This window comes from Ambystoma mexicanum, chromosome 3p (assembly GCF_040938575.1).
Source record: "Ambystoma mexicanum isolate Mex_15411 chromosome 3p, UKY_AmexF1_1, whole genome shotgun sequence".
In the NCBI taxonomy this organism is placed as follows: domain Eukaryota; kingdom Metazoa; phylum Chordata; class Amphibia; order Caudata; family Ambystomatidae; genus Ambystoma; species Ambystoma mexicanum.
In genome coordinates, this window is record NC_090925.1 from 1,008,473,392 (window position 1) to 1,008,545,320 (window position 71,929).

Below are 71,929 nucleotides of genomic sequence, written 5' to 3' on the forward strand. Positions count from 1 at the left end.
ATGAATTACAAATTGTAAGGGCTGATCAAAGTACGCAGGATTTGGAACAGAGAATGACAACCAATGAGAAATCACAAACTCAAGAGGGAGTAAAATATGAAGACCCATATGAGAATCCACCAATATCAATAATGTCATATGAGGAAGAAGTGGAGCCAGTGAACTACCACAGGGAATATGAATCTGACGTTACAGCAGAAAGTATGTGAGACTGAGAGGCAACCACGAAAGTGACAAAAATACAATAAGGGTAGTAGTGAATTTGAATGGAGAAGATATACCGTTCCTAGTGGACACTGGAGCTACAGTTAACGTTATGAGTGAGGAAATGTACAGAAAGGTAGCCAAGCAATACCCTCTCAAGACACCGAGAGCCACAATTTTCCAATGGGAAGCAGAACAGCCATTGTTAAATATTGGATTGTTTGAGTGCAACCTAGTCCACATGGAGAAATGCATTCCAACCAAAGTACATGTTATTAAAAGCCCTGTGGTTGGGAGATGCCTCATCAGTTGCAAGACCGCAACTAACCTGGGTCTCATTGATGTACGGTATAATCACTCTGAAAAGATACAAGGAATTCCATCGGAACCTCAAGCCGTAAGGTCCATGACGAAAGAAAAGATGGATCTAGAGCAGCTGAAAGTGGAATTCCCAACATTGTTCCGTTCCAAGGATTTGGGAAGTTGAGATCCAATGAAATACATCTACACATTGATAGCTCGGTTCAACCTGTCCCACAACACCCAAGGCGTGTGGGTTTTCATCTGCAAAAAAGAGTATTGCAGGAACTGAAACAATTAAAGGACAATGATATCATAGAAAGAGTGGAGAGTGGCCCGACTCCATGGGTTTCTCCTTCGGTGGTAGTTCCTAAGGCTGATGGACGGCTTTGGCTCTGTGTGGACATGAGGATACTGAATACAGCCATATTGAGAGAAAGGCATCCAGGCCCAAACATAGATGATATGATTGTTCGATTGAATATGGCCAAGAGATTCAGCAAATTCGATTTGAACCAGGGCTACCATCAATTGGTGATCGACCAGGAATCTCGTCCCATAACCACTTTCTATTAAGATTAACCACTTTCTATTTAGATACAAGAGACTCAGTTTTGGAGTCTCTTCTGCTGCTGAAATTTTCCAAGAAGCCATCAGGAAAGTGATAGCACCAATACCAAATGCATTTAACTATAGTGACTATATCCTTGTGTATGGGAGTGACCAGGATCAACATGACAATGCTTTGAGACAAGTGTGTAGATTGTTAAAAGAGAGTGGACTAACATTGAATGCACAGAAATGTGAGATAAACACACGAAGCCTGAAATTCTTTGGACACATATTCTCAGAGGACGGTATGAGAGCAGATCCTGAGAAAGTGGGAGTGATATTGAAATTGCAGACCCCAAGAGATATGACCGAGCTGAGATCTTTCCTTGGAATGGTAGGATATTGTGCAAGATATATGCCAGAATATGCTACGCTGACTGAGGACTTAAGACATCTATTAAAGAAGGATGTAGAGTATGCATGGAATGAAACATGTGAAGAAGGTTTCCAATGGATAAAGAGTGAGCTAGCAAATGATAGACAGTTTGCATACTTCAACCCTAAATGGGATACCGAAGTGATTGCTGACGCTAGCCCAGTGGGATTGGGCGCAATTCTCAGACAAACAAATCCTGATGAGACACTAGAGAATAAACAAACAAAAGTAATTGCCTATGCTAGCCGAGCACTAAGTGACGTTGAACAGGCCTACACGCAGGCGGAAAGGGAGAGTCTCGCCGCTGTATAGGCTTGCAAAAAGTTCAATCATTTTATAATTGGAAAGCCCTTTGTGTTGGTGACGGACCATCAGGCACTAATTTCAATATTTGGAAATACCCGAGTCAAGATGCCTCCAAGGATTGAGCGTTGGGGTATGAGGCTGCAAGAATACGATTATAAAATTGTACACAGGCCAGGGAAAGATGCAAATCCAGCCGATTATTTGTCAAGACATCCGGTGAGCATGGTGGATTTAATAATGCAGATGGAGGCGGAAGAGTACATATCGTATTCATCACTAAATGCACTGCCCGTTGAGATAACGAAGGAGACATTTGTGGAGAGAAGCTGTACTGATCTGATGATAAGAGTAGCAGTTAAACTCGAAGGACTGGGAAGTGGCAATGCATTGACCAAGAAAAGGATTTAGGGGAAGGGGACATTGAAGATTTAAGGAAGTTAGCGAAAATAAGCAGCGAGTTGTCTGCGACCGAAGATGGAATGCTTTCGAGAGGAAGTAGACTTGTGGCACCCAGAAGTTTGAGGATGACCTTGGTGATGTTGGCCCATGAGGGGCACAGGGGAGTAGTCAACACGAAAAAAATTCTAAGAAATCAAGTATGGTTTCCATATATGGATCTGATTGTGGAGGACACAATACGAAGCTGTTTTGCCTGCCAAGTGACGTCCCCTGCGACTCAAGCGACACCTCTGAAGATAGTATCATTGCCCAGGGGACCGTGGAACCGGGTGGCTTTGGATTTTTTTGGTCCTCTGGAGGAAGGTGGATATCTCCTAGTGGCTATAGATGAATACTCAAGGTTTCCGCTGGTAAAACAAGTCCAATCCACGGCTTTTCACCATGTTGTGGTGGTTTTGGACGAGCTTTTTTAGTGAGTGGGGTCAAAACAGACAATGGAGCGCCTTTTCAAGGGCATGAATTCAGTAAATTTGCCACTCATATGGGGTTCCGACATCAAAAGATTACACCCCTGTGGCCACAAGCGAATGGGATGGTGGAAAGATTCATGAGCAGTTTAAAGAGAACCCGACAAAAGGCTGTTGTGGACAATGGGTCTCATTACAACCCTGGCGTTAAGGGGTTAACGGCGCCGTAAAAGGCTGCGGGGCCGTTAAACCCTTAACGCCAGATTCACACTTTAACGCCTGCTTTTTGCAGGCGTTAAAGTCCAAGGCGCTAAGCCACCTTGGTGCTAATTACGGCACCGTAATTTACGGTGCTGTAATTAGCGCCTTCCCCATCCCCATTGAGCCCTATGGGGCAAAAATGGGAATGGGGAAGGGGCAATGGTGAATGGGGATTTACCGCCCCGCCAACCTTGGAATGGGGCGGTAAATCCGCCATCCACCATGGCGGAATCCGGCATGGACCATGGTGCTAATAGCACCGTGGTCCTACGCCATGGTTGTAATGAGGGCCAATATCTCATTTCCTCAAGTGGTTTCGCAGATGCTGAGAAACTATAGAAACACCCCTCATGAGATGACAGGACGCTCTCCAGCAGAATTGATGATCTGGTACAAGCCGAGAATCAGATTTCCCAGTCTGGAGGATTACACGGCCGAGGAAGATGATGGCCCTCATTACAAGTCAGGCGTTAAGGGTTTAACGGCGCCGTCGGCGCCGTTAACCCTTAACGCCTGATTCACACTTTAACGCCTGCTTTTTGCAGGCGTTAAAGTCCAAGGCGCTAAGCGACCTTGGTGCTAATTACGGCACCGTAATTTACGGTGCCGTAATTAGCGCCTTCCCCATCCCCATTATGCCCTATGGGGCAAAAATGGGAATGGGGAAGGGCAAATGGTGAATGGGGAATTACCGCCCCACTCACCTTGGAATGGGGCGGTAATTCCGCCATCCACCATGCCGGACTCCGGCATGGACCATGGTGCTAATAGCACCATGGTCCAGCGCCGGAGTCGTAATGAGGCCCGATGAAATTAGGGAAAGAGATCAAATGAAGTGGTTGAAGACCAAAGAGTGGGTGGATCGCAAAAAGAAGGCTGTAGAGATAAAATTACAGGAAGGAGATGTGGTGGTTGTAAAGCAGAAGCAGCGAAAGAAAACAGACTCGAAATATAGGCCATCACTGTTGAAAGTAAAAAATGTAAAAGGGTCCATGATTACGGCGGCTGATAGTGATGGTGAAGTCACGAGAGATGTAAGCTTTTTCAAAAAATTCACACGGGATAGGCATGAGGGGGAACAGTGTAGAAAACCTGAGACGAGTGAGTCAAATAATGTTGACATGAATGTTGACCTAACTTGGCTGTATGCGGATGATGAGGAACTGTTGGGTGGTGGTAAGGGGTCTGCTCCAAGGGAGGAGTGTACAGATAGTAATGGAGAAGTGGATTTGGGCGGAATAGGTTTTGAAGGGAGAAACTCTGTCTTTGGTGGGAATTCACAGAACATGGACTTTGGGGATGAGCCGCATGATGTGAACATGAGAAGCAGATCTCAAAGAATTATTCGCAAGCCAATGAGACTGATTGAACAAATGTAATAGTTGACATTTTTAATAAGTAGTTCATTGATAAGTAAGGGGGGTGTTGTGTGTTGCCTTTGCAGAGTTTAACTTAGTTGTAGCTTAGCCAGAATTCAGAATGTTAGGGGTAGGACTCTATAATTGTAAAGTTTAGGAGGTTCAGTTGTTATATGAATGAAGAAAGATGAGGACGTACAAACTGTGATGACTCGTGATTATAACTAAGGAAACTAGATCATAACAGATATGGTCCCATCATTTTTGATGTGTTTGGTGCACAGTTTATAGGGGAAGTTTGGTTCCCGGTTGTGTGTTAGACGTGTTAGTGACATGTTGGGTGTGCCATTAGAGGTGGCATGTGTGCCATCAGAAGTGGCATATGTGGGTCAAGCATGTGTGTGAGACATGTGAGTAGACATGTTTGGGTGTGCCATTAGAGGTGGCATGTGTGTCATTTGAGGCGGCATGTGTGTTGCCAAGCATGTGTGTGTTAGACATGTGGTTTAGACATGTGATGTGTGCCATGAGAGGTTGCATGTAAATGTCAGGCATGTGTGTCTGATTGAGGTGTGTGACACATGATTCTCGTTGTAGGATGTTTGGAGAACCAATATTGATAGCAGTAATTGGTGCACCTTGTAGTTTAATCCAACATTTATTTTCCACAGGTATAAATCAAAATCGACTTTGCAGGTTTAGATTTTTGGATTTCAATTTGGCGTTTACTGCATTCTTGTGTACCATGTTTAACGCCCTATTAGTTGATCTGGTTTTACTGCAGAGATTTGGTGTGGGTTGTTATATAGGTGTGTGGTGAGCAGCTTGTTGACTCGAAGAGTTACAACTTTAATGCTCTCTTTGACTGGGTAAGTCGAGTGTTAAAGGGACTTGTGTCCCGTGATATTGGGTTGTGCAATTCAGAATTGTTCTGGTGGTGTGGATTTGGTGTGTGAGATAGATAGTGGGTTACTGAGAGGATCCGAGGTTGTGGGCTGGTTCCCTGTTTTGCAGTTAGTGTGGTAATGGCCTGCCACTGATGGGTTGTATGTGTTAGTGTGGTAGTAGTATGTTTTGGGGTTGGTTGATGCATACATGCCAACAATGCAATGCACCTGGGAGGGAGATTTCCCCAAGGAAATCGGAAGACATGCATTTTCTCATAGGAATGCATTGAGGCTATGGTTATTTTAGGCGGGAGACCGTGAAAAATAGCAATATTTTTCATAGAAAAATCGGGACTCTCCCGCCTAAATCGGGAGGGTTGGCATGTCTGGTTGATGTTTTGGTATTTATGGAAGGGGTGCGTCTATGTTAACGGCAGGGTTTCGTTTTGGCTGCGCTCAGGTGTTGATATTAGTTGGGGTATATGTATGCTTCCATCCACGAGTCCGCAATTGGTTATAAGGAGAGAGATGTGTTAGGTTCTGTCCTTATTTTATAGTGGTGTGTCTATGGCTACTAGTGGAAAGTTCAGATTTCCAACACATTCGTTACAGAAAGTCATAATTCTATTAAAGACAAGGAGGCAAAGGATTATGCTTTCTCCACAACTTTACTGTTCAGCAGCAAAGAAAAACAAATACCAATGAACATGAATACAAAACTAATAAAAACTACAATAACCATGTTTTTCTGAGATTTTGTAGTCCATTTCAATTGGTCCTCGAACTGACCATGTGATAAGCCTTTAACCAATAAACAAGTCCTCAATGTATAAAACCTCCTGTCCTCTTTCCATTCCTCCTCTTTCTTTGTCCTTGCGAGGTTGTGTCCAGTACGACTTTGAAATTCCGTCCATTCAATTTGCATCCTAGATCAAATTCCAGATTGCTTGTTGTCTGTCGCCATCCCTATAGAAAACATAAATTAGAGAGGTGACTATAGAACGAAAACAAGGGTGGGACAATCGTAAATTCAGCTATACAGTATATAATTTTTCCAATTGAGCATTAACAACAATATTGCCTATAGTATACATCATGTATGTCTCATTAAACATAATAAATGTCAACCTTAGATGAATTAAAATACATCACATTTTTACGATTGATCGGGTGGGATAATCCTTCACCTCCGTGTCTTTAATAGAATTATGACTTTCTGTAACAAATGTGTTGAAAATCTGAATTCTATGTCAGGACCAGAGGCTCGGATTATGCTTGTTCAAAGCTTACTCACCACTAACGATGTTGCACTTTCCATAGGTTTAAAATAGAAAGTTTTAAAAGTCGATTCATTCGACCAATCTGCAGATCTCATAATGTCCTCTACTCTGACTCCTATGTTATACGCTTTAGTAGCCATCGCTCCTCTAGTTGAATGAGCGCCACATCTCTCAATATCGATACCCGCTTGTACCATCACCCATCTAAGTCATCTGGCTATGGTGGCCGGCCTAACTGCTTTAAATGGTTTACAAATTGCTATTAATAATTGTGACACCCCCGGGGGCCTTACTTCCCTCGTCATATTTTCATATGCTGTTAAGCTTCTGACTGGACATAATTTTGGTTGATTTGAAAAAGCCTCATAGGAAATAGATCTCAACCCCGTTTTGGTCCTCCTTGTTATGAGAAAAGTCACTCCATTCAGAGATATACTTTTCCTGTTAATCTCCAATGCTCTGACATCAGAAGATCTCTTATATGCTAAAAGACAAAAGAGCATGGCTAACTTGCCTGAAATTGCTTTACGTGTCAAATCCTGATTATCTGGCCATGATAAAAAATAATCTCAAAACCTTGTCTACATCCCATAACTGATTATATTTCTCGCTAGGGGGTCTGAGCATCTTTACTCCTCTCAGAAGTCTACAGATTAATGGATGTTCCCCAAACGCTAAGCCTTCAACTCTAGGGTGCCCTGCAGATATCGCAGACCTGGTTGTGTTGATAGTTCTGTATGCCTTTCCTTGAGCTGCCATCTGAGCTAAAAAATTAGCTACATGAACTACATCCGTTCCATCGGGATGGATATTCCTTTCCAAACACCAGCTACTCCATCTGTCCCAATGCTGATCTATAAGCTTTGTGTGTCCCTGGGGACCAGGATTCGCTAATGATGTTTTCAGCTTCATCCGATAGTTCTGGCGTAACCCAAGATCTCCTGAAATCACCCACGCTAAGAGATTGAGTCCTCCTGACCTCACCAGTGGATGACTGAGGCCTCTGGGATCTCGAATGATGAATTCTGTGTTGGGTAAAGCCACTGGGTTCTGATGAGTCAATTCCAGCAAGCTGGGAAACCACACCTGCCTTTTCCAGTCCGGCGTAACTAGGATTATGGATGCTCTCTGTCGTCTCACCTGAGCTAGCGTCCTCGTTATCATGGAGAACGGAGGAAACGCATAGTTTTTCTGTTGACCCCAGGATTGCAGGAATGCATCCGTCGCCTCTGCTTCTGGGTCCGGTCTCCTGCTGAAAAACCGGGGTAATTGCCTGTTTAGTCTCGATGCAAATAGGTCGATCTGGCATGGACCCCATCGAGACATCAGTTCCTGAAACACCACCTCGTCCAGCTTCCAATCGCTGGCGTCTCTGAGGTATCTGGAGTTCCAATCGGCCACTTCGTTCTGCTGGCCCGGCAGATATTCCGCCGTCACTGAGACTCTTCTCTCCAGACAGAGTTCCCAGAAATCCTTTGCCAGTTCTGCTAGTAACCTGGATCTTGTCCCTCCCAGTCTGTTGATGTACCTGACTGCCGAGACATTGTCCATTTTTAGCAGAACGCAACATTGAAACCTCTCCTGGGTCCAGCATTTCACTGCAAAGGACCCTGCCAGCAACTCCAGGCAGTTGATGTGGAGGCTCGTCTCTTGATCCGACCACCTGCCCCCTGTCGACAGGTTTCCGCATTGGGCTCCCCAGCCCCATCTGCTGGCGTCAGATTCGATGATCAGGTCCGGGGATGAACCAAATATCGCTCTCCCGTTCCATGCATCCATATGAATGAGCCACCATTCTAACTCTTCCCTCACTTCTTGTGAAATAGTCACCTTTGACTCGTATGAAGCGCCCCTCCTGAGGTGATAGATCTTCAACCTCTGGCTCTGGAGTGCCCTGTAATGTAGAGGTCCTGGAAAAATTGCTTGGATTGATGCCGCTAGGCGACCCACTAATCTCGTAATGTCCCTCAACGAAAGTTCTCCCTTCGCTAGTGTGTGTCTCAGCTGTTTCTTGATATCGTTCACCTTGTGAATGGGTAGACTGAGCGTTCCCTGAATTGAGTCCACTATGAAACCCAGGAATTCCATTGCCTGCATTGGTACTAAACTGGATTTCTCCCAATTTATTATAAAACCCAGACTCTCTAACAAATCTATTGTTACCTGTACTTGTTCTATCAGCGTCTCCTTCTCTTGGCACATCAGACATATATTGTCTAGATATATTATAAGTCTCATCCCTTGAGCTCTGAGGTGTGATACAACTGGTTTCATCATCTTGGTGAAACACCATGGTGCCAATGCCAGGCCAAAAGGTAGGCATTGAAACTCCCATGTCGCTTCCCCCCAGATGAATCTCAGAAATCTGCAGTGTTCTTCTACTATGGGAATAGTTAGGTATGCATCTTTCAGATCTATCCTGGCTAGCCAGTCTCCCTGAAGTAGGGTATCTCTTAACAGGTGTATCCCTTCCATTTTGAAGTGTCTGTACACCACGTATCCGTTCAGGCCTCTCAGGTTTATGATTGGTCTTGTCTTGTGCTTCCCTTTTACTAGGAACATATTGCTTATGTAACCTCCTGTCTGACCTGATGCGGGTCGTATAGCTCTTTTGCTTTCCAGCCCTCTCAATTCTCTGTCCAGCAAGACCTTGTCTTCCCTGTTCATTACTATCCCTTTTGTTGGTTTCTCCTGATGTGGTGTATCTAGAAAATCTATATAAAAACCTTGAGCGGTCTGTATCACCCAGGACCCCCTGATATGTTCAACCAATTTTTTTAAAATCGAACAGTCCTCCCCCTACTACTGGGGTATTTAGACGTGGGAATGTTATTCTCACCTGGGTTATTCTGCTGACGTTCCCCTTGCCAGGTTCTGCCTCTTCCTCTACCTCTCGAGGGAAAGAAAGGTGTTTGTCTACGCTCCTCCTGTTCTCTCCATTGAGCTCTGTCCTGATAGGATCGATTGTATTGGAACCGGCCAGCCGAACGACCCCTGCCTCTGCTGGCCCGTCCAAAAATTTGCCTCCCGAACCACTCTCTTAAGAGAGGCTTGAGCCTTATCCAAGGCTGCGTAGGAGATGACAAATTTGGCTAGTTCCTTGATAAAGGAGTCCCCAAACAATTTTCCTTTTGCTGATGAGGTAGATTCCGAGGAGGCCAACTCACTTAATTTGGGGTCGATCTTCACCAACAAAGATCTCCTCCTTTCCGTGGTAATAGCATGATTGGCGTTCCCTAACATGCATATCGTCCTCTGGGCCCACCCGATTAGAATTGACGGATATATCGGCTCTCATCTGACTTTTGCTTCCTCTCCCATCTGGAGAATCTTTGTGAGGGGTCCCGTCATATCTAGCATCTTATCCTGGCATGATCGCCAGGATCTATCCAGACCCTTCCTCACATCTTTTGTGTATTTGCTCATGAAGGTTATGATCTTCTCATCTATGGTGGGTGTATCCACAGCACCCTCTGGGAGGTGAGGTCTGGGGCATTCTGCCCTCATCTTGCTCCTAGCTTCTTTGGCTAGTGGTGCTCTCAGGCGTTTCTTTAAATATGCCGCTATTCTTTTGGGCGGCTCCCATGCAGAAGATCTGGGATGAATCAGTGCTTCTGGATCGAAATCGTCCTCTGCAGCATCCTCTTCTGATTCATCATTCTTCCTTTTCTTCGGCGCTTTGTGGCCTTCACCCTCTGAAGAGGATATAGATAGAACTTCCTCCTCTTCAGAGTATTCCTCCTCCCAGTTGTCCTCCCCCTCATCTGAGGTGTTTGAGGACCCTTCTCGTCCCCTGCTAGGCCCCGCTTTTCCTTTTCTCTTCCTTTTATCACCTTTCTTCTTCGGTGGTGTGCCTGGGCGGGGTGTGGGCTTCTTCCACCCTGCGGGCTGCTTTACTGCCCCCTTTTGATTTTTTCTGTGCCTTAAGGCCCTTGATTTCCTCCAGGCCCTGCGAGAATCTGAGCCAGTCCTCCATCAGTGCTATTTGCTGAGGTCCATGTCCCAGTGAAGCCCCCAGGGCTTTATGGAGGACATCAGTCATTTCCGAGTGGCTCCTGTTTTGGCTAACACTAGCCTTCCCCCCATCACTGGAGGAGATCATGGTTCGCGGCCTCTGGGGAATACAAGTGTCTGTATAATGTACATATATACCAGGATTTTTTGCACTTCATAACCTCTCTGTAAAGAGATTCAATGCATATATATATATAAATCTGTATCTATGTAGTATAGATCACCTGGTTCGTAATTATATATGTACATATATAATTCCAATTGACAGGTTTTACCTGGGACTCTGCCCGTATTATCGTGCGGTACCTGAGATGGCCTGCAGGGGCGCTGTCGAGTTCCTGACAGGACGATACGCTCTAAAGAACGATGCGTGCTGAGGCGGAATGAAAAGTTCTGGTAATAATGGATCTCTCGATCGAAAGAATCAGTCTACACCAACGCCCGAATCACTCGCTCCGTTCTCGTGAAATCTGAATGCCGAAATGGGAGAGAGAGCGCCGGAACTACGCGGTCCCTTCGCGCTCTCTCTTCCGTGTCGCAGTGCCCTCTGTGTCGGGTCTGAGGAGCTGCGGCCGCCGGTGCACCAGCCCCGTCGCGGCCGCAACTCCGAGAGCCGACTAATGCGATGCGGATATGCTCCGCCTGATCAAGCGCACACGTGTCGTGTTCCCAGAATAGTATATTAAGCTTGTATAAACATTCTCACTCACACATAAAATAGAATGAAAAAAGTACTTAACTGGCTGCTGAGCAGCAAAGAAAGAGGAGGAATGGAAAGAGGACAGGAGGTTTTATACATTGAGGACTTGTTTATTGGTTAAAGGCTTATCACATGTTCAGTTCGGGGACCAATTGAAATGGACTACAAAAACTCTGAAAAACATGGTTATTGTAGTTTTTATTCGTTTTGTATTCATGTTCATTGGTATTTGTTTTTCTTTGCTGCTGAACAGTAAAGTTGTGGAGAAAGCATAATCGGAGTCTCCGGTCTTGACATAGAATTGGGCTGGAATGTTTATAGGTGATGTCACAGCTACATTCCATTGGTGTCAGTTGGGGCTTGATATTGTTGAAGGGTGGACAGGTGGATGTCTTCCTGTTAACTGATACTTTTCAACCTTTGTACCCCATCAACCTACCTGTTATTATTTATACAAGTCTTACTAAAGTATTTTCCTTACTCACGGACTCAAGACATTATATGAACGAATTAACTTCCGATCAACACATTTCCTAACAGAAGTCAATTACCCCTTTGGTAAATGTGGAAATCATTTTTATGGTAGGTAACAGTAAACATGGTACAATGGTGGTTAAAGTGGCCGCAGGCAGGTGGCGTCTGCTGCATTGACTACGTGTGTAAGTTTGTCCTCTTTCCATTTCTATTTTATGTATTACCAACGTTTGACGTCCCTGGTTACAACGAACGTCATACGTTGCAAGTAAAATACGCTGTGCGGCCATTGTTTTGCCTTTTCACTGGCAGCAGTGAAGACGAAACATCGGTATCTGAGTCTCTTAGGGATTGGCGTTTCTTTGGGCCAGGATGCCGCGAGTATACATCGGGAGGTTGAGCTACCAGGTTCGTGAAAAGGACGTCCAGCGCTTCTTCGGCAGTTATGGCAGGCTGCTAGAGGTGGACATGAAGAACGGGTAAGTGAAGGAGCGCCGCGGAAATCCTAGGCCAGCAGGTTGAAGGAAAGCAGCATACTCGTACATTGTGCCCCTCTCCGCCCCCCCCGCAATAAATCAGTTATTCTAGTTATCACCGCACCCCCGTTGAGAAACGTAACCTTGTGCATCACGAGAAGGCGTTTTTTAAAAAAATATTTTCGAATCAACACGCGTGCCCGCGGCCATGTTAGAATAAATGGTATGACCGCTGTGGCGTGGGCTCGAGACAAACCGAATACAGGGGTTTATGTAGGAGTAATGTAGTCTTTGTCGATGTATAATCATATAGAATGAGCTGTAATGGTTTGGGAATAGTGCTGGTAGGTATCGGACCTGCGGTCCTAGATTTGGGTGGAGAGGGGTGTAATGTGCGTGCCGCGGAGGCCATCTTGGATAAGTATGTCCCCTGAGCGACCAAGTCCTCGCGCCTGACCGTACATGGACATTTTGCTCCTTATTTGTTATTACCGAATGATTGCGATTACTTGAATTATTTTAGGGTGTGTACTGCATGCAGTCGCACTGATTTGCTAGTTAAGTCAAGGGTGATTGTATTGGCATCGTCGCCGTCCGCCATGTTTTGATTCGTGGCATGGGCCTTGGTAACCGTCCTGGGATCAGATCTTCGATTGCGCCGACTTGATCCTTTTAAGCACACAGTCTATACTGTTTAGTTTTCATCGGTGGATTTCCTGCGGTTTTATTTTCACTGGTCCTCAATTGAACGTATGCTTCTCGTCGCCTGTCGTATATCGCAAAATGGCGCCCTATGAAACGGAGTTATCTGCCTTGCCGAGGAATATGGGGCGTTAAAGAGCAGTTGTTTTTATGGGAGTCCCTTGGTTACACTGTACGTATGCATCCAAAAAGCCGCGAAGAGGCAATTAACGATGTTGTCTAGATGCCAGTGACACCGTTGAAACTTTGGCAATATGCATGAGTTCAAGAGCCATGCTTTGTGATGTCGTTTTTTGCTGTTTGGTGTTACGGAATACAATATTGCAGTGCCCCGCTTCCAATTTGGCACATTCTTAGCGTGCCCTTGGCCTGTCTAGTGTCATTTATTAATGTGCACGCATCTGGTAATCGTATTATACTACTCTTGCAAACACTCTCTCGTATCTGGGTAATTTCTTGTACAGCAGACCTCGGAGAGGGACCTGGGATTGCCTAGCCGGTAGCGCCAGATGAATGAGTTGAGAAACGCAAAGATCGGGTCTGTGTGGTGCCCCTCCTAGTGTGCTTGCCTTACTTGCACGGTCGCGTTGTACTGGTTAGTGTGAGCTAACAATGTAATGGTTTCTGGGCTTAGCTCAGGATTCCAATGCAACGGGTTGCCTTTTACAGTACTGCCGCTAAATTAGGTTCTCCGGCCGGCTTGTTCTTCTTCTTGCTGATAGATTTTTATCCATCAGTGGTGATTTTTGGATACCGAGGCTTGAGCCTCATTACTCCATCTTCTCAGGTTGAGTGTGTAGTCGTGGGTTTGTATTCTTCTTGGTCTGTGTGGTCTTGTCACAGTAGGGCTGGTTTCACAGGGTCTTCGCAGTGATGGGCCGCGGGTAGCGGTCGAAGGGGTTTGCAGTGGTGGCAGTGAGTCTTCTGATCAGAGGGTTCGGGTTCTGATTCAGTTCTTGGCAGAAGTTCTTACTCAGCTTGGCTAGATGTTCATTCAACATCTCGATGTCCAGGTCTCTGTGAAGGTCTGCTATCCTTGTGAAGATTGGAGCTCCAGACGATATCCGCAGGGCCTTGTTCTGGACTATCTGGAGACTCTTCCGGTGTCGCTCATGGCAGGTCATCCATGCTGGGGAGGTATAAGTCAGGGTTGGTCTGATGATCGCCTTGTAGACGTTGATCTTTGTCTGGAGTGGCATGGACTTGCTCTTCAGGAGTGGGTACAGCGCTGCCATCTTTCCTGTTGCCTTCTGCTGAGTATTCTCGATGTGGCTTTCCCAGTTGAGTTTGCTGTCCAGGGTCACACCGAGGTAGCGACTGCTGCTCTCCCATTTGATGGTCTCCCCGTTGAGGCTGATGTGTGGGTGCTCCTTGATCTTCTTTCTGGTGAACAGCGTTGCAGTTGTCTTGTTGGTGTTGAGTTCTATCCGCCAGTCGCTGTACCACTTTGCGATGGTATCCAATGAAGCTTGCAGGTTCTTCGCCACTTCCTTTTCGCTGAAAGACTGGGAGATTACTGCAACATCATCTGCATACAGCGCCAGGCTCGTCTTGTGGAGATCTGTTGGGATGTCGTTGGTGAAGAGGTTGAACAGGAAGGGTCTGAGGTTCGATCCCTGTGGCACGCCTGCTCGGATGGGATGTGAAGAGGACATCTCAGACCGCATGGCGACATGGAAGGTGCGGCCTCCCAGGTAGCTTGCAATCGTCTTCACCAGGTAGTTGGGAAATCCCAGGCCAATCATCTTGTGCAGCAGTCCCTTGTGCCAGACTCGGTCGAATGCTTTGGCGACATCCAGGAAGGTTAGGTTCTGGCATGCTTGTTGCTTTTATAGCGTACGTATGGCAACCTCGCAACACTGAGGGCAAGGGAGTCTTAGGTTAGACCAACAATGTGCACACTATAGCCCGACTGTATGCACGAGGTAGTCACCACCAAGGATATACGGGTAAGTGGGGTGCCCCTGATTTCACTTCGAAGTTAGGGTGTCCTCAGTATATAGGTTTCCAGCTCAAAGATTTCAGAGGGTGCTTCTCAACCTGCCATACCGCTTTCGGAGTAATCTGCATGCCTGCCACTCCTTTATAGCCTCTCCTACTTTACTCGTTTGTTTTAAATTCCCTGTGCATGTAGTGTTCAACTACATCACAACTTGGGGTGTGTAGTTTATGCCCACTCGGTGTTATTATTGTATGGGCTGTTGTACTCCAATCTCGACGTGGCAGCAGTCGTCCACGTCAGTAACTTGCCAATTCTACCATTCCTGTATCCTCATCGTCCTTGAGGTGCGTGCTGCTTTCATTACTTATGACTACCCTCATCAAACCCCTTGCCACCTGGCTTTTCTGGATACTGGTGTCTCGCTTCTCAGCACCTTGCACTTGGATCTGCTCTTGTCTATTCTGTGGCAGCTGTCCTCTGTGATTAGGCGCTGGCCTGGCTGACCTTTCCTCTCTGATCAACCCGCCCAGGTCCAACTTGGATCCTTCCTATCATCTATCTTCTCTGCCTGTGGTGTTTCCCGCGGGTCTAAGCCCTCGCTTTTCAACCAATGCCTGGCAACTCTCTCCCACTGCATTGTCATTTTCTGCTCAAATTTCCAGTGCTACGCTGACTATGCTCTTTTCAGGCTGCCCTCAGCCACCTCCTCTCCCTGTCTCATCTGATAGGTTGACTGCCATTCAAGATACCAGCAAGATGGAGTTCCTCATCGGCACGCCTTCACCATCCTTTCCTCTGACTCTTTGGCCGGCCTCCCTCCTACCCCCACCTGCAAGGCTAAGATCCTCAGGGTCATATTTGACTCCACACTTTCCTTCCCCGCCTAAATCTGTCTATAAAAAGTCAAACTTCCTAATGTACCTCCTCATAGGTACTCTGCCTCCCCGACCCCCCTCCCCACAAGCTCAGTGTCCCAAGCTCTGGTTCTCTCTAGGGTGGACTATTGGAACAGCCTCTTTCTAAATCTACCTGCCTCTACTCTCCGCCCTCTGCAACCAATCCAGAACAGGACTGCAAGACTAGTCCTTGGCATCAAACCCTGGGATCGTATCTCTCCAGCTCTGATCTCTCCATTGGATCCCAGTGGATGCAAGGATTAAATTCAAAACCCTCTGCGTTGTCCACAGGGCTTTCTGGGGTCTGGGTCCCAAATACCTTCAGCTATCCCTCTGCAAATACCTCCCCTCTCAAGCTCTTTGCTCCCCCGGGTCAGTAGTTTTTCAAAGAAACGAGCTGGGGGTAGATCTGGGGCCTCCCTGCCACTCTAAAACTTGAGAACCATCTCCGGTTCCGAAAGCACCTCAAGCCCCTTACTCTTTTCTTCTGCCTTCACTCCCCGCCTCCCCTCCTGATCTGTTCTCTCTTGGCATCATGCACCTGGCCAGGTACCTGCTCACCCTCCCGCACTGCCTCTGGCCCACCCCTTGCCCTGGGGTCAGTACCTGTACCCATACAGTCCCCCTGACCCCTTTTTTTTTCTTCCTGCACTTATCAGACCTACCCTGTCTGCTGCCTTAAACCCAGCACTCGTCGATTGCTGCCTGCACTACCGCTGTTTGTTGCCTCCGCACTTTCCACATCTCCCATGCACTTGCGCGTTCTCGATGTCACTAGGCCTAGTAAGATCTTTGTTTTGTTATCCCCTGTTCCCCTCCCTTGATTTGTTGCGCTCTGAAACACTTGTGTAAGAGCGCGATAGAAATAAAATATCGATATCATGACAGGGGTGCATGTGGTGTATCCTGCATAGATGTTTGTCAATGGGATTTGTACAGCACATCGCAACCATTTACCTGTTCATGCGCAACCTTGTTTCGCCCTGTTTTTTCCTTTTATTTTACACTCCGTTTTTTCGATATGACTGAATTGAGTCGGGTTCAAACTGGACATTTTTCCCCTTTTTTTTCTTGGGCTTTGATGTCATGTTGCTTCATGCAGGAACACTCGTTTATGAGAGCAGAGTCTGCTCTCATAAATGGCCAAACTAATCCAGTAGTAGACTACAGCTCAATTCCCAGAAGATCACATCGCCGTCTACTGTAACCGTCCCAGTACTGCGGACCTTAAGAACTCCAGGTGTCCCAGTACAGGGTGTGGCTGCTAGAGGAGAGCCGTAGCTCACTGTTAAGCGTTCCAGTAGTTCTTCCGAGAATTCAGTTCTTGGTAGAGGCTTTAGATTGACCTGAAGGCATTTGCTCATGTGTACTTGCCCTTTGATTCTTTTCCATTTGCTTCTCGCATTTTTTTTTCTTGGCTGGGTGGACACGCTTTGTGGGGGAAATTATGGTATAAAAAAAACATATGCCTTAAGGGTCCGCTTTAGTATCTCAGGCATATCGCAGCTCGAGTCACTCCTTTGCCATAAATATTCTCTTAAGTGTGACACAATCACTACTGCTCTGCAGAAGTACAATAATTGGTAGGGGATAAACCACTTACACTGACCTTATTGCTACAAGCCAGCAGCAATCCCATTCATAAGGGTCCAACAGGCACAGTGCCTTCGTCTTTTGAGGTGAATGTGTTAATAGCAACCCAAACAGCAGTAGTACACCCGTCTAAGGTGAAGGAATAATACATTATGGTTCTATGGCAGTATACTTCAATGCACCAATATACAAGCACTGTGGTAATTGTGATGGGGTGATGGGTAAGAAACTGCAGTCACCAAAAACGGTGTCTTGATAGTGCAGGTGGAGGGCTTATCAATCACCAGGGCGCCAACGTGGGCCACAGAAACTGGAGCTAGTATATCGTGGCTCTTTTTTTCTCCAGTTCCTGGTAGGTTCAGAGGCATCTTACCATGCTGGTACAGGTGCAGAGTAGTTTTGAAGCATCTTTGTGCAATTTGAGTGATGGCTTTTTGGGGAGCTCACCAGTATCGGTTGACAATGCTCACCAGGATCGGTTGACAATGGCAAAGACATTGAGTGCCAAAAGTAGCAGTGTTATACTATGGTCGGCTCATTTCTGCAAGGGTGGTTTGAAGCTGTAGAATACAGCAATCCAACTGCTCCGGTCCTGTGAGCCCCAATGCGGACAAGATTGGTTCTAGTTCGCTCTACCGGTTGTGGGAGTTGGGGGTGGCTGGCTAGCCCCTGCAGAGTCCTTCGCCTGGTTAGTTCGACAGCAACAGAACTACTTTTGACTCTGGTTTCTTACAAACATAACTTTCTTACATTGTCTGTGATTGACTGTGCTTATAGACCAATCTAGAAGACATATTACAATACAGCATAATTGAAAAGGGGTTATTTGCATCGTACGTGGAAAAGTGTGCTGCATGCTATGTACATCAAATAACATCAAATATTTTTCAATTCCTGCCCAGTGCTCCCTGGGGATGCTTTGGGAGCAGAGTTTGCCTTTGAACATCTGCCTTCATCTCCAGCAGAGGGCTCTAGAAAGGACTTCTCTCCAATGGGGTGCAAACTAATTCTTCTGTATTGGTTCAAAGATGAACCATAGAGGGAGTTGGTAGACCCCATCTCTTAAAGGCACGCAGTCCAGTGAAAACCAAGATGGAGGGAACCTTTTTTGCTCTCTTGGCTATTCTGTTATCAGTCACCATACCAGCTGCCAAGCAGGACACATGCAACCTTAAAAATGCTGTTTCGCTGAAGAGCGGGAAACTGCAGCAGAGCACGCATGTTCCCTAGCTTTTGGCATGGAGCTCTCTGGAAGGGGGGAGGGGCTCTGTTCTGCAGACTGTAATTGTTAATTACAGACCACTGCCAGAACTAGGAACAGCACCAACACCATCAACAATAGTAAAACTTTGGGGTCCTGGTGAACAAAGGCCTTGAGCCTCATCAAGGAATGTTGCTTCCTCCCTCCTGCACCTGGTAAAAGGGATCCTACCATTCCTCTCCTTCACCCACAAAACTCGCTATCATCGCACTCGTCTCGAGAGTAGACTATGCCAATGCCGACTAAAGAGACTTCAGCGTATCCAAAAACACAGTGGCCAGAAAGCTGCTCAAACTACAACGAACAGAACGCATTACCCTAGCGCTGAAAATGCAACGCTGGCTACCGATAAACAGAGAGGCTCAGAACAATGTGCCCTGGTCTGCTCATTGCAGATACCTACGTCAATGTCTCCTCTAGTCAGACACTGACATTCTCTTTGCCATTATTTCTTCCAACCTATGGACCCCCATGTGGTCTGTCCTCTCCCCTTTTTCCTCCTCCCTTTACTGGCGGCACCAGATGGTGCCATTAATGTCTATCATAATGGCACTATCATGGCCCAGGGCTCTAGCCCAAACTCTGCCTTCTTGCTAGGGGTCTTCGTTCTCTAAAACTCCCTCTGCCCCTACTTCCCTCATCCCTCACCCACCACCCCCATGACCTTAGCCACCCTGAATTCTCACTCATCAAACACTCCTGACATGTCACCACCTTTAAAGCCCTGACGTACTTGCTCTCACTAAGACATGGATCGAGGCCTGCTCAGTCACCGTTTTTAAGACCTTTCTCCCTGAAGGCTACGTGATCCTGTCCAATCCAGGACCTCACGGGCTGGTGGTGGTTGTGACTTTGATCTTCCCCAAGTGGGTTCCTGCCTCCAACATCCCCACCCAATCCTACTTGTCCTTTGAAAGCCTTGTCTGCAGGCGGTCTGTCTCGTCTACTTTGTTGCTTGCTCTTGCTACCATCTACAGGCTCCTCCCTCTTCCCCTCAGAATGGGCAGATATGTCCTCTTCTTGCCTCCTTCCCCCAAACTTTTCTTCCTTGGGGACTTCAAAATCCATCTCGACTCTTCTGATGGCACTGCTCTCTTCAGCAACCTTTGCAACATGCTTCCCCTCGCTGTCCTTCCTTCGGCCGGACGCACCCATGATGCTCTCATCAACAGCCATCCCAGTTCTCCTGGTCTGACCACTCCTCTATTCTCACCTTGCCCGTCCCCTGACCCAGCCGCCAGTACTACTAGTCTCCTCAGTCGTTCGATCAATACTGTCAGTTGCTGCATTTGCCTCTTCTTCATCCCTTCTCCACACCACTAATTGGACTCTGACTCTGTTCTTCTGCCACCTATCCTTGAACCTGTCCTGAGGATCCGCGTGAAGTCTTCCTCCAAATGCAACTCTTGGTATAACTTTGAAACGCGTACAAAGCTGCAGAGCGGAAGTGGCTGGCATCTAGCTCATCCTCTGACAAACTGACTTGCTGCCTACTTCAAAAGCACTACTGCCTGCACATCCCCTCCAAGAAGAGGGCTCATGTCCAAGCCCATATCTCTGGAGCCACCAACAACACGGCTGAACTCTTAAACGTCTGCACGGAACTTGTCAATCCTACCAGTCTCCTCTTCCCCTCCCAGCCCCTCTGCTCTGGCCACCCACTTCGCCAAAACTTTGGACATCCTGTCCTGTCTTCTCTCTCTCTCAATCCCCTCTCGCATCCCTTGCCCCCCATACTCTCCTTTCTCTCACTTTGCGCCAGATGAGATCTAGAGCCGTCCTCTCTGTCTCCTGTAAACAGGTGCTCCCCTGGACCTCCCCCAACTGACGCTCCACACCAAATTGGCCGGCTGCCTCCACAATCACCAGTCCGGTTTTCCAGAGGCACAGAAACATCTCCCCTGAACACTGAAGGCCTACTCTCCAACACCCTCTGTTCTGGTCCTCCTTGATCTCTCTTCTGCCTTTTACACTGTCAAATACTCCATCCTCATAAACGGTCTCTGTGATAGCCTAGTCATCACTGACTGGAGACTGGTGTTGCTTTCCCCTGCCAAGTGCAAATTGTTATTTTTCTCTCCTCCAGCCTCTACCTGTGGTGTCCCCAGGGCTCCATTCTATCACCATGTTCTTCAACATCTTCCTGGCACCTCTGGTTGGTATCGGGTAATAAAATTGTGGCAAAAATGTCACTGCTTTGACCCGGTAAAGGTGTATTCTATTATACCAAAGAGGTTGTGGGGGTGTCCCCTGCATCCTTTACATGATTGTGGCAGCACAACCACGCCATTTTTGCTGTTATATTTTGTATCTACAGCCATTTTTAGCAGCTATTTTTTTTTTTATTATTAATTATTTTTTTTAAGACATGGAACCATCTGACCTATATGACCTCCACTTTCTCACCTCATTTCCAGTGTTACAGATGACAGCTCTACATCAAGCTGCCATCTCCTACCTCCTCCCTCATGCCGGCTGTTATTCGGGCATGGTGCTATACCAACAATCCCTGCCTTATTGCCCCAGTAAGACAGATATCCTACTCATTGGTGCACCTGCTCCTTGTCTCCCACCCCACACTAGCCAGACTCCTTGGGATCATCTTTGACTTTCTCTCCACACATCACGGACCTTGCCAAGAAGTTAAAGGAATAGTTCGCCCAAAAAATTTTATTGCAAAAAAAGATGGGCAATAATAAAAAAAATCAATTGGCACTTTTTTTTTAAAGTCCCTATGTAAAATTTTGAGAGAATGAAGCTCGAAATTTTAAAAAGGAAGCACATGGGGGCATCCTTTTTGTGAAATGGATGCCCGCCTGTGCTTGCTTTTGCGGCACTAATGAAGGAAAAGCCAGCCAGCTATAAAAAATAAAAACTACCACTGGGTGGCTTTTTCTTTCATTGGTACCGGGACTCGGAGGATGCAGACCGGAGACTACAGGCAGAAAAGCTGCAGCTGCATCTCAGTAAGTGCTATTTATTGTTAAAAAAAATAAGCACTAGCTGCAGTTTTATTTCTAAGTTTTCCTAGCTGGAGGAGCCCGGAAAACTTACGTTTTTAAAGCTGCAGTTTTATTTGTATTTATGTTTGCGGTAGCTTTTGAAGCTACCGCACACATAAATACGTTATTGTGTTTGAAAACGCTGCGGTTTTTCTTTCCAGGTTTCTCAGGCTCCTCTAGATCGGAGGAGCCTGAGAAACTTGGCAAGAGAAACCGTAGCGTTTTCAAACACAACCGTGTTTCTGCCTAAAGCTGCTTTCCCATTTGGGGCTTTCCCCAAGTGGGAAAGCAGCTTTAGGCAGAAACATAACACGGTTGTTTTCTGAAATGCTAAACGCTGCAGTGTTTCTGCCTAAAGCTGCTTCCCCATTTCCCCATCCCACGGGGAGCCCGAGAGCCCCAAATGGGGTAAACCGCTTTAGGCAGAAACACTGCGGCATGGAAACACAACCGCGTTGTTTCTGCTGCCTTGGCATTCGCTTTGGGTCTCTGGGAGCACCGGAGACTCAAAGTGATAGCCACGGCAGCAGAAACGCAACGTGGTTGTGTTTCAAAAACGTTGCGGTTTTTCTTCTCAGGCTCCTCCGAACCGCAGCGTTTTCAAACACAACAACGTTGTATTTGTGTGCAGTAGCTTCAAAAGCTACCGCAAACATGAATACGTTTTTAAAGCTGCGGTTTTATAAACTTAGAAAAAAAAAACGCAGCTAGTGTTTGTTTTTATTTTAAAAAAAAAAATAGCACTTACCGAGATGCAGCTGAAGCTTTTCTGCCTGTAGTCTCCGGTCTGTCCTCCAAGTCCCGGCACCAATGAAAGAAAAGCCACCCAGTGGTAGCTTTTGTTTACTACAGCTGGCTGGCTTTTCCTTCATTAGTGCCGCCAAAGCAAGCACAGCGGCGGGCATAGGGACTTAAAAAAAAGTGCCCATTTTTTGCAATAACAGTTTTTGGGTGCACCATTCCTTTAAACTTTCAGCTCCACCTCTTTACTCCATTTGGCCCCTCTAACTAATCCAGAGTAGGACAGCAAGACTTATCCTTGGCCTCAAGCCCAGGGACTGCAGCTCTCCTGCCCTAAATCTCTCCATTGGCTCCGGTGGCCGCAAGGATCAAATTAAAAGACCCTCTGCATCATCCACAAAGCCGCCGGTGACCTCTAACATCCAGTTTCCCTCCACAAATGCCTCCCGGCCAGAGTCCTTTGGCCCTCTGGCTCCAACTCTCTGCAGGTCAAACTTTTCTCCAAGCAGAGCGTGGGAGGTAGATCCCTTTCTGCAGCAGCTCCTCCCTCTAGAATAGACTCCCTTCGACTTGAGCCAGATCTTCTAAAGTTCCGGAAACTCTTCTTCCTTCCCTCCCATGCTAACTCTCCCTCTGCTGCTATAACTAGGGACTGGTCCCTTCAGTCATACAAGGGCCAGACCATCCCCCCTGTGTTATTTGCAAGCACTTGCCCTCTGGCTCTTTCCTGCACTAAACCAACTTGGTCCACCCTGCCCACTGCACTCATCCTCCCTTCCCCCTGGCTCTTGCCTTCTTCTCTAGAGTTCTCCTGCAGTTCTCCCTCTACCCCTACCCCCCTGCACTTGCACAGTAGGATTGTCACAATGCCAATATAACGGTAATGGCTCTAGGTCAATATCCTGTCCCTCCATGAGGGCGAGTTCATGCTGGGCTTTAGTGTTTAAGGTTGTGCTTACTTGCTTCCTTTCTTTGAGGCAGGGGTCTGTAGCCATTTGGCTCCAGATGTATTGGACTAAAAATCCCAAACGCCCTAACCAGCGTAGTGAATGGAAAGGCTGCACAGGAGCTGTATGTTGCAGACCCCTGCTTTAAGCTATTAATCTGCAGTTTTTGTATGAATTCTGACCCGGGATGGCTGACGCTTAGTGTCTGGTGTTTTTCACTCCATAGCTTTAATTTACATTAAATTAGTTAATTCGACTAAATCGCACTCTGTTGTGCAATTGTACCCATTCACGCTGCCATCTGTATGTGCAAAAATAAAGCCACCCCTTCCCCAGAGGCTATGATGATCGCCCTGTTATTCCAAAGTAGACCAGGCATTTGAACACCCAGGAATGGAAATGGGTGTCGGCACTGTGAGGAAGTTGAATTGGGTGTAATGAGTATTATCTGTAAGTAATGTCCTAATAAAGGGTAGAGTTGGGATGCTGTGCGTTTGTGTGGCCTTTGTAAAGAACAGCTGTGGTGGCAATGCCATGACCTCACAGAAAACTGTATTGGTGGCAGGAAAGTAGTGACCCTTGGAGTGTCTTAACAGGAAGGCACCTGTTGTCCATATTCCAAGCTGTGGTCATTTCTCTGGTAGACCGTCCCCACTATGTTGTATGGGGCACGCTAGGAAAATGGTCTCCTTGGCCCCCAAATCACTCGGTTTGAGAACCGTGAGTGCAAGGCTTTTGCCAGATGAGCAAGAATCTAATCCATTTTCATCCCAGGCTGGGAGAAGAACAAGTTTAAGTGGAAAACCTTATTTTGGGATTAATGTGTGATCACCACATGAGGATCTAGCTATTCGCCATTGGCGAATGATGCAGGGGGTGCACCCCCACCCAAATCTGCGTGCCCAAGTAAAAACCACCAAGTGAGCTGTCTTCAGGTAGTGATTTGGATTTCAACGACTCCAGCAGGGCACAGGACGGGTGAGAGGTCCGAAGGCGGAATTAAGGCCTTGCTGCAGTAGTGGTAACACCCAGAATCCCCCCCTGAAGTAGTCCCCTGATACCATTAGTACAGCAGGAGAGCATTCCTTTGCTTCACTACGCAAATACAAACCTAGCTTTGGAGGCCTGAACCAGAAAGGGTAGAAGAAAAATGAAGTCTTATATTGTGCAATGTGACTTGGCTCAAACGGACTTTCCTACTTGCACTTCTCGGGTGTTTTTACATTTTTTTTTTTTTCCAAAATCCACCCGTGTATGTGTATATATTTTCCAGGCCACCCCATTGCCAGTTCTCCTTTCGTCTCCTGCTAGGAGATCTGGGCAGGCGTGGGGGGGTTCCATAATCGAGCTTAGTAGGCGGCCACCAAGAGAACTTGGACCCAGCTTAGCCTGATCGCCCTCAAATTTCTTGGGTTGAAGGAGATGGTGGCAAAAGGTAGGGAAATTTGAAGCGCTAAGAGGTGGAGGCTTCCACTGAAAAGCTGGAACAAAACAAACTGTTTAGCTCACAAACTGTTTAGCTCAGGAGGTAAACCTGTCTGTCTGGTAGGCTCAAGCAACAAGTGATCAGCTGTAAGGCTGCTGGGTAGAAGGGCCTCTTATGCGACGAGAATTCTGCTAATGTGCTCCTGTGGGTTCCAGCAACAGTTACCTGCCTGGGAAGTAAGCTGGCAAGAGAAACCAGGGAGGGTGCATCTATCCATACTCACTAGCTGAGAGGGCACAGGCATGTTATCCAACAGTATCCTCAATTGGGGAGAACAGATCTCTGCTGTGAATCCTAGGAGTCCTCGACCAATGGCACCACATTACATTGCCCCCCTTGCCACAATGTTCTCAACGATGTAAATGATTGATTTCTCCAAGAAGCCACTCCAGAGCACTGAGTGGTGGTGACTGCTGTGGAGGGAGGCTCGAGAGGTCCTTTGAGACTGGTTAGAGCACCCAATGCTGAAAGTTGAGTCTGCTGTGGTCAGATCAATGGAGACTTGGTTGTCTTAAGGGGGGACTGGAGTTGGAGTTTTGTCCATGGAGTGCCAGAAAGTGAAGCCTCCATCATAACCATTAATCTAATTTTGCAGCGCCTTCCTTAGGTTGACATAACTGGGATGTTTGTCAAATGATTGAGGCAACTGGTCTTGGGAAGGCAAACCAGAACGTAGAGTGAATTTGGTTTCTAGGCGCGGATCCGGGATTCTAGTCTCCACTTGCATCACTTGGCAAATATGCAGCTAGGTCTCCTTAAGCTTCATATTGATCATGTAATTTTTCACCTCTTTGAGGTCCAAGCCCAGTCTGTACCCACCTGCGTTGAACAATAAGCTTGTGAAAGCATGCATATTCCCCCAGTTGACTAGGGGGACAAGGCTTGTATTCTGTCCTAGATCGGGACAGTTGGGCGCCTACATATTGCTTGCCTAGACATGCAATGGTGCTTGTTCGGTAGAAAGATAAGTGGGAGGCTGGGTGGGGTGAGTCGGTTTGGGGTGCCCCAACGAAACACCGATCTGGTTGTCTCTGCATCAGTGGCCTCAATTTCTATGATGATCCACTCACTTTCTCTCTAAAAGAGGAAGCGTATGTCATGCCTATGCTTCCTTAAGCGCTTGTGAAGCCCTCTGCTAACAAACACCTGCTTTGTAAGTCTACTTTGATACTTACTCGTCTCACCCGCCAAAGCGGACAACTGCGTACTTATTACAAATATGAACCTTTAGAGATGGGGTGGGGGCAGGGGTGTCCGGGGCTAAGCTAATGTCAGGACTGGCGGGACTAGGTAGTATGTTTGGTTGTAGCACCTGAGCTTCTAAAAACCGCCCCCTCTAGCAACGCCTCTGGGTGGGTTCCTCGTTTAGGGCGGGTTTCACTGCCGCATGCCTGGGAGGGCTGCATGATTCTGGCCCCTACTAACAGCGTCTGCGGTTTTTTTGGGCGGCCACGTCTGCGCCAGGGCCTTAAGCATACCCCTCAGGTGAATGCTGAGCCAGCAGCCTAGCTTGCAGTTCACGGGCTTGGCTACCACCCGGGCTGGTTTGAAATCGCGCTCTCAGTTTCGACACCATCTTATTCTGGTGAGGGTGGGCGGAAGTGGCATTTTTGGTTTGAGTAGCTGAAAGTCCGCGGTAGGCGAGTGTCCTTAATTCAGTCAGTTCTGGAGTGAGACTTAGGGGTAATGATAAAGGGACCCTCCTTACATCAAATCTCGACTCACTTATTCACGTGCCAGTAGTTTTAGCTTGCAGACTGCGCCACCTAATAGCCAAACCGTGTTGCCAAGAAGAAGCTGCTAAACTTGACATCAACCACTAAACTCATTGAAAGCATACGTGTTTCTATATAAGTGAATTCTATATAAGGGCACACTGTTCCTTCCCTGGAGGTAGCTCGTACTTGTTGGTGGATGCCTAGTAACCAGTATTTTTCCTTTAGCCTTTTTCCATCTCTTTATTTCACCCCATGAAGTCCTGCTAGGCAGAAGTGCTTTTGTGATGCTTGTGCAACACCGCCATACCGATTCCTGGTGGCTTGTGGAAAAGCATTTTGTGCGCATGTTCGACGGCAAACTAACCGCAGTTTTCCAACACGGCTATATGCATTGTGCGTCACTGTCAGATTTGATTCAGTCGTGCACACTTGGCTGCTTTCAGAAGGTCCGGATTCAGAATGTTTGTGAGGGTGGCCTTTGCACTTTAGTTGAAAACTGTTACTTTTGCATTTGTTGACACTGGCTTTTGTTCCATCTGTACAGGTATGGTTTTGTTGAATTCGAAGATGCCAGAGATGCCGAGGACGCAGTTTATGAACTCAATGGAAGAGAACTTGGCGGGGATCGGGTTATCGTAGAGCATGCCCGCGGTTCCCGCAGAGCCAATTATAACTATGGTGGCCGCAGTAAGTAGTCGTCCTGAAACTTTTAAAATGAAAATATTTTTTACTTATTGTGCTATAAACGAACCCCATGGGTAAGAGTTGAATTACGAAACACGTTTGCAACGCTGATAATTCATGCGATTGTAAAATTGTTTGGCTACAATTACATTTGTACAATCTTTAACCACGTTTTGTACAGTTAACAAAACTCGGTGGTGAATGAACCGAGTTTAATTTCGTGCTGCTAAATTGCTTTATTTTATATAACCACCTATTGGGAACTTTGTTTCCCCTTTGAGGCTTGTCACTTCATTTTTGTAGAGGTGTATTCTTATAGGAGTTTAAAATCCAGCATGCTTTCAGATCAGGCCTATTGAACGAATAGAATAATTGTATAGTGTTGCCTACTTTGGTGGGAAAAGTCTGGGGGTCATGTATTTGATGGTGGTTTTTTGGGTGCGGGTATTTGCTCTTGGGATCTTTCTGTTCAAAGTCCCAAGAATAAGCTTCATAACTGGAAGCCATGGACAGACACCATCTGAAACCATTTAAGGGAGTTATAATTATTATTTTTACAGAAGAAAAACAAGTGGAACGAACACACGGGTCTGCAAATGTTTTAATTGATCAATTGAATCGTGTGAGCGATGTTAACACCAGTTTTGTAACTGGGGTTTATTAGGACTTCAGTAGTCCTTTCTTATTTTAGCGGGTTATAAGAAGCAGCAGACTGGGGATTGTTTTCGAATGGCTTTGAAACTAGTTGGTGCACTGTGTTGGTGGGCACGGGTCCAATCCGTTCCTTGGCAGTAATTGCTGCCTGCACAGTGATTTGATAATGTACATGGTAGTATACTTCAGTTATCCGCTAACAGTTGGGTAGAAGGAAATGCTTGGGCAGCAGGCATACAAAGGGCACACATCGAATTTCTTACAACGCCGCCACCCTATGATCATTTATAGGATGCTCACTGTAGACCCCTTCAGATTATTTACTAATTTAGTAGCCTGCCTTTCTGCTAATGTGGAATAGCACAAACATGTAAGCATTTTTTAACGTGTTTTCGAACTTCACTGCCCCTAAGGGAACCATGGCTGTGCTTTGATGCTGGGAAACAAACTGAGTTATTGGCAAGCGATTCTGCTTTTTGACAGTGCGTTGTAGTGACAAGTGCTTTCAAGGTGGTGGGAATGACCAGACTGATCCAGGGAAGAGAAATCTTTGGAAGGGGTTGAGAGGGGGGGGGGGTTCTTCATTGTGGAGCTCACATGCAGGGTGTTTTGCTGGCGGCTGGATTTAGTGGGTGGATTGAAGCGGCATCTTTTTATATGTGGAGACTCTGAACTCTTTGTAATAGGCGGCTTAATCTTCTTCGAAATTACATGGTTCCTTGTATGCACAATTTTGCCTTTTTACATAGAGCACAGATGCTTACCTTTAAATCATATATTGGGATTCTACTGATCAGTAAGTGGTCTTGGAGCCATCAAGTAGACCCATTTGTAATCTTATGTAACATCGATAATGTAAATTAGATACTTAAGTGTGTGTTCATAGAAGTGATAAAGTGAATGCTTTTTTTTGTTAAAATGATTACATTGTTTGCATTGTATTTTGACTTGCATGTTAATTCCAAATTTTAACTAGTCCTTGATGTTTCAATTTAAAAGAGACCAGTGGGGGCTGAGTCCATTGAGGCTATGATGACTGCCTTTCCTGATTGGCCTTGGCTTTTCCATACATTGTGTGACCCTTGCCCTATGACCCTTTGGCTGACCTTACCGGAAGCCATGATGACAGCAGCCTTTTGCCATTAGACGCAGGGTGATGGTGAGGATTTCAAGGGTTAGACAAAACTAATCTGAACTACTGTAGGTGACTGTTTCCTTGCCTGTTGTAACACCATCGAAATCCTCCTACTGTGATGTAAGTACTTGGTGTAACTAGTATTTTTTTTAAACCATAAATGTAAAATTGCATGTAATGCGTTAAGTTTCCCATTTTACAAAATTGTGTAAAATCAAACTTAACAAATTAGTTTAACTGAAGGAACAGTCACTTCATGATTTTATCTCTTTGGCGCAGCCTTGCTAGGCATTCAGTCTAGTTTCACATAGACATACACATTGTGGCAAATTGGATTTCTGCAAATTCTTGTGCACACGTAATCTTATAATTTGGCAGAATACATTTTAACATTTTGGAAAATCACAGTTAAAATGGAGGTTCTTAAATTCTGGAAATGCGGTTTGTCATTTTAAGACATTAAAACAAATTTCCTTTGTGTAAAGTTGCCGCCAGACCTCACATTGTTTTCTGTGTAATCAAGGTGGATACAGGAGAGAGCCTTCTGGAAGAGACAAATATGGGCCACCTGTCCGTACTGAATACAGATTGACAGTTGAGAACCTATCCAGTCGGTGTAGCTGGCAGGACCTAAAAGTAAGTCCTTTTTTCCCCAAAAATGTAATTGGACCTTTTTGTATTGAATATCCCTTTTAGAATCAGTTTCTCAAAATGGACCACCAGTACGTACAGAATTCAGACTGAAAGTTGAAAACCTATCCAGTCGATGTAGCTGGCAGGATCTTAAAGTAAGTTTTTAAGCAGAAAGCTAATTTTCAGGGCTTTTTCCATTCTGCGTTATGGAACTGCTCTCCATGTTGATGTGAAAATGTGAGCACAATATTTTGACGTTACTTGAATTGTGTAGCCAGCCTTTTTGGCTTGGACTGTACGTTCAGTTTGTGCTGCCTGCTTTGAATGCAAATCTGGCAATATGAAACTTAATGGGCTAAAATGACGGATGTCCTGATAAGGTGGTTGGAGTTCAAATACAAAGATTACTACTCTTAATGACCTGCCACACAAGCGTTTACAGAAGTAAAGTTTGCAAATAGTTGCACTCTTTGCTTATCGTGGAGAACTCATTGTGTCCACCAGTAGGTGCCTTCCGGCCTTACTATGGGCTTATTTACCCTTTTATCTGACCTAACTTGGCAACGTATTTTCAGATGCAAAAGAACCTGGTTACACCATGTTGATGGTGTTTTATTTATTTGTGACCCGTTGTGTGCGGATGCAACTTTTCTCCCTGCATGGTTCTCTTTTTATATCAAAGGCTGTTGCTTCTATAATTGCTTTCATAGTTTTTATGAAGGGAAGGTGCAGCATGCCCAACTATTTATCCTCTATAGGCTCTTTACATTACTTGCATCCAGGATGGCACCCATACTTTGCCTGTATAGGTGTTAATGCAAATGTCTTCTTTTACAGCGTTGGTTTCTTAAGAGACCTATTCTGAAAGAATTTGGTTTAGTGTTACTGATGGGAGCCGAATACTATTTTTTAGGATTTCATGAGGCAAGCTGGTGAAGTGACCTATGCAGATGCACACAAGGAGCGCACCAACGAAGGGGTAATAGAATTCCGATCGCATTCAGACATGAAGAGAGCCCTGGAGAAGTTGGATGGCACAGATATAAATGGCAGGAAAATAAGGCTGGTTGAGACTAAGCCACGGCGGCGCAGATCTTATTCTGGAAGCAGATCAAGGTAGGTGTACTGTCCTTTGTTATGAACTCTTCAATTACATGGCCTCATGAATACCATTATAAAAAAACCTGGCAGAGAAAATAGTCCTGCTGGTCTGCAAATGGTCGTCATATTTAAATGCTTGTAGTTGCAGAATTTATTTTTTTAATTTTAAGCAGTGTCTTTCGCTCATGGCTTTGATTGAATACATTACTTTGGACCCTGTTTTGACATTTTGTGACTTCAGTTTTTATGTACATGATTTTAATCGTGAGTCTAGTCCTACATTTGAGTATGTGGATGCCCAAGGCTATACGTATAATTCATGGCACAATCTGGTTGCTATCATTTGTTTGGCTTCAAGTCCAATCATTCTCTATTGGTGCCACTCTTAGCCAGCCTATTCGAATTGTTTTCTCAATTGAGCGATTCAAATATTTGAGCAGGCGCTAAAAGCCGGTCCTGGGTATCCAGTGTCATCCTTTACTTCGAGATGTAGTCTGGGGACCTCGAAGGTAGTGACTAGGGTGTTCATTGCACATCAGGTGAAAATTGTTATTGTCCATTGTAAGACCCATAAGCTTTTAAATTTAGTCTCGTGCTTGTATGCTCCTTGATACACATTTAGACTCACCAGTTGGCCTGTGGAGTCAAATTTAGCTTTTGCTGTGAAGTTAACCTGGCACTTCAAGGCTGCAAGCAGAAGCTAAATCAATTTCCTGCAATTTTGCTCCCAAGTGTTGAGTGCTAAATGATTCATTGTGATGTAATCCTTTACATGGTTTCAAGTTTTAGAATACCCATACTTTGGTGTGAGACGTCCCTGAAACTGGTGGTCGTATGCAGTATATTACACATTAACAAGACCAAAATGCCCTTCATTTTTAGTGTTACAAAGCCCATATGGTGGTCTTGGCAAAGTGTCAGAGCTGGCGACATCTCCAATGGATCTATAAGATATATGCCATGTTTACTACCTGGGAAATATGTACGTGTGAGGTTGGAAGTTTGTAACGTTTTAATGGGGAATCTTCCTCAGGTCCCGATCCAGGAGCCGGCGAAGATCACACAGCCGGAGCCGTAGAGCCAGCCGCAGTCGAACACGTAGCCCAATCAAAGCAAAGTCACGGTAAGATAGGTCTATATTTCCCTGTAATGTTAAGCCGTGTTGAGTAGCTGCTACACTGGCTGCTGCAGCCATGGGGGGGCACCGTTTTATTTTGAAAAAAGCGTGAACATCTTCAGCATACCTCCAAGCACGTTTCCGGCTTACCTGTTAATATCTTCACCACATTCAGCATAAAGCCTTGGAGTCCTCTGATGGGCTCTAGCAGCTTAACCCCATCAAACCCTGACTCCTTCCAGACAACTGGCTCCCCTAGTAGCCCAGCGTTGGCATCCATCAGTCTTCAGAATTTTCGGACTGCACTGGTTTTATAATTTTCGTAGCTCACTATGCCCTTGGGCATTTAGGTGCTGTCCCATACATTAGGATGAGTAGAGCAATTGACGTGGTTGCATTGCTGTCGTACATAGTCGGCAATACTGGGAGGAGGGTAGACTAGTTGGGTAAGAGGTGGAAACTGGGCTCTCTCGGAGCGGGAGATTGTGTGGTCGAGCGAACAGGGGAAGCTGGCACTGCCGGCTTTTTAAAAATCTTGCAGTGGTCTGTTGGGCAGGTGTCTTGACCTTCCTGGCGTGGTATGGGGGCAACAGTGGGTTATGGCAATTTTGAACTGCTAAATTCGTTCACAGGACGGGAGACAGTGGGCAGATATTCTTGCCTCAGAGGTAGTCTTGCTAGGTGAGGTTGAGGGCAGCACGGAGAGCATTGTTTTTGTAGGACTTGGGTTTTCTCAGAGTAGTGAATTGCAATATAGTCCACTAGGACCTGGCGAGTGCCCATGCAATAGTGAGATGATTTTCCGTAGAGGAAAGGTTTGCAGGCAGTAAGCTTGGTTGCGTAGGTAGAGTTAATGTGGTTAACATAGCGTGTAGAGAAGCCCCACACCAGAAAAAATACAACCCACTAGGGATTCACATGCTCAAGAATATTCCCTGTCAGGCTGGGAATCCTTGGTAAAAGACGTTTCTCTTTCACTTATAAACTTTCTCCTATGAACCCATCAATGAGCTCTGGTTCATACTGCCCCCGTCCAATGACTGCCCTCTCCAGTCAAGCGGCCAGTGGTTGTGGACTTGCTCACCAGAGAAGGGTGCAATCCTAATCCACAACCCAGGGTTTCTGAATCTGAAGGCTTGGCTCCTGCAGCATTAAGAGTTCGGTGGGTGCAAGCTTCCTGTGGACTGAAGAGGTCCTTGCCAGGGCCAGTTCGTCATAGTCGTTGTGCTATGGGCGGAAGTGCTTCTTGACGTGGTGCCGGACACTGAAGATCAACCTATGAGTCACAGCCTGCTGGTCCTTCCCTACTTACTGTCGTTGGCCAGGGTGGGACTGGTTTACACCTTCTCGAAAGTGCATCTGGCGGCTATCTCACCATGTCTCTGGGATGGTCTTCGCTTTGCAGCCATACTTGACTTTCCACGATACAAGGGTGGTGCTGTAGACGCACCCCTGCTTCATGCCAAAGGTTCAGTCGGAATTCCATCTCAAACCTTTGGTGTTGCCTGTGTTTTTCAACACCTTCGTCGCTGGCTGAAAGGACTCTGCGCTCGCTGGATGTGGCGCATGCTCTGAAGTTCTGTGTAGCCCGCACAAAGAGTTTCCGGAAGACTTCTCAGTTTTTTGTGGACTTTGGTCTTGTGAACCATGGGAAGGCTTCCGTCTCCAGGTGGCTCTCCGGCTGTATCACTCATTGGCCCCAGTTGGCAAACCCACCGTTGCTTGGCTGTCCGAGCGCACATTCTACGAGTGATCGCTGCGACGTATGTCTGGTGTGCCGTGCCCCTGCTGGACATCTGCAGGGTTGCTGCATGGCTGTCTACACACCTTCATGAGATTCTACTGCGTCGATGGGGATTTCAGAGAGGTTTCAAGTTATCCCGATTAAAACTACGCAACTAGAAACAAACCATTCCTGTAACAGCGCCTTGATGCCTGCGGGCTGTGTGCGCGCTTTAAAAATGCAAATAAAGTGTTGGCCACGCAGTGCTGCGCAACCTGTTCGCTTGAAGGTGAGCCTGGTGAGGCGGTAAGAGTAATTGCGTCTGTTTAGCCTTACAACCTCCCGTGGTTATGTACTGCTATGTATTTATTCATGAGCATGCTGGAGAAGGAACAAGTTACTTACCTTTACTGTTCTCCACATGGGTCTGGCATGGATTCACATGCAAATCCTGCCTCTCTGCGGCTCTTCTTGGTCACTTCAATCTGAAGATGTGTGCCAGAGGAGGGTCATGGGGAGGTGGCAGTCATTGGTATAGGACAAAGACTGTTTATAAGTGAAGATTCCCGGCCTGATTGGCAATACTTGTGAGCATGTGAATCCATGCGTTCCTCGATGCCCGTTGGGATTCAGGTATGATATGGCAGTTATAACGCGCCTATACTGAATTGTTTCAAGGCGCGATGGGGCAAGGGAGGGGTGTACTGGCACCTTATTCGTCGGCTGAGAGGACTTGGCACTCGCTGGATGTGGCTAGAGTGCTGAAGTTCTACGTGGACCACATGAAGTTTTCGCAAGACGTCGCAACTGTTTGTGAACTTTAGCCCTGTGAACCAAGGGAAAGCCCTCCAAGCCTTCCAGTTCCGGGTGGCTATCCAGCTGCATCACCCACTGTCACCGATTGGTAAACTGACTGTTGCCTGGCCGTCGAGGGCCCATTCAATCCAGAGCGATCGCTGCAACTACGGCGTTCTTGTCTGGCGTTTCCTCTGCTGGACATCTGCAGGGCTGCTATGTGGAGGTCAACTGCAGCTCTTCTCTTGGTCTTACTGCCACTGTACGTGCTAGCAAATCTGAAGATGGCTGCCAGAGGTGGGGCTCAGGTAGAGGGCAGTCATTGGCTGGCAGTATGGCCCAGAGACAAGTGATTGGTGGTTAGGAGAAAGACAGTTCAGAAGTGAAACTGTTTTTTTTTTTTTTTACAGAGTCTGACGGGGAATATTCACGAGCATGTGAATTCATGCCAGAGAAGAAGTTACAGAAGTAACTTCCTTTTCTCCTCACAGACCATGCCAAGAAGGCTCACTTCGAGCTGCCCTAGAGGCATTCTCCCTCCCAGAAACTCAATGTCTCCAGAGATCTGGTCCTCTCTAGGCTGCATTACTGCAAAAACCTCAATCTGCCTAACTAAATCCTCCCTTCGCCCCTTTCAACTAATCCAAAATAGGACTGCTAGACTTGCCTCAAGCCCAGGGACTCCCATCTCTCTAGCCCTAAAATCTCCACTCCTGGTTGCTGTGAGGCCAAAGTTCAAGACCCAAGGCTTTCTGGGGCCTAGGAGCCCCACTTCATCAAACTCTCTTCCCAAATTCCTCTCTGCTAGAGCCCTTCAGTCTTCTAGCTTCAACTCTCTGCAGATCAGACCATTTTTCAAGCAGAGTGCAGGGGTAGATGTCTTCCGCAGGTGCCTCAGTCTGGAATGGCCTCCCTACCCCTCTCAGAAGTGAGCCAGATCTCTGGAAGCTTCTCGAGGCCCTCATTTTCTCTTCCTCCTTCCCTCCCCTGCACCCGTTGCTAATGTCCCCCTCTGCCTCATTTTGACTGGCTGCTTGGTTCCTTCCGATTCTTCACCAGGCCCCCCTCAACCAGTCTAGCCCAGGGCCTCTCCTGATTTCCTTTCCCCACCCATTCCAGCACTTGCCCTGCCAGATAGTGTAAGGAACAAGTTACTTGCAGTAAAAGAAGTTTCACATATAAACTTTCTCCTATACCAATCACTGAGCTGTGGGTCATATTGCTCCCCCGCCCCTCCTTTTATTGAGGCGGTGTAGCCATCAAGTTTTGGGTGGCACTGTATATGTAGTTTGTGGCAGAGTCCTGCATGTAGTTGCCAGAGATGGGATAAGAATTTGGGTGTCCGCAGTTGATGATGCCATGAGTTCAGAACATCGGAGGGGCTTGTGTTGTAGAGGGTAGGTGAAAGTGAAGATTGGTGGGGAAGCCAGACTGGTTCAGAAATGGGATCTGCTGCCACTTCACCAATGAAGACTCTAGCAATAGTTCAGATAGGAATGATTGGATCCACAGGGTGGCTTGTGGTGAGGAGTGAAAGTTGTGACTAAGGGTCTTGGCAACGTTTTTCATGGTCGACTAAATCAAAGGCGGCCAATAGGTCAAGGAGAAGAATGCTTAGGTTTCCTAAGTCACAGATGCTGTCCATCTGGATTTTGGGGTCCAGTAGGGCAGTTTCCGTGATATGTAAGACAAATTGTCTTGAGCCAAGGAGGTGGTTACGCTCAAGGAGGAGTTAGAGTTGAAAGTAAGCTGCACAATCTGTTACCTTCAACAGAAAGGGGACGGCTTCTTCTGTCTTTGCTGCCGAGCAGCAGATTGATTGTTTATCCTTTGTGTGTAAGGCGAGTGAATGTACTTTTATAGCACAGAGCAACACAGCGGAACGTTATCCGCATTTCACCTGTTAGTTCTGAAGTGGGATGTGACCCCAGACTCTGGCGCTTCATGGTAGTGGGCAGGCTCTACAGAAGTCAGCAGGCAAGGCCCGATGGGAACTGTTCTGGCACTTGCGTGTGCACTTCCCGCGCCTTAGTCTCTACAGGCCTTTTCATCCTCCCACCTGCAGCAGCGAGAGCAGAAGTTGGTGCTTCGTATCTGGCGGCCAATCTGGTAAGTGCTGTGCACTGCTCAACCCCAGCCTGCCTCCGCCCGTAATAAGCCTCGCGACTGGGATCAACCGGGAGCAGTCCCAGGAACAAATGAGATGCCCAAGGCAGAAGTCTCCTAAAAGCCAGGCACGGGAGATGCCTGGAAGGTGTAACCGAACAATAAATGGCAGAAAGTGGTGGAAATGGGAGCACAGAGCGCAAAGGGGGATGCGCACCTTGCAGGGGCCAGGATGAAAGATTGACTGCAGCATCCTGTCCCAAGAAGCGGGTTTTGGCACCATCTGAGGACTTCCAATAGTGGCGGGGGGGGAGCTGCGTCGGCAGAAAAGAGGGGCAGGGCAGAGGATGCATAAGAGCCAGGTAGGGTGGGTGCCTGGAAGGTTAAAGGGGGAAGAAAGTGGCAAAAATGGACGTTCAGGGCACAGAACGAGAAGGGGGGGACTCATAACTCGCAGGGGCCTAGATGCAAGATGGACAACAGCGTCCTGGTCCCAGGAAGCTAGAGTGATAATGTCTGGGTTTTCGTCAGATGGTTAAAAAATGACTGAGGCATTTGGCATTGATGCAAGGGAGCAAGTAAGGTTTGAGAGGGAGGTTAAAGGTCTTGAGTAGGAGGATGAATCTCCGTACAGGGAGCGAGAGTTGAGTAGGGTTATGACTTTGCATCTAGGCCTATATTTCCACTTTGTCTAAGATGACAGACAAATGGTGAGTTTAAAGAGATGGTTACCTGTTCTGCTGTAAAGCTCTAGAATAAGTGTCATCTGTGGCAATGAGTAAAATGCTGTTGTGTGGTGGAACCTAAATAGATGGAGCACTACTGTTGATTTACCAAGCTTTAGCAATCACAAACACTTCTTGGATCCCTGCATATAAGGATAGCTTTGTATATTGGAGATGAAATGGCCATTACTTATAACGTGGACAATCTTGTCTTTGAACACCAGATAAACTCGTGTAATTTACATTCTACTTTTCAATGTCCGTAACTGGTTTTCTTTATACCCTTTCCAGATCCAGAAGCAAGGTACGTTCTCGCTCAAGATCGAAGACTAGGAAGTCAAGATCAAAGAGTGTTCCAAAGTCTGATCTTGGTTCCCGATCAAGAAGCCGATCGAAAGTAAAGTCTGAGAGGTCTCAAAGCAGGTCTCGATCTCCAACTCCAAAAGAGAATGGAAGAGAGGAAAAGTCAAAATCCAGGTCACGTAGCAAGTCTTGTTCAAGATCTTATTCCAGGTCACCACCACCAGAGCCAATGGATGCAGATCGCTCTAAATCCCCTACACCGCAAGCTGCCTCCAGATCACAGTCTAGATCAGTGTCACGCTCTAAATCACGGTCAAAGTCCCGCTCCCGGTCCCGGTCAAGATCCATGTCTAGAGATTAAGACCCTCGGCTGTTTTCAGTAACATTGCACACTTATTGGGAAACTCATTACTTTCCAAGTCAAATCGAGAACCAAACCTGCTTGAAACAGTTTTCATATGTTCCTGCAGTTTTAAATGTCAAATGGCAGCAATTTCGTTATTTTCCTTTTTTTTTTTTAAACAATGAGCTGGTTTAACAAATCTCATGGCTAATTTAAATTTGATTAAAGAGCTTCACATTGTTACTATTTGAAAGTGATTAGTTTATTTTGCTGAAAAGTAAATTGGGCAGGTGACATGCATGTCTCAGTAGTTCACTAGACTTTCGGTTATGCCTGAAGTGTTTGGTCATGGAACCATGTTAACACTGCTACCTAGGTATAAATGCTAATGCTCCAGGCCAGAGCTTGATTTTATGTAGTTTTTGCAGGTGTATTTGTAAACTGTAAATATGCTCAGTATTAGTAAATCCTGCGATACCCGAGGACTTTCCAGCAAGTGATGTAACTATTTAACTTGTCAGATGTGTCTTGTATGAAAAGGTAATAAAGCTACACCTGTTTATTGATTTTTGGGGCTGAGTGTCCTTTGATGCTGGAGGTAGGATTACAGGGGGAGCCTTATTTTTTTCATGCAACTCCTTTTTTGTTTTGTCAGACAACATGCCTTTTCCAAATTTGGGCCGTGCTCTTGTTTTCTCGAACTTGAAAAGAAATCTAGTGTCTAGCATGCCCATAGCCAATTTTGATTCCAAAAATGCTGCCAAAATCTTGCCATGTGTTGTATGAATGTACTACTTGTTTAAACCTCTGATGGTGTAAGTTTAATATTGCCTTTGAACTCCTACAAAATGTAATTTGTAAAAGACCATGCTCTTTATCAATTGTATCCACTCCAGGCACTTCACTGGTGGTGCAGTGCATTTTTGAGTTCCTGATCCTATAGGGACATGCTGAAATACTTTTTGTTCCCTCTGCAAGATCAAGACCAATCTGGGTTGTGGCTGTCATGAAGAGCTTTGCATATTGCCCCATACACTATTAGGTAGGGGCGGACCTTGATGGAAGATGGGTATAGAAATCTAAAATCCAAAAGTGATGACTGCTAGCAGCTTATTCCAGGAAAGCAGACGTAGACCCTGTCCTCTCCACTCCAAATTGCTTCCACTTAATTTCTCAACAAAGGTTGCCTTATCTGCTTGGCGTATGAACTTTGTAGTCGCCTTCATAGCAATTCTTTCACTTCTGCAAGTTCTTGCATAATCTGGATCAAAGAGCACACCTTCCTCTCGGCTTAAATTCAGTCCTGTCATTGTCTTCCTACTGGAGCTCTCACTTAGCAGTCCTAACTGGACGGCTTTCCAGTAGCCCTCCTCTTTAGGGCAGTTGAGAGGAAGTGGCATCCCTACACACATAGCTTTTTTTCCAGTCTGTCTTTGCACCAGAGATTCTGAGCACTTGGTCTTTGTTGCTCTTCTGCTTATTGCACACTTCACCTCCCTTGTACTCACTGCGTATTACCTATTTCTACATTTGCTCTATCAACAGTGAGTACCGGTTTGATATTTTCCCATACACCTCGCCCCCCATTTTTTTTTTTAGATGGACACTAGCCTGTAAATTCCTGACTCCAAATCTAGGCCTTCTGGGCACACCACTGTGCTTGAAACTAGCGTCCCTGCCCGCCCGATCATGGGGCTGATCTGGGATCGTAGTTCATGACAACTCTTTTCGATGGCTGAGAAGTGGAGGGCATTATAAATACTGCAGTGACAAAGCAAGAGGTAATCCTCCGGTCCTCTATTTAATGCTACACGCCTTGCGAATTTAGCGGGTTTTAAGTCTAGCATTAAGCTTACAGAGCCTGCTTCAAATGGACATAAATGTTTTTGATCACTGTACCATCCAGCAAGCAGTCTTCTATATTCAAACACCTGTCCCAATTACTTAGATTGTTTACTATTAACTGAAGAATTTGTTAGTGCAAAAAGTAGGATTGTACCACTCGGAAATACAACAGAAATGAGACCATGGATAGAAAGCATTGCACAGATTGCGGACTATTTTCAGCCAGAAAAGTAAATTGTACATTTAGCAGCCATGTCCCTGCAATTCTCGATGTAAACATGCAGGTTATAACTAAGGCTCTCCTAGTTTTATTGGATTTATATATTCATCATTTGTCTACCATTATCTTTGTGGTCATTTTATTGCATATCCATTTTTGTTCTGCAAGAATATGTTGCAACAAGTGGTGTTCTCTTTTGAAATTGAAAGGAATTATTTCTGCCTTTCTATTTGGCCAGCAATTGAATGTACGCAGGTTGGGAAGCCAGTATGCTCTGCTCCTGCTATTTGCCAACTATGCTGTTCAGGCGTAAAGGTGTGGATACATTGGGCTAATCTGCTAGTGCAGTTCTGAGGGTTCGAAGACTTCTTGGGAGGCCTTCTCCTGCCAGGGTCTTGATGTCAAAGGTCTGTTCCTGCGGCTACATTTGGGACTGTGTAGCATATACTGTGGCGACGGTAACTGATGAAGCTGGGCAGTCTCCTCAAACTTCCCTTTCCCACACCAACTCAGTCTTTACGTGTATGTAAGTTTGGTTGTTGATGCACCTGGAAGAATGTATCCCTCTTCAGTCTTCTGCAAGAAGGACTCTGCCCACTATATAATGCTACTCAACATGTTTGCATTGATTCTGTTTGTATTGTATTTGATTATTCATATAGCACTCTTTTCCCCACTTGTGTGGCCTCAATGCACTTTATTCGTTTGGAACACCCTCGGTGAACGTTGTCAGTGTGGAAAATTCTAGGATTCAATGTATGGGCAGCTATACAGAGTTACTTTTGGATGGTATTCGCTGTATGCTAGTGGCAGGTGTTGAAGTATATCAGATGTTTCAGTTTGGGCGGCTGTGTGGCGCTAGACCAGATGTGCATGTCCATAGCCGCATTCTACGTGCATTGTTTTGCATTTATATAGCGCCTTATATACCATTGCTATGGTCTGAAGGTGCTGGTAGGTTGAACGCCCTTGGGAACCGAAGTTCAGATCAGCAGAGAGAGTAGGGAGAGTCAAAAGGTGCGTGTGAGCACTGGGTATGTGTGCAGCTCGTGCAGTATCCGTGTAATAGCTGCTTCTTAGCAGTAGGTGTGGTGGTTGAGAGATCAGGAGTATGTGTTAATTCTGGCAGTATTTATCCAGACCGGGTGTGGCTGCGTTAGGCCTGAGGAGAAAGCCTAGCTGGAGGGTGTGTAACCAGCAGTGTTTACTTAGAATGATGTGGAGTGAGCGGTGGATGTTGGTATGAGAACAGTTATACCGAATGGTGTCTTAGTATCTGTGTTCTAGTTGAGTGGTGATGTAAAGGAGAGAGTAAGCATGGTGGTGTGATATGATGGGTTGTATGCTCTTTCAAACGTTCTCTGCATTCCAAACCATACTATATACTTCACACAATTCTATGCGCTCCAGTCCGTTCCATGCACTCCTGTCCACTCCATGCATCCCAGTCTGCTCCATACACTCTGGTCCGTTCCACGTACTCGTGCATTCCGGCTTGCCCCTCACACTTGAATCCGTTCTGCGTGCTTCAGTCCGCATGCATACTCCTGTCTGCCCCACGCATGCACTCCTGTCTGTCCCATGCCCTACGCATTCGGCAGCTCTACGTATTCATCCATTCTACGCACTCATCAGTATTGGATGCAATCTGTGCTTGTTCGTTCTACGATCTCGTCCGCTCTACGCAACACAGCCGGGCACTCGTTCGCTCCGGCATTTATCTGCTTTATGTCCTCGCATGTACTATGCATTCACCTGTTTTACGCACTCGTCCCCTCTACGCACTCATCTGTTCCCCGCACTCATCCACTTTAAGCACTCGTGCTTTACACGCATTCAACAGCAATATCCTGTTCTATATATTCATCTCTACACTGTTCTATACCATCATCCGTTCTGTACACTCATACTCGCTGTACTTATCTACTCATCCGCTCTATCCACTCCCCTCGAGGCCCTCGTCCCCTCCCCACACTCAACACCAATATTCTGTTCCATATATTCATCTCTACACTTGTCTGTTCTATACCTTCATCCGTTCTGTACACTCATCCTCACTGTACACTTGTCCACTCGTCCTACCTGTGGCCGTGACAACTCTCTGCCAACCTCGTTCACCAACATGTCCGACACTAGTGTCAGCCGCTACCTTCAATTCCACCTTCATTCCCCTTTGCCCACCAAACACTCTTCCACGGATTCTGCCCTCAGCAACCTCCATCTGTCTCTTTACCAACACCTTTGACATCCTTGCCCCAGTCATGAGGATCCGCCTGAAACCTGCCTCTAAGCGTAACATCTGGTACGACTCCGAAGGTGCAGACCACAAACATAAGTGTAGGGCTGCTGAACGCAAGTGCTTGGCCATGCCTGTGTCGACACTGATGGTGAGCTATAAGTACTGTAAGCTTAGAAATTGTTTGGCTGAGGTGATGTTTGTCCAATGCAACAGAGTTGAGTCCTATATCATTGCCTAGGTTTCAAATACATTTTGTTTTACAGTATAAAGGCATTTATTGGTGGATAGGATTAGCAAATCGGCTACACCTAGACCCGAGAAACCTGCATAGTGGGACAGAGGCCTCAGTCTCACAATGCAGCATGTTTCGCCATATAATAAAGATGTAGGGTACACCCTCCCCTGCGGTGTGAAGGGTGCCCATGTCCCATGATGCAGTCGGTTCCATACATATAATAAACAAGGATGGAGGCTACACCTATATCCGAGCCCTGTCTAGTGGGAGGGCCACCATAAAATATGCGAAGATGGAGACTACACATATTAGAGAGGCCCTATGTTTCACAATGCAGTAGGTATCACCATGTAATAAACAAAGATGGGGGGGGCTACACCTAGATTCTTGAATCGTGTATGGTGGGAGAGGCCTAAGCTTCACAGTTCAGTAGGTTTCAGCATATAATACAGTAGGTATCTGTAATGTAACCAACCTAGATGGCCTGTTATACCTAGATTTGAGTACATTTTTAGTGGGAGATGGCTAAAATTGAGAATTCCCTAAGCAAGCGATGCAGGTTAACATTCAGTGATTCCTTGGTGATGGGTGTGATACCCTGGGCTACTCATCTCATTGTTTGTGGTCTCTATTGTGGACTGATTGGTGGGGGTGAGGGGAGTGAGAATGTTAGTTATGCCACAACAAAAGCTGCTGGCTTACCTGAGTGCTTGTTGGGTGGGAGTGTTGTGCAATTGACGGTGTCAGGTGAAACGCTGAGAACTGTCGGCCCGTGTTGCAATTGATGCAGGGGAGTTTTTATTAGTCATGTATTCTCGGGGTGCAATGAATTGAAGTATTGGGGAAAGCCAGGTTTTAAGGGCCTGTCTGAATTTCAGGTGGCTTTCAGTGTTGCGAATGTGTAACAGTAGGGAATTCCATGACACTTCGACAGAGAAGGAGAAACCGCTGAGCCTTGTAGAGCTGTGGGGTTGGATCACTAGGCGAGATCCGAAGTTCCTGGAAGGTTGGTAGGGGATAATTTTGTCTTGGAGGAATTCTGGGCCTGTGTTGTGGACTGCACTGCACGGTGGGTGATGCACATGGCTTTAAATGTGGCGTCGAGCAATGGGGGAGCCAGTGGAGGACACTCAGGGTAGGGCTGATGTGTTCTCTGGCGGGTAGGTTAATGAGCAGGCGAATTGCTGCGTTTTCTATTCTTTGGAGTTTCCTTAGTTGGGATGCCGGGGCTCCTGGTAGGAGCAGTTAGCATAGTTTAGGTGGGACAGGATGATGAAATGGATGGATGGATGAGGTAGGGGAAAATCCGCCTGAGAATCTAGGTGGTAGAAGCAGGTCTGAGTCCAACTCGCATCCAAGGTTTTTTTACCACGTTAGAGGGTGCCCGCTTGTGTCCTAGTGGTTTAGTCCATGGGATTGGTTGGAGGAGGAGCGCAGTTTTACCGCTGACTAGATTCGGGTTTTCCCGTGGTTGGTCGTCATCCAGTGGTCAATGTCGTGCACGGTGACTGGTCCAAGCTGCTAGAGCCTTTAGGATTTTGAGGATGTGAGTGGTATCTGCATAGTTCTAGCAGGTAAGGTTGTACGAGCATATATTTTCAAGAATTGGTTTTTTAAGATTAGGGGTGATGTGGATGCTCCTTGGGGGACACGTTAAATACTGGTTATGATATGGATGTGAACTGTTCGAGGTGCATGGTTTGTGCCCGATTAGAGATGTGAAATCCAAGAAAGGGCTGTGCTTTTGATTCCTAGTGTTTGTAGTCTGGTAGAATCGACTGATCGATGGCTGCGTAGGTCTAGCAGGATGAGAACCACGCAGCTGTCTGCGTCGGCTGTTCTTGGTAGGTTGTCGCAGATAGACTAGGGAAGATTCTGTTCCCCTTAGTGGTCTGAAGCCTGATTGTGCTAGGTCTAGGAGGTTGTTGGCATTGGACAAGCTGTTTGTATGCTGCACGGTCCATCAGTTTGGTGATGAATGTGTATTGAGATAGGGCGCTAGTTTTGGGGGAGGAGTGGGTCAAGAGTTGTTTTTTGTGAATGGGTTTGATGTAGGACGTTTTGGGGGCTTTCGGGAAAGATCCTGATGTGAGTGTTGTGCGTGCAAGGTTAGTATTGTTAGGCTTTTTTTTATTATTTTTTACAAACTTTTATTACGAAACAAAATTACCACATCAACTTGTATGCTGAACTCCAACGAACAAACTGAACTCTTCAAAAGACTAGACTAACGACCTACATGCACTGGGAACCCTCGGTACACATATATAGTCGTTTCCTATAGGAAAAAACTTCCGACACTTGTGTGTCCTATCCACATCTACGTCCTCTCTGGGGCCGTTCACGCATGCCCCGTAGGACGTAGTGGTATAAAAGCCCCGCCCCCGCGGGTCCCGTCAGATTTCAACCGTCTCCAAAGATAGTGGGATCTCCTCGCATAGTCTCTACTTTCTAGGTTATTGTTGAAATTACTCGTTTTTGATCGAAAGGTTATTGGTTTTACCAGGATGTCGGGCAAACCGCTCTTCCACCCGTGCGCCACGTGCGGATTGAAAAAGGTTTACGAGCGGGACGGCCATCTAGATTGTATATATTGCCTCCACCCTCACCATTCGGCAGACCAGTGCGAAATATGTAAAGGTTTTTCCCAGAAAACCCTGAAAGATCGGAGTCGGTGACTGGTGTGGTGGTTAAATGACGGGGCGGGAGCATATCCTCAGTCGGAGGTTGGCTCCGTGCGCAGCGTGGCCTCGATGAAAACATCGGGGGCCCCGCACCGTTCAGCCTCGTCGGAACCACCGGCAAAGAAAACTCGACCGGCGGAAAAGGATGTTCCACAAAGCCACTCTTCCAAAGACTCTTCAAAAAAGTCTTCATCGTCGAAAAAACATGGAAGGGAAAGGCCAAAATCCTCCTCGGGCGATCCTCATAGATCTGCCACGAGTAGAGAGTCGGAAAAGCGCAGGGAGAGCTCTGTGAAGGCGGGACCGCCTAAGCCACCTGCAGGCCCACCGTCGACGACGACGAACCAGTCAGTGTCCTCACTGCCGCTAACGCAGTTGGTTTCCCCCGTCATCAACCCGCTGACTACGACGGCGACAATGTCCTCGTCGACCGAAGTTCAGGCCTGGAGACCAGAGGTTTTTGATCTGGTGTTGCCGGACACGTTACTGCAGGAACAAGCAGCGTCTATTTCCTCAAAGGAAGACGACGGCTTCAGGATTGCGGGCCCGGAAGTTCTTGGGCTCCGAGCCAAATCACCATCAGGAGCAACCTGTTCTCAGGTATTTACCCAGTTTTCAAACTCACAATCGGCCCTGTCCATGGAGGTCCTGTCCTCATTGCACTCGCTGCTGAAATCGTTGGATGAAAGGCTTCCACCAGTGAACCCGTCAACGCCTCCCGTCGACGAGCCAGGCCCGTCGCATCGTCCAACCCAAACGACCAGAGTTCCGGTGACTCCAGTGGTCCACGAGGAGGGTGAGCTGTCGGACTCTGTATCTGACTGAGGATCGGTATCGGATATCTCCCTGTCTCCATCTAGGGATCCATCCTGGGTGTCGGATGTTGAATTGGAAACACCAAAGAGCCCCACTCACCCGTCTCCACCAGACGATATCGGCGCTTTTCATTCAATGATGGAAAAGGCGTGCAAGGAATTTGGCTTGGTCCAGCAGGAGGAGAAAAAGGACTGTTTTCTGTTCGACCATATGGGTAAGAATAGACTTTCAGTATTCTCAATACCCATTTTAGATCATGTCTGGAAAGAGGGTGTTCAAACCATGCGTCGCCCGTTTTCTGAACCGGCCGTCAAAGGCCGCATTGAAAAGAAGTTTAAAGTGCCAGACTCTACCCCGAAATGTCTTTCGTCCCAACCTACACCTGACTCAGTGGTGTCGGCAGCAGCGACAAGGAAAGCGAGGGCCCAACACAAGTGCTCTACCCCTCCGGATAATGAGGCAAGGCGCCAAGATGTCTTTGGTAAGAAGGTACAATCTGTGGGTGCTACAACTGTGAAAGCAGCCAACTCTTTGGCTATTGTCGCCAGGTACGACAGGGAAATGTGGCACAGACTAGCCCCTGTACTGGACCACCTTCCGGAGGAACATCGAAAAACGGCTATGTCTCTGGTACGAGAGGGCGAAGAAGCGTTGAATCATGCAATTAACATAGCGGTGGACCTGGCGGAGTCAGGCTTTAAACAAGTAAACAACGGGGTTGTTCTTAGACGCCAGGCTTGGCTTAAGTGCACCAACTTCAGGCCCGAGGTGCAGTATAAAGTATTGGACATGCCCTTCGAAGGTAACCTTCTTTTTGGAGAAAAGGTGGATGAGGCCCTGAAAGGCATGAAGGAGGACTCGGATACGGCACGCTCGTTGGGTGCCCTTCAAAGTGGAAAATGTTTTCGATCTTTTCGTCCCTTTAAAGGGGCATCGGGCAATTCATGCATCTAGGGATAGATCCTTTGGCAGATCAGCATACCCTTCCCAGGGATATAGACGCGCCTCTCAAAACTCAAGCCGGCGCAGAAATTTCCAGTCATCCAAGAGACGACCGGCCTATCACTCGTCGACGAACAAACAAAAAGACCAGCAATGACGGGAAGCGCTCCGTTCTGGGAGAAAGAGTGTCAAGCTGCGTCAAAGAATGGGAGGACATCACAACAGATCAGTGGGTGTTGGACACAGTGAGGTACGGACATTCGCTACTATTCAAATGCAAACCTCCAAAATGTCCACCGGTATTCCTACCCCAACCACATCGGAGCGTTTTGCTGCAGGAAGTAGCACTTAAGTTACAGAAAGGTGCCATAGAATTGGTTCCTGCATCGCAGAAAGGCCAAGGGGTATACTCGCTGTGTTTTGTGGTAAAAAAGCCAAATGTAAAGTGGCGTCCCATTCTCGACCTGCGCAACCTCAACAAGACCTTACAGAGCCAAAAATTCAAAATGCTCACGCTGCAGGAAGTAATCAGGTCAATTCAAGTGGGAGATTTTTTGGCGTCGCTGGATCTACAGTACGCGTACTTCCACATACCTATGTGTCAAAAACACAGAGTTTCTGAGGTTCATGGTAGGTCGGACACACTACCAATTCGCAGTGCTTCCGTTTGGTCTCAAATCCTCCCCAAGAACGTTCACAAAATGTTTGGCACCCGTGGCAGCCTGGCTGAGAAAGAAAGGGCATCATGTATACCCGTACCTCGACGACTGGCTTGTGAGGGGATCCTCCTCGGCGTCGACCAACGACAGCGTACAGGCTACGTTACAGCTTCTGCAACGACTGGGGTTCGCAGTGAACTTCGAAAAGTCCTCTTTAAGGCCATCGAAGAACTTAAAAGTTCTTGGGAGCTCAATTCGAAACCCAGTCGGGAATAGTGAAACCTTCCCTAGACAGAATGTCAAAGATCAATCGGCTGACGAGTCAACTACGTTTACATGGCACACTCTCAGTGAGAAAGTATGTGGCGATCCTAGGTTCCATGGCTTCCTGCATCCATCTAGTAGCCAACTGTTGGTTGTTCATGAGGCCACTTCAGGAATTCCTAGTGGACAGATGGAAGCAGGCCACGGGTCGGTGGTCAGACAGGGTAACCGTCGACGACGAAATCATCCGAGCCCTCCAATGGTGGAAAAGCGTTCACAACCTGGACAGAGGGGTACCTCTACAAGAACCAGAATTTCAGCAAACCATCATCACGGACGCATCCCTGACAGGCTGGGCAGCACACATGGACAACTACCAAACCCAGGGCAGATGGTCCCCGACCGAATCACTCCTACATATCAATGTACTGGAACTGAGGGCAGTGAGATGGGCCTTGAGGTCATTCCTCCCACATATCAAGGGGTTGAGAGTAAGAGTGCTGACAGACAACACGACAGCCATGTTCTACTTGATAAAACAAGGCGGCACGAGGTCCAGGACTCTGTCCGGGGAGGCTCAAAAGGTATGGCATTGGGCTTTGAAACACAACATATCTATAGTGGCTCATCATCTTCCAGGAGTGAAGAACGTACAAGCGGATTCCCTAAGCAGAAGCATGGCCCAGATACACGAGTGGGAGATGGACACCATTCAGCTGCAGAAAATCTTCAAAAGATGGGGTCACCCCTCAGTGGATCTCTTCGCAACGAAGGAAAACAAGAAATGCGAGCAGTTCGCGAGCAGATGGCCTCAGGAAGGATCCCTAGGGGAAGCGTTCTCATTTCCATGGACAGACAAGTTCCTGTACGCCTTCCCTCCGTTTCCTCTTATACGGAGAACAGTACAGTGGATACGCAGATACAAATGCCAGGTCATTCTAGTGGCACCGTATTGGCCGAGACAACCTTGGTTTTCCGACCTGCTGCATCTGTCGTTGGAACAACCGATAACATTCCAGAAGGTTCCGAATCTCCTGTCCAGGGACAAGGGAACGGTGTGGCATCACAATCCGGACAGCCTCAACCTGACGGCCTGGCTCCTGACTTTTCGGAATTTGGCACTTTGAAAGTTTCGTCGGATTGCCGGAGAATTCTACAGGCGGCTAGGGCTCCTTCCACCAACAAGTCATACATCTGCAAGTGGCGAAGGTTCTGTATGTGGTGTCAAACGCAACATGAAATACGGCCTTTAGAAGTAACTCCAGAACAAGTTTTACCGTATCTTCTTCACCTGGCGGAGAGTGGGTTATCCTCGTCATCCATAAAGGTGCACTTGGCGGCCATCTCAAGGTTCACGAGGAGGAGACAGTCCTCTCCGTTGTTCAGCGACAGACTGGTGAAACATTTCATGAGGGGTCTTTTTCGAACTTTTCCCCCAACGAAGCGGTTCTCACCAATATGGAGTCTAAATGTGGTGTTGGCGGCCTTAATGAAGCCACCTTTCGAGCTAATGTCCTCTTCATCCATGCAGTTCCTGTCATGGAAGCTAGCTTTCTTAATTGCCATTACATCAGCTAGAAGAGTATCGGAGCTACAGGCATTGGTCATAGACCTTCCATATATGAGATTCTTTAAGGACAAAGTGGTGCTATCAACTAATCCTACTTTCGTCCCGAAAGTTCCGACGGTCTATCACAAACACGCGACCATTGTTCTCCCTACTTTCTTTGCGACCCCGTCATCGACGGCGGAAAAGGCTCTTCATACTCTAGATGTGAAAAGGGCGTTGAAATTTTATCTGCAAAGAACACAAGAACTCAGAACTACCAGACAGCTGTTCATCGCATACGGTCCGTCGACGAGGGGAAAGGCAATTTCCAAGCAAGGACTGGCTCGATGGGTCTCGTCGGCGATTGCTTTTAGTCACTCCAAGGCCGGGAGACCCCTACAAGGGCACCCTAGAGCCCATTCCACAAGATCGACAGCCTCTTCCACGGCGCTGTGGGCAGGAATTCCTCTGACAGACATCTGCCAGGTGGCGGCATGGTCAGTCCCACACATGTTCACACGCCATTCCTGCCTGGAAAGGCAGCATGCGGATGAAGTACAGATGGGAAGGGCAGTTCTGCGCTATCTGTTTCAATGAGGTAAGCCAAAAACGGTTAAGCTTTTGTCTTTTGCCTGGTCTATTCTGGTTCTTTAGTGTGTCTGTTTTGAGCAATATATATATATGTATGTATTATGAATCTGTATATATCAGAAAATATGTTGCTGCTTACGTGCCTATATATAAATTAGGTTTTGGGGTGTTTTTTGTGGTGTATGTTACATTGCATTCTCACCTCCTTCTTTTAGGATACTGCTATACAATCTATTCTGAGCCTGTGAATCCATGAAAGATCCAATGCTGGAGAAGGGAGTAGTTTCTTACCTGTAACTCCATTTCTCCAGCGTTGGTATCTTTCATGGATTCACATGCGCCCACCAGCCTCCCCGGAATGCAATGTGCAAGATATGTGCATAAGCAGGTTCTCCTTTCTACTTTGGAGGGGCCGAAATCTGACGAGACCCCCGGGGGGCGGGGCTTTTATACCACTACGTCCTACGGGGCATGCGTGAACGGCCCCAGAGAGGACGTAGATGTGGATAGGACACACAAGTGTCGGAAGTTTTTTCCTATAGGAAACAACTATATATGTGTACCGAGGGTTCCCAGTCTGACGGGGAATATTCTAAGCATGTGAATCCATGAAAGATACCAACGCTGGAGAAATGGAGTTACAGGTAAGCAACTACTCCCTTCCTGACCACCCTCAACAAAACAGCAACAGCAAATAAAATCCAACAGGTCTTATCCATAGTCCAAAGTCTATCACTCAGACAATTTTTTAGTTTAGTTCACCCTCGAACATTGTCAGTTACTCTACATCTTTCTGAAAAACGTTGTCCAGATAGTTAAAACCGCACGTTTGTTGAACATTTTTACTTGAAAACATAGTAAACCGCCAATCTGTTGTCTGCTAATGGTGCAAATTTCCCCCAAAACACTGAACGTTTGTTAGATCAGCGCATTCAGTTATGTTTTGACGATTCCACTGCTTTTTTTTACAGAATCTACATTGGTTGTCAGCTGTGTCTTTATCCTGTTTTAGCCACAGCATTTCTTTTGTGTTGTATACATTTAACCTCAACCTCAAGAACTGATTGCGGTGATGTTTAGAGGGGAATTTTTTTCAAATATTTTGGCAGTTGATCCAAACTGTTGGCTGCCCATCCAGTGTATAGCGATGATTTTAATGCTCTTTTTTTGTTTAGTTATTCTGAATCCAATTTCATATTAGCAATTTCTTCTTCGCTAGTTGAAGGATACCATTTGCCATTTTATTTCATCTTGCTCAATGCTGTTAATTATCATTTTTGCCCAGCGTGCCAGAATACCAGAATGAGGATATTTTTGCGTAGATTCCAAAATCCGGTACAGGTGCCATATCAGATGCATATATTTTCCTTAGCGCTGATATTGACTGCCAGAGAATGGTGTCGTAGAGATTCTAAACCCAATTTGTGCCTTTTTCGTTGAGATATTGTTTGGCAGTCTCAGAACACGCCTCCACAACAGTCCTCCCAGGGATGACCAAATATGGTTTAAGTTCCACCCAGCTTTGGCACCAAAAGTTATCAACGGGACTACATTCTGCTTGTAAAAATGCAGGACTGGCAACAATGTAAATTTGCCATATTCGGCATGCAACTTAGCTCCTTGGAGTGAGAACGTGGTCATCCTTTTGTTTCAAGTCCATTGACAATTCCCACTCTAATTGTGTCCCCAGCGCAGGCTGCATCTTCCCTGCCTCCCCCAGTGCCCACCCACTCTCCCTCCCACCAGCCCTGATAGGCCGCCTTCCTCCAGTGCATATATCCCAACTCGACCTGCACGCCACTACCATCCGGGCCGTGCAGGTGAGTGGGTGAGCCCCCCCTGCCTCCTTAGGCCTCAAGCCCTTGCCCGCTTCCTCTTCGAGCCCCTCGTGTTTCCCCTGCACAGGCAGCGTCCTTCCCTGCGTCCCCGAGTGCCCGCCCTCGCTCCCTCCCACCAGCCCTGATGGCCTGCACTGAGCCTGTGTGCTACCCCCACCTCGACCTACACGCCACTGCCATCTGGGCCGTGCAGGTGAGTGGGTGAGCCACCAGGCGCTCCATTTATCGGAGCGCGGTTACCCTCGCCGCTGGCTGCTGCTAGTGGCTTTTGGGATTATTGTGTGTACTCAGCAAGGCTAGAAGCCCCTTGCAGACCCTCGCCCTCTTCTTGCACCACCTCCCCCCCCCCACCCCCCCGACCCAACCTGCATCCATTGGTCCTCTCGGCCCTCAACACTGCTCATCCCAGGGCAGCCCTCTGCCTGTGCAGCCCGCGGCTAGGGGACCCGGGGCAGCTTCAGCAGAGGCGGCTCCGGGACGCACCTAAAGGTTTCTGCAAGGGAAGCAGTGGCCAGCCGTCAACCATTGACTACAAGGACCAGTAAGGTAGGAGTGGCCTGGGTCAGGAGCAGAGCAACCACTCTACCCCACACCCCGAGCCACTGCTCTGTACAGACCTTTGCAGGTCTCTCGTCTAGCTGGGGTTTTTGTCTCCAAACTGCATTGTAGGATACTCAGATTGCTTTGCTGGGCCTCTTCCCCCACTATACAGGTCTCAAGTTCAGCTGGGGCTTTTTCCCCAAATTGCACTGTATGATTCTCAGACTGCATTGATAGACCTCTCTCCCACTATACAGGTCAAGTTCTGCTAGGGTTCTGACTCCAAAATGCACTGTATGATACTCAAATTGCACCCATAGGCCTTTCTCCCACTATACAGGTCAAGTTCTGCTAGGGTTCTGACTCCAAATTGCACTGTGTGATGCTCGTATTGCAGTGCTGGGCACCTCTCCCACTATACAGGTCTCGTTTAGCCGGGGTACTGTCTCCAAATTGCACTGTGAGATACTCAGATGGCTCTCTCCCACAATACATGTGTCTCAAGCTTAGCTGTGGCTCTTTCTCCAAATTGCACTGTATGATACTCTAATTGCACTGATGGACCCCTCTCTGACTATACAGGTCTCGCAAAGTTGAGCTGGGGCACGGTCTCAAATTTGCATTGTATGACACTCAGATGGCATTGATAGAACGCTCCCACTATACCTGTCTCAAGTCTAGTAGGGTTCTGTCTCCAAATTACACTGTATGATACTCAGATTTCAGTAACAGACCTGTCTCTGAAATCTAACAAGGCTTCGATGCCCCGACTACATCAAGGGAGTAAATACTAGCCGCGCCCCCTCAGTCACTCCACAGCCAGTGCATGTCCTTCCTAAATGCACATGGCTAACTCACCACAGTGAACCACGTCCGGGGAGACAAAGACTAAAGAGAGCCACCTTTAACACCCAACTATACAACCCTTAACCACCTCACTTACCCCCACCAAGACAGCGACTGAACGAATAGGCAACATCAGCTGGAAATACCACCTACAAAGACTAAAACCGGTAGATGACAGTATCCACACCAAGTACTACCCCACAAGACAAAAAGACCAAAACATAACTGGACATTTTAATCCACTCATTTTAAAGACCAAACAACCCAAATCGTAGAATGCCACGCAAATGACCCACACGAAGAAAACACACACTCCGGAACTGCAACTAAGAACCGCACAGACAGGATCAAAAATCGAACCAACTTTTGGAGAAGAGACGAATCCCTCTACCTAACGCCATACCTCGCTGAGAACGACTTACCAGACCGAACCAACACAACGCCAGAAGCAGCAACATTAAACCTAATTAAATCATGAAGGATGAACACCACCAGAAACAACAAACACACGACCGAAGCGATAACACCTTACATCACCAAAGCTAGAAGAACCTCCAATCAACAGCAACCTGCTGGGAGACGAACCCGATGAAAACAAAAACCCAAGACAAAACCTAGAACTATTGGAGGACGCCGACAACCCAAAACCTACACCTCAACAAGATCAGATGATCCTAACAAGAAAAGCGAACGGCAAGCCCAAAAACCAACATCACATTCATCCTGGTGTACAGACCTCCAACTTATGATGCATCCTTAGTCTCGACAACTTCATAGAAGCCATCACCGACACCTAATCATCCTGGGGGACTTCAACATCTGGTTCGAAGACAATCACGCCAACTCCCAAAACTCAATGACTGAACAACTTGCCACCATGAAACTACGACAACTAGTAAAATGGGCTACACACTCGGCAGGACACAGGCTAGATGCAATTTTTGCAGAGGAAAAACTAATCACCACGGCACCACCAATACAAGTACTGTGGAGCGACCATCTCATCATCCCATTCGTAATCACTCTGCCTACGCAAGTTTGCATCCAACCCCCTAAACTCAACCACCACAAAAAGAAACTGGAAAGACATCAAAGAAAACAACCTATTCGAACAACTGGAGTTAACCAAACCCTCAACAGAACTAGAGCTAGCTGATCTAGATGGGAAAGCAGAGATATTACACAACTGGATTGCAGATACAATTGGCAGGATAGCCCCGGGAAAAACATTTTACACCATCAAAAAAAGAGAGCCATGGCTAAATGGTTTACACCACTATTAAGCACCATGAAAAGGGAAAACAAAAAGATGGAACTTGAATGGAGAAAAGATTATAACGAAAGTAAAAAAAAACTGTTCCAGAAGCAAATCATGCATGCAAGAAAGAAATTCAAAAGGCAAAAAGAAGGCACTATGATGACAATCACAAAGGCCACCAACACACAAAAAGAAATGTTTCACATTAAAGAAATGAGAAACCCTGTGACAACTCCCCAACCCCCTCGGAGAAACTCTGCAATGACCTTGTAGACCACTTAAAAAAAAAAAAAAATCATTGACATCCGACAAACCATCCAACAGAGGCCAACCAACATGCAACCAAATGAACCGCAGCACAAACTTGATAATTTTCCTGAAATATTAGCAGAGGCCTTAGCAATGCTGGTAAAGCACAGCAGGAAAGCGGGTTCACCGATGGATCCCTGTCCCCCAGACATCTACAAATCAATCCTCGCACAAGGAACGCCAACAGAATACTACAGAAACCTTCTAAATCTATCACTAGCAACATGAACCGTACCTAGGATCTGCAAATCAGCTTACATCAAACCACTTCTGAAAAACACATGCAGCGACGTAGATGACCTCTAACTACAGACCAATCTCGAACATCCCCTACCCGGCAAAACTCCTCGAAACCTACATATACAAACTAACCCAAGAATATGTTGTAAAGCACCACCTGCTAGACCAAGCTCAAGTCGGCTTCAGACCCACAAGAGGTACAAAAACAGCACTAATATCCATCTGGGACGACCTAAAAACAAACGCAGACTCCAACACATCAGCCCTTATTCTGCTTGACCTCTATGCAGCCTTCGACACAGTTAACCATGACACCCTAACCAAAAGACATGGGCATAACGGACACAGTGCTACGCTGGACTAAATCATTCCTAGCAGACGGAACAAACCATTTGGATTAAACCCTTCAAATCCACCCCACGAGTTGACTGGAGTGCCACAAGGATCCTCACCATCGCCACTGTAATTCAACATCTACCAAACCCAGTTATCAGAATCTTCAAGAAACACATCACATGCTACAACTACGCAGACGATACTCAAATCTACAAAATCAAGACACCCAAGCTGATCATTCAAACCTAACCGACTGCCAGTCTTCAACTGGATGAATGCCAACAACCTGAATCAACCCAGGAAAAACAGAAATCATGATCATATGCAAAGACCAAGAGAAGGAAACCGCCATCCCGTGGCCAACGGAAATGGGAACTGCACCATCACCGTATAAGGTAGTAAAAAATCTTGGAGTCCTGATTGACAACACCCTAACCTTAGAACCGCAAATAAAAGCAACAGTCAAGAAATGCTTCTTCCTCCTCCACACAGCAAAAAAAATACTAACTTTCCTCACCTTCACACACAAAACACTATCGTCTCCATCATGTCAAGAATCGACTTTGCAAACAGCCTCTACCTCGGAATACCTACTGAAAAAGCTACAACAGATGCAAAACACAGCAGCCAGACTACTCCTCAAACTATCCAGTAGAGACCACATCACCCCTGCCCTAAAAACACTACACTGGCTCCCAGTAAAACACTATCACCTTCAAAACAATGTGCATAACGCACAGGGCAATCTGCGGACAAGGAGCAGAATTCCTACAAAAGAAAATAATCTACAAGCCAACTAGACCCCTCAGGTCAACCAACAAAATCTGCCTGGAACTAAAACCTTGCATCAAGAAAAAACTTGGAGGAACTACCTTCTACCACTTAGCCGCAAAACCTGGAACAACATCCCAAAAGAAATGAACACCAAAGATCATCTTAAATTCAGAAAATTACTAAAAACCTGGCTCTTCAATACCAGAGACTAAAACTGAAACAACAGTAAGACAAAATGACTAAACGGGAAAAGACATTGACAAGCTCCCAGAACTGACTGAGATGCACTCAGGGCACCGGGAGGGGTGACCCGGGCAGAGTGGTACAAATGCGAGACCCATGGAGACGGAGGCAACAACCCCAGCCAATCCGCCCCTTTAGCAACAACTAGGTACCACTGGGTAATGGAACTGGCGAGATACCACCAATCACCACACTGTGGTATGTACACTGGCAGGTGCACTAGCCATGTGGGTGGGGGGTGAGGAACATGCAAGGTTGTTGAAGGAGCGGGTGCAGGAGACAGTGAGATGTTCAAGGGGCCTCGAATGCAAAACTGGCATGGACCCTCAGGCACATGGTGCCCAAGCAACCCATCGGGTGAGATTACGTGAGCCCAACTGGTCAATTCAGGATAGAGATGCCAAGTGAGCAATACCACTAACAATTTCATCCTCTGCATACACCTGTCAAACTCCAAACCAAACACAAACCTCCAGCACAACAAACCGCACAAACTTCACTACACTGCCACAACAAAGCAATAAAAACACAGACTCGCACATCAGTACACAACGACTACCGGCCGCATAAACCCAGACCCAGCCGATGGACCCACCGGGCTGAAGCTGCCAACAGCACATCACTGCACTCTTGCACTTTTCCAGCCTCCTCCCACTAACTCGCCTTGCCTCCCTCTTTCAGAGCTGCCAGGGGACCACTCCAGTGGTGATAGTGCGCGGTACAAAAAAAATGTCCATTAACATTAATTGAATTGTTGACAAGCACTCCTAGGTAGTGGATTGATTTTATTTTTTCAATAGTCTTTCCTTGTACAGACCCTTTGATGTTGGTCTTTCTTCTTTCCAGGACCTCCAATTGTCATTACCTTTGTCTTTAATTCATTGATCTCCAAATCATTAGATTTCAGATATTCTTGAAGGCACATTAGGAGCCTTTGAAGACAAATTTGGGTTGAGTCTACTAAAACAATATCGTTGGCGTATATTACACAATTTATTGGCTGGTTGTTCACCTTTGGCGGAAAACAGTGAACCATTTGAAGTGCTGCCGGAATGTCGACGATATATAGTTTGAACAGCAGGGCTGCTAAGGGGCACCCTTGTTTTAACTCTTTGTTGGTATTAAGTTCTTCTAAAAGTTCGCCACAATCATTAGTTCGCACTTGGATCCTTGTGGTGTTGTGAAGAGCCATAAATGGATCTAATGGGGACAACGGACATGACCATGCCCATACTTTATCGTGATTTATAGTATGAAATGCTTGTCTCATATCTACAAACACGAGAAACAGCTTTCGCTTATTTTTCATTGCCTCTAGTTTGTCAGAAGCACCAAATTTATTTCGGTTCCAACGCCTTTCGTAAAGCCAGTCTGCCTACAGTCCATCAGCCCTGAGTTTTGGGCCCACGCTGACTTTTTTTTTTGGGTAGGAAGGTAGCAAAGATCTTTCCAATGGTGTCAAGAAGGGCAATCGGTCGATAGTTCGCTGGATTGTCCGATTGCCCTTATTAAACACCGAAACCACTATTGCAGATTGCCATGATGTCTGAATCTGTTTCTTTACGGCTCTACTATGAAGCCTCACCAGTGGATGCGTTTCTCTTTTAGCATGATGTTTGTTGTTCCATCTGGCCCGGCTGCACAACAATTTTTCAGCTGTTGGATCGCGCGCAGGATGTCCTGTGATTCGACTACATTCCATTCTTCATCACACATTGATATTTAGGCTGTGCGCGTGTCTTCAGGGGAGACTGATAGGCGGCTGACTGCTACAAGCAAGAAATTCCTAGTATGTGATGGGAGAGAATGAGCCTAAAATGTGTCTATGGGGAGTTTTGGGCAGAGGTCTTGTCAGGCTGAGTCTTGACCGAAGATCTGCAGAACCCCAACAGACCCTAAAGGGCATGGAACACTCAACTACCTTAATTATAGTTGAGCACACACCACCCCTGGGGGAAAGGGGAAGTGGATACAACAACAAAGTACAGACGCCTTCAGGAGAATCCGCAGCAGAGAGGAGAAAAACAAAGATTAAAACATAGTCACATTTTCAGTACTACCTGAGCATTCCACCCACATGACTTGTTTGCCCATTATACCTGTAATTCCTCTGCTGACTGCCCAGAGGAAAAGATGCCTTCTATTGACTCAGTTCCAGGAGATTGCCTCAATTGTTCACTGTAATCTTTTGTGACTAAGAATCTCTGCTGAGTGACTGAATCTTTATTTGATACCTTTGGCTTTATAAACAGTTCTTTTGAACTTGACTCATCTCCTCCAGGATGAGATTAGTTATTGGAATCAACTAAGTGTTGATTTTAATGTGTATGCTCTTGAGTCCGAAGCTTTGTCAGGTGGTCTTTCTGTACCCGAAAGCCAAAACTTAAACTTCACAACAAGTTCTGTGCGAACTCCTACTTCAAATTGAAGTTTATAATAGTGCACGTGACGGTGAGAAAACAAAGGGATATACTTTCAGGATAATTTCATAACCTTCCCCTTCACTGTGAAGCTTCTATGAAAAGGCAGATAAATTGATGTGGGCGCCGACTGCAACCAAAAAATTAAACCCGGAAATCAGATCGCTTCGACAGCTCTCACTGCACGCATGCAAAGCGAACAGCTGGTGACTGAAGCGAGGTAACTAACCAGCCTGACTTTCTCAGCCACCACAGAGAGAGCAAATAAGTCAAGTCTAAACGCACGACGTGATGCTCAACTGGGGAACCTGCGAGCATTCATGGAATTTAGCAAGCAAAATCAAAAGCTACCGCGCGTATAAACTTTGGCTCATGCGCACTATGAAGAAAAATAAACTGTGTTTCACGAAGGAAGGAAAGCAAACAGTTCTTCAAACAAGCTTAAAATCGCCTCACTCCAAAGCAACGCGCACAGCGTAGTTCATGTAAAGTTCAAATAACAGAAGTTGAATCCAAGCAATGAAGCTGTGACGAAAACAAAGATCTTGGCAATTCACTGATCTTAAATTCAGTGTTAGTGTACCCAGCCAGCTCTGTCAACGTGTCTCTTTAGGCTGTAGCTTCTTGGCAACTTGATATCTTGATTAGGCCCATGGGCCTAGTTTACTGGAACTTCCTAAATCATGACCATCTCAGCTGAAGGTTGACAATGAAAGGCAGTTGAGCCTTCCTTTCAACTGAACAAAGGAAAGCCTCAGTCAATCACATCACTGATCCACTCCTTCATCTTGCCTTGGGCAGCTGTTGACACTCGAATGACCAGGTTAAGGCCCAACCCAAAATACACTATATACTATGTATTTGCACTCCTTTCAGCTCCTAGCACCCCTGCACTGGAACTTCCTCTCTCCATCGCCACCTTTTCCTCCTTCTGTACTTCCTTGAAATCTCTCCTTCTACATCCCCCCGCCCTGATACCCTTACCCCTCTCATTTGTCTCTCCTCCCTCACATCTTCCCTACCCACTCCTTTCCCTTACCTCTCCCTCCTTACATCTTCACCCTAATGCCCTTCCTCATCCCCCTCCTTCCCTTACTTACCATCACAGGTTAATTGCTCTACCTACTGTTTTATTGGTTTGATTCATGTCTTGTAAATTGCTTCTACTTTCATTTTTTTATATTTAACTTGTTATAATGTTAAGCACTTTGGGTTAAGGCGCTATATAAACACAACAATACACACTTTATTTATTTCAATTCTTAGTAATGCACCAAAATCGCCCAAAGGCCTCACAGGGCGCATATAAAACAAAGACACTGACAGAGTGAGAAAAAGTGAGGAGCGGAAATCTGAAAAAACAGTTTAGCAAAGACTAAAGAGTGTTGAAGAGATTAAGATTTTTTTTTTCCTCATTGATCAGTTAGGAGGAACTCATATGGTGAAGAGGTAGAGAGTTCCAGAGAGCAGGGGCAGCGACACTGACAATGGTTCTGTCAAATTTGTGAGTGAAAGCAAGGCTGACTAAGCCTGGCTTGCTCGGTGGACCCGAGTGATCGACCAGGGACATAGCGATGAATGCACTTTCAGGTAGGTGGGTGCAGAGTCAATCAGGCATTTGAATGTAAGAGGGAGTATGTTGAAAAATACCTTTTTATAATAATCCTGTCCCATCCTAACCCACTTCCCAATGTGCAAACATTACATAAATGATCCTGACAGGTCTGTGGGAGGTGGCGGTAAGTGTTTTAATTTAGCGATGATGGTGGTGTCGTTCGTTGGCGGCATTATGGAAGTGGAGTGAGAGGCTATCGCATAAGGCTTGGGAGCTTGAGTGGGCAAGCGCAAGCATGAGGTGGATTTTAATTCTGCTAGGATTCCATTTACGGCCTTACTCGGGTTGCGAGCATTTTGGATTTAGTTCCCATAGAACTATTTCTTGCTTTTTTTAATTCCGATCTGTAAATTCTGGTTGTCCTTGCTAGGGGTGGTTTTGTTCTGGGCTGATGGGTCAGCTCTCCAAGCCCGTTCCACACGGTGCTTGCGATTGTAGTGGTTTTAGATTGGGGGTGAACCACTTTGGCATTGGTCCAGATCTCTGCGAGGTACGTTTTGACGTGGTGGGGGTCGTGAGGGCACTTGTAAACCAGAGGTTGAAGGATTCTGTTGCTGGGGTTCCTTCCTGGAGGAAAAATGAGTTGAGGAAGTTGGGGAGTGAGAGTTCAAGATCTGGGGTGATTACTACTTTGTTCCATAGTGGGAAAGTAGAAGGGTGGGGTTGGTGCTGGCCTCGTGGTGCCTTGATGGCTGACTGCAGTGCTCAGAGCTATGTAGAAACACAATGCTGAGTGATCAGTCCATGACAGGGGGGCGCAGGGCTGGGTAAATATGTTTGTGGTGCTGAATATTGTGTTGAGGGTGTGACCTTGTGTGGGTGGGAGTGGAGGTGTGGTGTTTTAGGTTGTGTTTCTAGATTGTCTGCGAGTGACTTGGTCATAGTTTGACAGGGAGTTGAACCATGTTGAATCTCCTAGGATGTTGAGGGTTATGATATGGCATTTATAACATGTCTATACACAAGTGTTTCAAGGCGCGACGAGGCAAGGGATGGGGAACAAAGGGGAAGACAGAACAACGATCCTACTAGGCCAGGTGTAATTCAGATCGCGCAAGTGCAGGGGGAAAGGGAAAAGTGCGTGGTGGAAGGGAGAGGGGAAAGTGCAGTACATGGGATAATTGAATAAATAAAATAACTAAAAACGACCACTGGTGGCAAGTACAAGGTAAGTGCAGATATAAGTGCTGGTAGGGGGGCTGTAGGGATACAGAAAACAGTCCCTCAGTGCAGGGGGTGCCAGGGAGGCAGTGCAGGAGGGCAACTGGCAGGGCCCGAGAATTAGAAAGGGTGGCCAGGTAACCAGTGCAGTTTCTGCCAGTTCAGCAGGGGAGAAAGCAGAGGCAAAGAGCAAGGTTTTGAGGTGCTTCCGGAACCAGAGATGGTTGTTGTCAAGTTTCAGGGAGGCAGGAAGGCTGTTCCAGAGGGAGGCCCCTGCCGAAGAAAGAGATCTACCACCAACGCGTTGCTTGGATAAGCGACTGATCCTGAGGAAGTTGGATGCAGATGAGCGAGGAGCCCGAGAAGGAAGATATTTAGGAAGAGAGAGTTGCAAGTATTGCGGCCCCACACCCCACAAGGCCTTGTGGACAATGCAGAGGGTTTTGAACTTAATCCTTGCAGCCACTGGGAACCAGTGCTGAGATTTCAGTCATGGAGAGATACGATCCCTGGGCTTGAGGCCAAGGACAAGTCTTGCAGTCCTGTTCTGGATAAGTTGCAGAGGGCGGAGAGTAGAGGCAGGCAGATTTAGATAGAGGCTGCTTAGAGAGACCAGGGCTCTGGAGACGGGGAGCTTCTGGGGAGAGGAAAGGAAGAATACCTCTGAGGAGGTGCAGCTGGTAGTGCGACTTCTTAAGAGACTTCAGAGATGTGAGGAGAGTGTGGAGTCGAAGATAACTCCAAGGTTTTTAGCCTTGCAGGTGGGAGCAGGAAGAGGGCCAAGGGAGGCCGGCCAGAGAGCTGCAGGGAAGGAGGGAGTGGGTGTGTCGATTAGTAGAATCTCAGTCTTACTGGCATTAAGGCAGAGGACATTGGCGGCACACCACTCCTGGATGGCAGACGGAGATGAGGAAAGGAGAGGAGGCCGAGGGTAGCCTGAAAATGAGCTGGGTATCATCTGCAGGAAGTTGGGGCAGAGAGCAGCGATGCAGTGGGCAAGGAGTGCCAGGTATTGGTTGAACAGCCAGGGAGAGACGTTAGACTCCTGGAGGGACACCGCAGGAAGAGAAGATATCGGAGAGGAAGGACCCAAATTGGACCTGTGAGGGTCGGTCGGAGATGAAAGAAGTCAGCCATGCCAGAGCCTGACCAGTGATACCCAGGTTGGCACGGAGATGGTTGAGCAGGATGGCATGATTGTGTCAAAGGCAGAAAAGAGATCCAGCAAGATGAGGATGCACGGGGTGTTGGAGTCAAGGTTGGAGAGCATGTCTTCACGGATGTTCAGGAGAGCAGTTTCCGTGCTTCTGGCAGCTCTGAAGCCAGACTGGTGGTCTTGAAGACAACCAACAGATTGAGTGTGGAGATTAAGCTGTTTCTCCAGGAGCTTGCCCAGGAACGGAGTGATGGAGATTGGGTGATAGCAGGGCAGGAGGGGTTGGCAGAGGGTTTAAGAGGGTGCACAATGGAGTGCTTCAGGGGGCAAGGGAAGACTCCCGTGGCGAAGGAGTGATTGCAGGAACCAGCCAGGGCAGGAGCCAGGGAGTCGATGTGGTCCTTGATAGTTTTGGAGGAACAGGGGTGAACCTGTTTCGATTAGACTTTAATTGATTAGTCTTTTCTAGAAACCTCGTCTGCAGAGAAAAGAGGAAAGGCAGAGGAGGAGGGAGGGGGGGGTGGCTGCAGAAGGGCCAGGAGAAGAGCAGGGAGTAGCGGGAGGGAGGAGATAGGAGTAGAGTGAGGACAGGATTTTCTGAGTTTTAGAAATGAAGTGAGAAACAAGTGCCGTGCAGAGGGCCTGGGAAGGGACATGAGAGGTAGAGACTGCGGCAGGATTGGCCAGTTCCTTGCAGATTTTAAAGTGTTCAGCCGAGTTGTTAGATGCCGCAGAGACGTGGGCTTGGATATGTGCTCTTCTTGGTGCGGACGGAGAGCCGGTACTGCTTTTGCGGCAGGCCAGTTTGTCAGAGGATGAACATGAAGCACGCCATTTCCTCTCGCCCACCCTGCACTTTCGTTTTAGGGTGATGAGGTCTGAGTCAAACCAGGAGTTAATCTTGGCTTTGAGCTTCAGGTGGATGTCAAGAATATCAGATATAGAAGAGTGGAGAGGGCTGTGTCAGTGAGAGTCGGCCAAAGGGGGAAGAGGAGGTGAGAAGGTGGTGGCGAAAGCCTCAACTGACACGCGCTTCATGGGTCGGATGACCGAGAAGGAGGGTGGAGGTGGCTTGGCCTGAGGGGTAGGGAGGGTGAGGTGGGTGTAGGATGAGGTTGGCGGCCAGTGCTTAGCCAAATGTGTCTGCAAAGGTTTTGGTATAGCCGTGTCTGTAGATGAGTAGGAAGCTGTGTGAGGTGGGGGTGCGAGTTGGGAGTTTTACAAGGAGAGATTCGTAGTCTGGTTCTGGTGGAGGAGGTGGCCTTGTTGAGTAGCTTGAACTGGTCTTTGTGTAATATTGCAATTCCCCCCTCCCCTTCGTGATCTGTTCTAACGGTGAGAATGTAGCCAGTTGGGAAGGTCTCGTGTGCTAGGGGTTCGTAGTCATCATAGAGCCTAGGTCTCAGTAATGAATAGGATGTCTAGGTTTTCATCCGTGATGAGGTTGTAGACGTGGAGATTATTTTTGTAAACTGGCCTGGCGTTGATTGGGGTGCAGGATATTTGGTTGGATGCCCTTGTGGCTAGAGGGTGGGTAGGGTTGGGGGGCAGGGGGACGGGATGGGACAGCAGTGTATGATGTGGGGACTGGCAGTGCGGAGGGAGGGACACAGTGGGGGGGGGAGTGTGGAGATAAAGGAACAATTGGAGTGGGGGGGCGGGCAGAGGGGAAAAGAGCATGGACTGGGTGTGGGCGGTGAGGTTTCGCTCCGATAATGCAGGATGGGTGATGCTGGGGTGGGGCATTAGGTGCCTGTGATCTCGCCCTTTCCTTGCATTGAGTGGTCATGGGTGTGTGGGTGGTTCTCTGGTGACTGGGGGTATTGGCTAGAGCTTTCCTTGCTGCGTGAAGGCTGGGAAAGTGGGAGTTGGGGGTGATGTTTGATTGGTGACAGTGTGAGTGGGGGAGGTGTTGGAGGGTAGTTGCTGGCGCGGTTGGAGTGTGATTGATATATTAGGTGTCTTTCTGCATTCTCTGGTGTGTTCCGGGGATGAGGTTCTCTATCCCTCTCTCCATCTTGCTGTTTTTAGTTGTGCAAAATGGTATCTATGGGAAGGGGAGAGTGGGGCAGGTTGAGGGGGGGTAGGTGTGGTGGGGAAAGGAGTTTGGAGGATGTACACTGAAGGAGTGCAGTGGAAGGGGGTGTGCTGTGTGATGGCCGGGGTAGAGAATGACTGCAGTGGCTTTCATTGGGCCTAATGGTGCACCAGCATGCGGCTCTGTTTTTGCCAGTGGGTGGCATGGCACTAAATTGACTGTTGGTGCGTCGAGGCCTACGTTTCACAATGAGGTTTGAGTACAGGAAGGAGCACACCTAGATTTGAGAATCCTGTATAGTGGGAGAGAGGGTGGCAAAGGATAGTAATCCCAATATTATCCAAGTGTAGTTAAGTTTGTTGTGTGGCAAGGCTTCCAGGGTAGTGTTTGCTCTTCTCACCACACAGGCCACTCCTACCTTACTAGTAGTTGCTGGTTGACGGCTGGCGACTGGCTTCCCCTGCTGACACATGCAGACACTTTCTGGAGCCGCCTCAGTGGGAGCTGGCCTTAGTCTCACGGGCAGAGGTCAGTTATGACTGTCAAACACACCAATCAGGGATGGGGGGATGGGCTGGGAGGCGTGAGGGCCGCACAACAACAAAGTGGATGCTGGGGGAGGGATCGCAGGGACATGGTGCACAGAGGGGCAGGGGGCTGAAAGCAGGCACAAATTTACCAAAACAAGGATGTACATGGGTGAATAGGGGCCAAAAGTACTGCTCTGCCCCAGGCTTCTACAAACCAAGGGCCAACGCAATTGTAAAGGTAAAATGGGCACAGTTGAGATATACCCGTTTCCTTTTGTGGTAACTTGGGCCGAAGTAAAGGTGGGGGGTGATTGTGTAATGACCCTCATACAGTCCAAAATAAAGTGAGTGTTTAAGGTTATAAAATAATATTTCTGAGACTTGTGGATCTGCTTGGAGTCATATGCTTTGCATAGGCAGTCATCTAGTGGTATGTGCATAGTATTGCATGGCTGGTTTTCAAAGGTTGAAACGGCACGTTGACTTGGCGGGTTTGTAATACTATGATATGATATGGCATTTGTAACACGCCTATACACAAGTGTTTCAAGGCGCGACGAGGCAGGGAGGAGCAAACAAGGGGAAGACAGACAACGATCCTACTAGGCCAGGTGTCATTTAGATCGCACAAGTGCAGGGGTAGGGGGGAGGGAAAAGTGCAAGAGGAAGGGGAGGGGGGGAAGTGCAGTACAGGGTAAGTAGAATAAAAAATAAATAGGGCCAGCTGGTGGCAAGTGCAAGGTAAGTGCAGACAAGTGCTGGGGAGGGGGGCTGTAGGGATACAGAGACAGTCCCGCAGTGCAGGGGTTGCCAGGGAGGCAGTGCAAGTGGAGAGCGGCTGGGCCAAGGACCGAGGTCGGAGAGAGTGGCCCAGTTGCAGATTCAGTGCAGTTTCAGTGAAGAATTTAGCAGGGGAGAAGGAGAGAGAAAGCAGAAGCAAAGAGGAAGGTTTTGAGGTGCTTCCGGAACCAGAGATGGTTCTCCTCAAGTTTCAGGGAGGCAGGAAGGCTGTTCCAGAGGGAGGCCCCTGCCGCGGAGAGAGATCTACCCCCAGCTCGTTGCTTCGAGAAGCGGCTGACCCTGAGGGAGTTGGAGACGGATGAGCGAAGGGCTCGGGAAGGAAGATATTTAGGAAGAGAGAGTTGAAGGTATTTAGGCCTCAGGCCCCAGAAGGCCTTGTGGACAATGCAGAGGGTTTTGAACTTAATCCTCGCAGCCACTGGGAGCCAGTGTAGAGATTTCAGTCCTGGAGAGATACGATCCCTGGGCTTGAGGCCAAGGACACGTCTCGCAGTCCTGTTCTGGATGAGTTGCAGAGGGCGGCGAGTGGAGGCAGGCAGATTAAGATAGAGGCTGTTACAGTAGTTCAGCTTCGAGAGAACCAGGGCTCGGGAGACGGTGAGCTTCTGGGGGAAGGAGAGGAAGGGAAGAATACCTCTGAGGAGGTGCAGGTGGTAGTGTGACTTCCTAGAGACGTCAGATATATGAGGAGAGAAGGAGAGTGTGGAGTCGAAGATGACCTTGAGGTTTTTTGCCTTGCAGGTAGGAGCAGGAAGAGGGCCAAGAGAGGCTGGCCAGAGAGCTGCAGGGAAGGAGGGAGTGGGTGTGCCGATGAGTAGAATCTCAGTCTTACTGGCATTAAGGCAGAGGTCATTGGCGGCACACCATTCCTGGATAGCAGACAGACAGTCTGAGATGAGGGAAGGAGAGGAGGAGGCCGAGGGTAGCCTGAGTGTGATGTCAGTCATACCCATGGTCCTTCATGTGTCGGTATCTCAATCGTTTTTATACGCCATAGTTGACGGCATATCACAGCTTGTGACTTTGGTCTTCAAAAACTTTCATAGATAATTTTTGTCTTCCATTCTTACCACACTCGACGAACAACCATCTTAACGAAACTCAAGTGACCGAAGATCCCAACGATTCATCAGCTGTTGAGGGTTTGGTGTTCCACTGGACACAGTAGAGAGAGGGGGAATTGACATATTCTCCTTGTAGAATGCATTCTTTACTCCCTTTCTAATCCTGATGAAAAAATACACCCTTTAAATTATGTCCCTCATGCCACAAAAAATAACCCTTGAATGACACACATAGTGTGTAATTGGTTCTTTCTCAGGGACCATTGTGAACAACGCTGTGCGGCCTGCCAGCTGTTTTGACCTAACACCCTAAAGGACTGAAGAACTAAACGTTGGGCAGCCCACGCCATGCAGGTGTAAGCTTCTATAGACTTCCAAGAGGGCACCAGAGAGTCCGATGAGGAGGGCCAACTCTGCACACAGTGACACCGAAAAGTATAGTGCCTGTCTGCCCCTTCCCGGTGGTAATGCTATGGAGACCACACCGAGCGGCAGTAGCAGTGTTTTGGAAGAGACAAAGACTCGCACAGCAACACTAAACACACAACCCCAAGCCATTAGACAAAGTATCGTCAGCCACGCGGATCAGGGTCTCTCCACAGACGAGACTGCCTCGACAGTCCACTATGGCCCACCTTTTGTGCGTGCCATCAAAGCCTGCATACACGACCGAGAAAACATCTGCGCACTTAGACCGGCTCATGTTTTGAAGTCACGCAATCCTCTGCTTGTGCCGAAACAGACTCCACCCTTTAAGACTCTGACCACATTTCTACACTGAAACAAACCCTAGTATCGGCTAGTATGTCAACACATCCCTAGAACGCCAAAACGTGCTTCCTTTTCGGCGCATGTTTCACTACCGCTGAAAAACAATACACGAGTCTACGTCTACTTTAACAGAGGCCCTAAATTATAAGCTGCAAAAAGACCTAGAAGAAATTTTAGAAACTCCCAGGTAAGGGTCATGGACTAGGGACAAATTTGAGTAAACTGTCAATATGGTTACCCAGTCAAACAAACAGCCTTTTAGAAGACCAGCCTACTACTAAAAGCCCCAGAATGCAAGAATGTTTTTATGACTTACAGGAAGATCCCTCCCAAGGAAACCCCTTTAGAGAGGAAGCCTCAAAATTATGCTACTATGGACCAAAACGACCAGGAAGATGACATGGATAATGGTCTATCCCCTGATGATCATACTACAGCAGACTAACGATTTGCTCAAAAAAGCAACCGAGCATTTTAATATACAAATTCAAGAGGTCCTACAGGACCTGGATTTTGTAGACTGAATGCTCGAGGGAAAAGCTACAATAAGCCAATCAGCCCTGCTGTATCGATTTAAAAAAAATATATATATTTTAAAAATTCTGCCCTCGTAAATGACCCCATCTCAGAACAGGCCAGTTAATCCTAGAATAGAAACAAATCTTTAAACCTGCTCCCTCAAACCCCTTTTTCGTCAGGCGTCATCTGAAGCCTGATTTATGTGGTCACCTCCACCAGAAAGAGGGCAGGAACGCCTTAGCCTCCACAGAGGCACCCCAGATCGAGAAAGCAAAAGGTTATTTAATTTAGGGAAGAAAATTGCCACCTCAGCTGCTTTTCAAACTCTTATTGCCAACAATACTATTTTACTCTCAATCATTCTTAAAACTATCAGTGGAAATTAAGATGCAGCAGGCAATGCCTAGTAGAATTATAAGCATAGGGTACCATTCTCAAGTGGTTATGCAAAGGTAGCGGGCGCCCCTCTCTCGAAAGAACAGACTTGATAACCTGTTCAGTGGTTATTAACCACTTGAGAGTTCGCAGCCACTGCTTTTACTCACTGTGCCTTTCACAGATGGGAAATATCCATTTGTTAATAACCACTGAACAGGTTATCAGGCCTTGTTCTGTCGAGAGAGGGGCGCCCGCTACCTTTGCAAACTAAATTTCAAGGAACCTGGGATTGGTAACCCTAGGTCTCCTGGGGGCAACCAGACGTGGTCTCCCTCTCACTGTGCTTAGAGAGGCATCAGCTTCACCTCACTGATGATCCCCAACAAGGGTGAAACACGTGTATGGGGTTGCTGGTGGTACTCTCGTTCAGGTTGGAATTGCCATTGCATTTCGGTGCTGGACTGCCCCTGGGCCGGACAAAGACTGATATGCAAATGGATATTTCCCATCTGTGAAAGGCACAGTGAGTAAAAGCAGTGGCTGCGAACTCTCAAGTGGTTAATAACCACTGAACAGGTTATCAGGCCTTGTTCTGTCGAGAGAGGGGCGCCCGCTACCTTTGCAAACTAAATTTCAAGGAACCTGGGATTGGTAACCCTAGGTCTCCTGGGGGCAACCAGACGTGGTCTCCCTCTCACTGTGCTTAGAGAGGCATCAGCTTCACCTCACTGATAATCCCCAACAAGGGTGAAACACGTGTATGGGGTTGCTGGTGGTACTCTCGTTCAGGTTGGAATTGCCATTGCATTTCGGTGCTGGACTGCCCCTGGGCAGGACAAAGACTGATATGCAAATGGATATTTCCCATCTGTGAAAGGCACAGTGAGTAAAAGCAGTGGCTGTGAGCTCTCAAGTGGTTAATAACCACTGAACAGGTTATCAGGCCTTGTTCTGTCGAGAGAGGGGCGCCCGCTACCTTTGCAAACTAAATTTCAAGGAACCTGGGATTGGTAACCCTAGGTCTCCTGGGGGCAACCAGACGTGGTCTCCCTCTCACTGTGCTTAGAGAGGCATCAGCTTCACCTCACTGATGATCCCCAACAAGGGTGAAACACGTGTATGGGGTTGCTGGTGGTACTCTCGTTCAGGTTGGAATTGCCATTGCATTACGGTGCTGGACTGCCCCTGGGCAGGACAAAGACTGATATGCAAATGGATATTTCCCATCTGTGAAAGGCACAGTGAGTAAAAGCAGTGGCTGCGAACTCTCAAAGTGGTTAATAACCACTGAACAGGTTATCAGGCCTTGTTCTGTCGAGAGAGGGGCGCCCGCTACCTTTGCAAACTACCATTCTCAAGTGCCATGCATGGCTACGCCAATCAAGCTTAAAGCTGGAGAGACAAGCCACTTTACTCAAGATGCCTGTTGAGAACAGCTTGCTTTTTGGTAAAGCGGTAGATGCCACCTTAGAGAAAGCAAATTAAGAAAATGAAACCTTAGTCTCTGGGACAAATCTCCAATAAACCCTTTGTCCACAGGGGGGGGTTTCAATACCTGCTGTTTTTTCTGTGCCCAAAACTATCCAAGGGCACAATCCTATTTCAGACAGAGCAAAGCCTCAGTGGTAGCAAGGTACTTCACATCACTGACACATTGGAGGGGTTCACCACCGGGTGCTTTCCAAAATTAGGGAGGGCTACTCAATAGTTCCTAACAAGACCTCAACATCGGACTCCAAAGCAACAGAAAATGTCTCAAGAACAGCACATTCTTCAAGAAGAAATACAAAACCTTCTCCAGAGGGTATCCAACGTACGTCCTAGTACCCAAAAAAAATCTTACTATGCGCCCTGTATAAGACCTATGCCAGGCAAACACATGTGTCAAACGACAAAGTAAATTAGAGTGGCAATGCTGAAAGAGAGGTAATCCCTAATCCTGCTCCTGAAACAGGATGTTACATGGCAACACTGGATATGAAAGATGCATATTTTCATATTTCAATGTTGCCAGCACATAATCCAATTCAAAGTGGGGAAAGCCCACTACCAGTTAAAAGTGCTGCTATTCAGCATATCCTCAGCGCCAAGGGTATTAGCCAAGTAGTATCTTTTTGAGGAACGTTTTTGGTTGGGTTTCCTTACAGGTGGACCTCCGCGCCCTTCTTGGTAGCTGAAAACTGGCGTTTCATGGTCGCATGAGATTTTGTAACAACGGAGTTCCTTTGGCTCCTCTACTGTTTTGACTTTGCGCACAAAAAACTTTGCATTACTTTGAATTTTTGTCATGCGCACTTGTATTTTGAGAAAAAGCAGACAAATGACCCTTCTCTGTGTTTTGTGAAGGTTTGACTTTTAATTGAACATATTTAGTGTTTCTTTTAATGCCCTTTGTGATAACACGTGTTTCGACGTTCACAACATCTTTTTCAAATCAGGGCTAATGGTGTAGGTTCAGATTTCAAATTAAGTTTTTCACAAGTCATGGGTTAAATCCCTTGTTTAGCGTCTCCCGTGCCGAAAAGTCCTCGTACCATATTAGCCAAGTACTGGCGGAGACCCCCAACTCACCTGTGCAGGCAGTCCATCCCAGTGTACCCTTATCTAGATGACTGGCTATTCACAGGAAAGACTCCTCAGGAATGTCTTCTAAACGCCCAAAATACCATCAACCTACTCTTCAGTCTTGGTTTCTGAATCAATGAGAAAATAAAGTCTCACCCCAGAACAGTTTCTTGGGGCCCATGTTTGAGCAAAAAACGTTTTAGTCCCCACCCCCCAATGAGAGGGTGCTACATTTCCAAACGCAAATTCCCCAATATGTAGCTGGTTGTCAGATAACTGTGCGCATGATGGATTCTTGCATCTATATAGTACTTGACGCTGTGCCATATGTCCTCTGCAAGAGTGGCTAGCGAGTGGTCTCCTGCAGGTGGACATTGAGAAGATCTATTGGTAATTTTGCAAAACCTACTACTTCACTACAATGGTGGACAAAGGGAAACCTACGGAAAGGGATATCTTTAACAGCCCCACAGTCCAACCCACTCTTAGCAAGGTATCTGGGACTATCCATCGAAAATAAATTCATTGAATTGAAATCCAATGAAATGTATTCATTGAAAGTCACTTCCATAGAAATGCATTTCATTGGATTTCGGTTAGGGTTGGGTGGGGAACCCCCATACCCCCAATAAAGAAAATGTTACATGAAGCTGGCCAGTGCCGAAATACTTCAAACATTTCAGGACTGACTGGACAGCTCCATGTAATGTTTTAACGAGGAAAATAAATGTATCGAAATGCTATCTTTTACATTTAAAAGTA

The 71,929-nt window shown here is 47.0% G+C and overlaps 1 protein-coding gene across 2 annotated transcripts; it reads left to right on the forward strand.

The window, feature by feature from the left end:
* The first annotated feature begins 11,875 nt into the window (after positions 1-11,875).
* On the forward strand, positions 11,876-38,287 carry SRSF6 (serine and arginine rich splicing factor 6). 2 transcript variants are annotated; one of them, XM_069652330.1, is made up of 6 exons: positions 11,876-12,117; positions 26,947-27,089; positions 29,572-29,663; positions 30,422-30,624; positions 31,643-31,732; positions 37,367-38,287. In XM_069652330.1, exons 1-6 carry the CDS (start codon positions 12,011-12,013, stop codon positions 37,737-37,739), a joined length of 1,008 nt encoding a protein of 335 aa, XP_069508431.1. In that variant the 5' UTR covers positions 11,876-12,010; the 3' UTR covers positions 37,740-38,287. The 2 variants fall into 2 exon arrangements, with proteins under 2 accessions (XP_069508431.1, XP_069508430.1); XM_069652329.1 differs by lacking the exon at positions 29,572-29,663 and adding an exon at positions 29,399-29,511 and having other exon boundaries at positions 11,894-12,117.
* Positions 38,288-71,929: the final 33,642 nt, after the last annotated feature.

Excerpts from the sequence above, each read along its gene's own strand:
- SRSF6 (XM_069652329.1), top strand. The coding sequence starts at position 12,011 with ATGCCGCGAGTATACATCGGGAGGTTGAGCTACCAGGTTCGTGAAAAG. Across the intron at positions 12,118-26,946 it reads GAGGTGGACATGAAGAACGG|GTATGGTTTTGTTGAATTCG; the intron begins GTAAGTGAAGGA and ends CCATCTGTACAG. Across the intron at positions 31,733-37,366 it reads CCAATCAAAGCAAAGTCACG|ATCCAGAAGCAAGGTACGTT; the intron begins GTAAGATAGGTC and ends TACCCTTTCCAG.